This window comes from Zea mays, chromosome 5 (genome assembly GCF_902167145.1).
Source record: "Zea mays cultivar B73 chromosome 5, Zm-B73-REFERENCE-NAM-5.0, whole genome shotgun sequence".
Taxonomy (NCBI): domain Eukaryota; kingdom Viridiplantae; phylum Streptophyta; class Magnoliopsida; order Poales; family Poaceae; genus Zea; species Zea mays.
Genome location: NC_050100.1, coordinates 221,436,475 through 221,507,691, shown reverse-complemented (window position 1 = coordinate 221,507,691; position 71,217 = coordinate 221,436,475). Strand labels below are relative to the sequence as shown.

At 46.7% G+C, this 71,217-nt stretch overlaps 4 protein-coding genes and 2 pseudogenes across 5 annotated transcripts; 4 read left to right on the top strand and 2 right to left on the bottom strand.

The window, feature by feature from the left end:
* Positions 1-9,062: 9,062 nt before the first annotated feature.
* LOC100281005 (PAP fibrillin family protein) lies at positions 9,063-11,441 on the top strand. Its single transcript, NM_001153924.2, has 3 exons — positions 9,063-9,566; positions 9,673-9,738; positions 11,251-11,441. The coding sequence occupies exons 1-3, from the start codon at positions 9,070-9,072 to the stop codon at positions 11,348-11,350; spliced, it is 663 nt and encodes a 220-aa protein (NP_001147396.1). The 5' UTR covers positions 9,063-9,069; the 3' UTR covers positions 11,351-11,441.
* A 3,468-nt stretch (positions 11,442-14,909) lies between these two features.
* On the bottom strand, positions 14,910-20,837 carry LOC100278348 (ribosomal RNA processing protein 36 homolog; annotated as a pseudogene). The gene is made up of 12 exons (NR_157149.1): positions 20,161-20,837; positions 19,964-20,053; positions 19,418-19,588; positions 18,918-19,181; positions 18,438-18,541; positions 17,234-17,287; positions 16,935-17,117; positions 16,768-16,849; positions 16,522-16,576; positions 15,562-15,679; positions 15,405-15,451; positions 14,910-15,319 (listed from the first exon to the last, which is right to left on the bottom strand). The product of NR_157149.1 is annotated as a ribosomal RNA processing protein 36 homolog (transcript).
* Positions 15,240-19,393, top strand: LOC118472124 (uncharacterized; annotated as a pseudogene).
* Positions 20,838-29,887: 9,050 nt separating the features above from the next.
* Positions 29,888-30,613, bottom strand: LOC103627845 (uncharacterized). The gene has a single exon (XM_008648162.4). It carries the CDS (start codon positions 30,602-30,604, stop codon positions 29,942-29,944), a length of 663 nt encoding a protein of 220 aa, XP_008646384.1. The 5' UTR covers positions 30,605-30,613; the 3' UTR covers positions 29,888-29,941.
* Positions 30,614-30,661: 48 nt separating this feature from the next.
* Positions 30,662-31,813, top strand: LOC100284386 (BRASSINOSTEROID INSENSITIVE 1-associated receptor kinase 1). Its single transcript, NM_001157281.2, has one exon. The coding sequence runs from the start codon at positions 30,724-30,726 to the stop codon at positions 31,570-31,572; it is 849 nt and encodes a 282-aa protein (NP_001150753.2). The 5' UTR covers positions 30,662-30,723; the 3' UTR covers positions 31,573-31,813.
* Positions 31,814-59,540: 27,727 nt separating this feature from the next.
* LOC100282936 (RING-H2 finger protein ATL2C) lies at positions 59,541-61,250 on the top strand. The gene has a single exon (NM_001155841.2). It carries the CDS (start codon positions 59,789-59,791, stop codon positions 61,106-61,108), a length of 1,320 nt encoding a protein of 439 aa, NP_001149313.2. The 5' UTR covers positions 59,541-59,788; the 3' UTR covers positions 61,109-61,250.
* The last annotated feature ends 9,967 nt before the right edge of the window (positions 61,251-71,217 follow it).

The window sequence follows — 71,217 nt, the reverse complement described above, 5'->3', positions numbered from 1 at the left end:
TTGTCTAGAGCTAGATGTCTCACCCTTATACATAAAAGCATGATTAGGGCCAGAGTGAGACTTCCTAGAGTGAAATCTCCTAATCTTGCTCTCGGGATAACCGGCAGGGTACAAAATGTAACCCTCGTTATCCTGAGGCATAGGAGCCTTGCCCTTAACAAAATTAGACAATCTTTTAGGCGAGGCATTAATTTTGACATTGTCTCCCCTTTGGAAGCCAATGCCATCCTTGATGCCAGGGCGTCTCCCATTATAAAGCATGCTACGAGCAAATTTAAATTTTTCATTCTCTAAGTTGTGCTCGGCAATTTTAGCATCTAATTTGGATATATGATCATTTTGTTGTTTAATTAAAGACATGTGATCATGAATAGCATTAATATCAACATCTCTACATCTAGTACAAATAGATACATGCTCAACGATAGATGTAGAGGGTTTGCAAGATTTTAATTCTACAACCTTAGCATGTAATATATCGTTTTCACTTTTAAGGTTAGAAATAGTAATATTGCAAAAATCAAAATCTTTAGCCTTAGCAAGCAATTTCTCATTTTCAATTCTAAGGCTAGCAAGAGAAACATTCAACTCATCAATCCTAGCAAGTAAATCAACATTATTATCTCTAGGATTGGAAGTTGAAACATTACAAACATGAGAATCAACCTTAGCTAACAAATTAGCATTTTCACTTCTAAGGTTGTCAATAGTTTCATGACATGTGCTTAGCTCACTAGATAATTTCTCACATTTTTCTACCTCAAGAGCATAAGCATTCTTAACCTTAACATGTTTCTTGTTTTCCTTAATTAGGAAGTCCTCTTGGGAATCCAAAAGGTCATCCTTTTCATGAATAGCACTAATTAATTCATTCAATTTTTCCTTTTGTTCCATGTTAAGGTTGGCAAATAGGGTACGCAAATTATTTTCCTCATCACTAGCATTATCATCACTAGAGGACTCATATTTAGTGGAGGATTTAGATTTCACCTTCTTCCTTTTGCCGTCCTTTGCCATGAGGCACTTGTGGCCGACGTTGGGGAAGAGGAGTCCCTTGGTGACGGCGATGTTGGCGGCGTCCTCGTCGTCGGAGGAGTCGGTGGAGCTCTCGTCGGAGTCCCACTCGCGGCACATGTGGGCATCGCCACCCCTCTTCTTGTGGTACCTCTTCTTTTCTCTCCTCTTGCCCTTCTTGTCGTTATCCCTGTCACTGTCACTTGATAATGGACATTTAGCAATAAAGTGACCGGGCTTACCACACTTGTAGCAAACCTTCTTGAAACGTGATTTGTAATCCTTCCCCTTCTGTTGCTTGAGATTTGGCGAAAGCTTTTGATGATTAAAGCCATCTCCTCGTTGTCGAGCTTTGAAGCATCGATTGGTTGTCTACTTGGTGTAGACTCTTCCTTCTTTTCCTCCATCGCCTTGAATGCCACCGGTTGTGCTTCGGATGTGGAGGGATCATCAAGCTCGTTGATCTTCTTCGAGCCCTTGATCATACATTCAAAGCTCACAAAATTCCCGATAACTTCGTCGGGAGTCATTAGTGTGTATCTAGGATTACCACGAATTAATTGAAGTTGAGTGGGGTTAAGGAAGATGAGTGATCTAAGAATAACCTTAACCACCTCGTGGTCGTCCCATTTCTTGCTCTAGAGGTTGCGCACTTGGTTCACCAAGGTTTTGAGTCGGTTGTACATATCTTGTGGCTCCTCCCCTTGGCGAAGACGGAAGCGACCGAGCTCCCCCTCGATCGTTTCCCGCTTGGTGATCTTGGTGAGTTCATCACCCTCGTGCGCGGTCTTGAGTAGATCCCAAATCTCCTTCGCATTCTTCAACCCTTGCACCTTGTTATATTCCTCTCTACTTAGAGAGGCGAGGAGTATGGTTGTGGCTTGGGAGTTGAAGTGCTCGATTTGGGCTACTTCATCCTCATCATAGTTTTCATCCCCTACGGATGGTACCTGTGCACCAAACTCAACAACATCCCATATACTTTTGTGGAGCGAGGTTAGATGAAATCGCATTAAATCACTCCACCTAGCGTAATCTTCACCATCAAAAGTTGGTGGTTTGTCTAATGGGACGGAAAGTAAAGGTGTATGTTTAGAAATGCGAGGGTAGCATAGGGGAATCTTACTATACTTCTTACGCTCTTGGCGCTTAGAAGTGACGGACGCCGCGTCGGAGCCGGAGGTGGATGCCGATGAAGAATCGGTCTCGTAGTAGACCACCTTCCTCATCCTCTTTTTCTTGTCCCCACTCCGATGCGGCTTGTGGGAAGAGGATTTCTCCTTCTTCTCTTTGTGGTGTGAAGAAGATCTCTTCTCCTTCCCTTTGGAGGAGTCCTTCTTCTTCTCCTTCCTCTTGGTGCGGGACTCTTCCGATGAAGTGCTCCCGTGGCTTGTAGTGGGCTTTTCGCCGGTCTCCATCTCCTTCTTGGCGTGATCTCCCGACATCACTTCGAGCGGTTAGGCTCTAATGAAGCACCGGGCTTTGATACCAATTGAAAGTCGCCTAGAGGGGGGGTGAATAGGGCGAAACTGAAATTCTCAAAAATAATCACAACTACAAGCCGGGTTAGCGTTAGAAATAATAATGAGTTCGAGAGAGGGCGCAAAACAAATCGCAAGCGAATAGAGAGTGTAACACGCGGATTTGTTTTACCGAGGTTCGGTTCTTGCAAACCTACTCCCCGTTGAGGAGGCCACAAAGGCCGGGTCTCTTTCAACCCTTACCCTCTCTCAAACGATCCCTCGGACCGAGTGAGCTTTTCTTCTCAATCACTTGGAACACAAAGTTCCCACAAGGACCACCACAAGATTGGTGTCTCTTGCCTCAGTTACAAGTGAGTTTGATCGCAATGAAGAATCAAAGAGAGAAAGAAAGCAATCCAAGCGCAAGAGCTCGAAAGAACACAAGCAAATCTCTCTCACTAGTCACTAGGGCGTGGTGTGGAGTTTGGAGAGGATTTGATCACTTTGGTGTGTCTAGAATTGAATGCTAGAGCTCTTGTAAGTAGTTGAGAAGTGGAAAACTTGGATGACTTGAATGTGGGGTGGTTGGGGGTATTTATAGCCCCAACCACCAAACTAGTCGTTTGGTGGGGCTGTCTGTCGCATGGTGCACCGGACAGTCCGGTGCACACCGGACATGTCCGGTGCGCCAGCCACGTCACCAAAGCCGTTGGAATTCGACCGTTGGAGCTCTGTCTTCTGGGCCCGCCTGGATGTCCGGTGGCGCACCGGACATGTACTGTAGAGTGCCCGGTGCGCCAGCATGGGCGTGCCTGACTTCTGCGCGCGGTGGCGCGCAATAAATGCGCTGCAGGTAGCCGTTGGCGCCGAAGTAGCCGTTGCCCCGCAGTTACACCGGACAGTCCGGTGTACACGAGACATGTCCGGTGAATTATAGCGGAGCAGCCGAAATGAATTCCCGAGGCTGGCGAGTTCCTGAGGCCGCTCTTCTTTGGAGCACCGGACATGTCCGGTGTACACCGGACAGTCCGGTGAATTATAGTGGAGCTGCCTCTGGATTTTTCCGAAGATGACGAGTTTGTGCTGGAGTCCTCTGGTGCACCGGACATGTCCGGTGGCACACCGGACAGTCCGGTGCGCCAGACCAGAGGTGCCTTCGGTTGCCCCTGTGCTCTTTTGTCGAACCCAATATTTGGTCTTTTTATTGGCTAAGTGTGAACCTTTGGCACCTGTATAACTTATACACTAGAGCAAACTAGTTAGTCCAATTATTTGTGTTGGGCAATTCAACCACCAAAATTTATTAGGGACTAGGCGTAAGCCTAATTCTCTTTCACCTCAGCATACTCCACGCACTCCACGTCGCATTCGTACGCATGTCGGTACGTGGATCCGACGGTGATGACCCCGTTGAGGCCCGGTATCTTGAGCTTGAGGTAGGTGTAGTTGGGGACGACCATGAACTTGGTGTAGCATGGCCTCCCCAACACCGCATGGTAGGTTCCTCGGAACCCGACCACCTCGAACGTGAGGGTTTTCTTTCGAAAGTTGGAGGGAGTCCCGAAGCAGACGGGCAGATCGAGTTGCCCAAGGGGCTGGACGCGCTTCCCAGGGATGATCCTATGAAAGGGCACCACACCGGCCTGGATCGTGGACAGATCGATCTGCAAGAGCCCGAGGGTCTCGGCGTAGATGATGTTGAGGTTGCTGCCTCCGTCCATGAGGACCTTGGTGAGCCTGACGTTGTCGATGACGGGATCGACAACGAGCGGGTACTTTCCTAGGCTCGGCACGCGGTCGGGGTGGTCGCCTTGGTCGAAGGTGATGGGCTTGTCGGACCAGTCTAGGTAGACTGGCGCCACCACCTTCACCGAGCAGACCTCCCGGGGCTCCTGCTTGTGGTGCCGAGCCGAGGCGTTCGCTACTTGCCCACCGTAGATCATGAAGCAGTCGTGGACCTTGGGGAACTCCTCTGCCTTGTTGCCCTCCTTCTTATCGCTGTCATGGCCTTTGCCACCTTCCGCCGGGGGCCCAACCTTATGGAAGTAGCGCCGAAGCATGACACATTCCTCAAGGGTGTGCTTGACGAGACCCTGGTGATAGGGACATGATTCCTTGAGCATCTTGTCGAACAGGTTGGCCCCCCCGGGAGGCTTCCGAGGGTTCCTGTGCTCGGCGGCGGCGACAAGATCTGCGTCGGCAGCGTCGCGTTTCGCTTGCGACTTCTTCTTGGCCTTCTTCTTCGTGCCGCGCTGAGCGGACACCTCAGGGACGTCCTCCTGTTGGCGTCCCTGAGGCTGCTTGTCCTTCCGGAAGATGGCCTCGACCGCCTCCTGACCAGAGGCGAACTTGGTGGCGATGTCCATCAGCTCGCTCGCCCTGGTGGGAGTCTTGCGACCCAGCTTGCTCACCAGGTCGCGGCAAGTGGTGCCGGCGAGGAACGCGCCGATGACATCTGAGTCGGTGATGTTGGGCAGCTTGGTGCGCTGCTTCAAAAATCGTCGGATGTAGTCTCGCAGGGATTCCCCTGGCTGCTGGCGGCAGCTTCGGAGATCCCAGGAGTTCCCAGGGCGCACGTATGTGCCCTGGAAGTTTCCAGCGAAGGCTTTGACCAGGTCGTACCAGTTGGAGATCTGCGCAGGAGGCAGATGCTCCAGCCAGGCTCGGGCGACGTCGGAGAGGAACAGGGGGAGGTTGCGGATGATGAGGTTGTCATCGTCCATTCCACCCAGCTGGCAGGCCAGCCGATAGTCCGCAAGCCACAGTTTCGGCCTTGTTTCCCCCGAGTACTTGGTGATGGTAGTCGGGGCTCGGAACCGGGTCAGGAACGGCGCCCGTCGTATGGCCCGGCTGAAAGCTTGTGGACCGGGTGGTTCGGGCGAGGGGCTCCAATCCTCCCCGCTGTCGTAGCGTCCCCCACGCCTGGGGTGGTAGCCTCGGCGCACCTTCTTGTCGAGGTGGGCTCGACGGTCGCGGCGGTGGTGCTCGTTGCCGAGGCGACCCGGGGCTACAGACGTTACGTCCCGCGTGCGCCCAGTGTGGACCGAGGCTTCCCGCATGAATCGGGAAGTCGCGGCGCGATGCTCCGGGGGGTACCCTTGCCTTCGGGAGGCAGAGCTCTCGGCCCGTCGAACCGTGGCATCCTCCAGGAGATTCTTGAGTTCTCCCTGGATACGCCGCCCTCGGTGGTGGATGGCTCCGGCATCGCTCGGAGTAGAATTGCTGCTGCAGCCAGATTTTGGCCGACCCCACTGGAAGCCCGGGGCAGCCTTGCCCTGGCATCGTCAGCGATGCGGTGCTGGACGTCCTGGGCCTGATAACGCGCTTCTCCGGCTAGTGCTCGGTCTGCCCACTCCTGCCCGATGTTTTGTCGGAGCTGCACAAGTTGTCCTGCTTCCTCGTCGAGCTTGGCCTGCATCTCGCGGATTTGCTCGAGCTGTGTGTCCTGACCCCCCGCAGGGACTGGGACCATAGCTAGCTCCCACAGGATGTCAACGCGAGGCGCTGGCCTAGGGGGATTGTCGTCCTCCGGCATACCAAGGTGGTTGCCTTCGTCGAGACCCCCTAGATCGACGTGGAAACATTCACGACTTGGGCCACAGTCCTCGTCGTCAAGGATGTGGCCATCATCGGAGTAATCGGAGAGGCAGTAGTCACATGCGGTCATGAAGTCTCGCATGGCACTAGGATTACCGAGCCCGGAGAAATCCCAACTAGAGTCGGGCTCATCATCTTCCTCAGAACCTGGGGGCCCGTAGGTCGAGACGGTCGTTAGTCGGTCCCAGGTTGACCACATATGGTACATCGGAAGGTTAGGATATGCCTTTATGAAAGCGTCCACCGAAGCGGGGTCGCTTGGTGGGTTGAAGATGAATCTAAAAGGCACAGGGTGGAAAACGGACGGTACCTCTCGATCGATGGACGGTGACGAAGTCGCGTCGGGGACGGACGACACCGTTATCTCCGGTACGAGGCTAACGCCCAGCAAGCCCTTCGCGAGCGCGCTGCCGTCATCTGTCCGCTTGGGGTTGGCGTGTTGCGGGGAAACAACGCTCGTCGTCGTCTCAGGCGCGAGGTCAACGCCCGACGTGTCCCCCGTTGGGGCGCCGGCGTCGTCGACTCGCTCAACAGCCAACGAGGTGCCGCCTCCTGCTTGGCCATGGTTGCCCCGCCTCCTTCTCCTGCGGCGAGGAAGGCGGCGGGACAAACCCGGATGCTGCTCTTCCGCCATGGGGGGAAGACGTCGCCGAGTCCGCCGCCGCCGGGCGGGCTGACGACCGCCATTGTCGCTGTCGCGCGGCGGAGGAAGGAGTACCATGTCGTAGCCGCCGTCGAGGTACATGAACTCGAGACTCCCAAAATGGAGCAGCGTCCCGGGCTGAAGAGGTTGCTGGAGACTACCCATCTAGAGCCTGACGGGAAGTTGTTCGTCAACACGCAGCAGGCCCCTACCTGGCGCGCCAACTGTCGGCGTTTCGACCCCCGGGGGGTCCCTGGACCGACGAGTAAATTGTCGCTGCGTGTCCCAGCCTAGATGGGTCGGCGCGAGATGGAACACAAGGGGGAAAGAGAACCGCGACTCATGTTATCCTGCGCCCAGGGCGGATGCGCTTGCAGTAGGGGGTTACAAGCGTTCGCGAGGGAGAGAGAGAGAGAGAGAGAGAGAGAGCATGTTCGTTCGCCCGTCCTCCCGCGCGACCACCTCATCGTACGAGGGCCCTGGTCCTTCCTTTTATAGATGTAAGGAGAGGGTCCAGGTGTACAGTGGGGGGTGTAGCAATATGCTAACGTGTCCGACAGAGAGCAGCCAGAGCCCTATGTACATGCCAACGTGGCTGTCGGAGAGGTGCTAGAGCCCTGTGCATGCGATGTCGTGGCCATCAGAGGAGCGCTTGAGCCCTGTAGAAGCACAACTGTCGGGGCTGCCGGGACCTTGTTGACGTCTCCTTGCTTCCGTAGGGGGCTGAGAACCGTCGTCGTCATGGGCGCACGTGAGGTGCCATCATTACTTGTTTACCGGGGCGAGCCAGATGGGACGCCGGTCTTGTTCCCCGTAGCCTGAGCTAGCTAGGGGTAGGGTAATGATGATCCCCCCTGTGGCGTGGTCGGTCTGAGCCCAAGGTCGGGCGAGGCGGAGACTCCTCCTGAGGCCGAGGCCGGGGTCGGGCGAGGACGCGATTCCGCCCGAGGTCGAGGTCAAGGCCGAGCCCTGGGGTCGAGCGAGGCGGAGTCCACCTTCCGAGGCCGAGGCGGGGAACGAGCCCTGGGGTCGGGCGAGGCGGAGACCGTCTTCTGAGGCCGAGGCGGGGGCCGAGCCCCTGGGCCGGGCGAGGCGGAGACCTCCTGTTGCGCCTGAGGCAGGACTTAGCTGTTGTCAGCCTCACCCTGGCGGGTGGCACAACAGTCGGAGCGGGGCAGACGGCGCTGTTTTTCTGTCAGGTCAGTCAGTGGAGGGGCGAAGTGACTGCGGTCACTTCGGCCCTGCCGACTGAGGAATGTGCGTCAGGATAAGATGTCAGGCGATCCTTGCATTGAATGCTCCTGCGATACGGTCGGTTGTCAAGGCGATCTGGCCAAGGTTGCTTCACTGCGAAGCCTGCCCGAGCTGGGCTTCGAGCGAGTCGAGGGTGCGCCCGTTGCTTGAGGAGGCCCTCGGGCGAGGCGTGAATCCGCCTGGGTCTACTGTTCCTGCCCGAGGCTGGGCTCGTGTGAGGCGAGATCGCGTCCCTTAAGCGGACGGAGCCTTGACCTAAATTGCGCCCATCAGGCTCTGCAGCTTGTGCTGATGGTTATTACCATCCGAGTTTAGGAGTGTTGGGGGTACCCCTAATTATGGTCCCCGACACGCACCAAAACCAAACTGAGTCTGTTGTTCGGTGTGTACTCTTGTGTATATGGAGTTCGCCAGGAATTGTTGAGGAGTAATCATATTGATTTGAATGCTTCTATCTGATGTAGATGTGGATATACCCGGGATGAATATCATATTCACATTTGACTTATTGGAATTTAATATATTCTCGGGAACGCCTGCAAATATGATCCATCAGCCTTAGTCAAAGTATATATTCTAATTACAAATTCACGTGGTCAGTGATAACTCTCCTCCGATGAACTCACTCTGTTGGTGATTTGCTCACGAAGAGGTTCATCATGATGATTAAATTCATAGCAATATGCTCAATATTATTATGCTGGAAATATGGAACAATAAATTATTCGTTTTGGGAAATAACAGAGATCATTATTAAATGTGAAAGACAAATATATCAACACCTACCTTGCCTCTCTAAATTGCTTCTACAACTCTTCGCACCTCTACTATTAAGGGGAGCGAAGAAAGTGGATCTGATAATCTATGGTAAAGTAGTTCTCAAACGTTTAGTACTTGCGGGGAGCCATGGATGGGGTTAGGGTTCAATGAGGCGACATGCACATGATTGCGGTAAGGATGGAACAGAGTGCAGCCCATCAAGATAGAAAAAGAGGCCCATGACTTATATCACTCGGCCCAAGTTGCCTCGAAGGGCAAGGCTCTTGCTATTCGCGTCTCCACGGCCACCCGAACCAAATCTTCCTTGGCACACCACCGATGGCGCCACTCCTCTTCGTCCCGAACAAAACCTTGGCACCACCGATCCTCCACGCTCGCCACCGCTTCGCGCCCAGACCCCCATCCGCCGCGGCCTTCCTCCGCAGATTTTTTCCCACCAGGCCACCGGCGGCGAAGGCTGACCTCCTCCGCCTCATCGCCGACCAGGGCCGCGGCCTCGAGACGCAGTCCGCCCCTTCCCGCCTCGCTGACATCATCTCCTGCATCGACGCGCTCGCCGCCGTATCCCCCGGCGCAGACACCGTATCCGACGCCGCCAAGCTCTCCGGAACCTGGCGCCTCCTCTGGACCACCGAGCAGGAGCAGCTATTCATTGTGCGCAACGCCCCATTCTTCCGCACTGCCGCCGGCGACGTGCTCCAGGTCATCGATGTCGCCAGCGGCGCCCTTAACAACGTCATCACGTTTCCTCCCTCAGGCGCGTTCGTCGTCAATGGCGACATCGAGGTCCAGCCGCCCCAGCGAGTCAATTTCAGGCATGTTTTTGGTGCTTCACTAGCAATCTAGCATCTGTTTCATAATTGGATCAACTGATGGACGTCTTGACGTGTAATGTGGTCTGTGGATGTGCTTGTTCTATAGGTTCACACGCGCTGCTCTGAGAGGGAACAACTGGGAGGTTCCTTTTCCGCCGTTTGGAAAAGGATGGTGAGTGCAACACTGCAACATGTTCACTCCTTGATGGTAGCTTATTATAGTACTCCAATCTTTTTTAGGAACAGGAGGGGACAGCGCCTTATGTATGGTTGCAATTAAATCATTTTAGCACACAGGAACTAGAAGTCTAGAATAGTAACACAAGTTTAGCAACCTGGAACATAAGTTCATGTAGATCAGAAGGAAGTTTGTGGGCATATCATTCAGTTAAATTGAATGGATGAGTGAAAAAAGGGACTATATGCTTCCTCGTGGAATCATTAGTAGCTTCTAAATTCAGCACTGCAGTGATGCTACCCTTTCTTGGTACCAGATGAAGCCTAATGTGTTTTTGTTAGGTCCTCAAATTACTCCTGTGAGTGTTTAGTTTATACTAACAGATTAAATGAACTAAAATTTTGCACCTCCTTTGCCTAAGTCGTGTTGTAGTCTTAGTGATGTGTCACCCAAGTGGCCAAGTCCTCACGAACTCGCCTACAGATGGCAAGAACTGAGTCTGTTTTCCCCTTAATTCAAAGAGGCAGTCTGCATTTGAGGAAAAAAAAAAGATGATCTCAATTTTGTACTTGATCCATCTTAGAATGTTTTCCATGTTTCCATATGCTGATATGCAGTTGCGTTTTGGAGGAAAAAATTAGGAGCCCTCAAAACCAGCCTAACCCTCGTCAGCCAATGTTTTTTTGGTTGTTTAAGGTGAAACGGACAAGCTCGAATACTCTAACCATGCTAAGTGTTCCTGACAAAATATCTCGTGAATGTTGGCTAAGAGCAACTCCAATAGTTCTCTAAACAACTCTCTAAATCTTAAATTTAAGAAGTGAAATAGAAAAATACTTCTCCAATGGTTCTCTAACTAGACTTGCTAAATTTACTTAGTTGCTATTCAACTCTATTTACTCTCCACATTTAGCAACTCGGTAGGAACTCCCTAAATGCAGTTGACGTCAATTTCTTCACACTAGCGTGATTATTTTTCACTTTCCCACACAGTGAGGTAGACAGGTATAGCACACTCTTTTTTCACTTTCTAGCATAATGAGATAACTAGGTCAAACACGTATGACACAAGTTTCTCCTTCACCATCGAACCCAACTTCCTCATAGGTTGCGCCACCGGACCACCACTCCTCCATAGTTCATATCGACCGGCCTTTTCTCTTTCGCCCTCACATAGGGGCAGGGCCGCTAAATCTAGATTCAAAATCGAACTACTTCCTAAATATGAGCAACTATTGGAGACTAAGTTATTTTTTACTTTCAATAGCTATTTAGCAACTTGCTAAACATGATTTTAGCAAGCTATTTTTTAGAGAACTATTGAAGTTGCTCTAAGCACTCCATAATGTTAGCTTGTTGTCCTTCATGTCTAAAAAGAAAATAATGTTTGCTTGCTAAGTGGTGCCTTGCCGTTGCTAGAAAAGTGGAATGACCGTGTTACACATTTTTTTTAGTTTGTTGATTTTCTTTCAATATTTTTGATGGATTATGTATATCAACTTCCAGGTTTGACACTGTCTATTTGGATGACGACATACGGGTTGCTAAGGACATAAGACGAGACTATTTAGTGGTTGAGCGTGCTCCATATTCTTGGGATGTGTAGTTTCTGAAGTCCAAAACTGGTCAAAAGAACGTTTAGAGAACTTTATGCTTTCCCAACCAAGTATACATGCTATTCCGTTTCCTATCATGTATATTGTTATGTTCCACAGATATATACTCCCTCCGTTTCTTTTTATTTGTCGCTGGATAGTGCAATTTTGCACTATCCAGCGACAAATAAAAAGAAACGGAGGGAGTATGGTACAGTACAGTAAGTCCGATTCATGTTGTACGTGTACTCGCGCTAACATATTCTCTAAACAAATTGATAGTAGGGAGCTGGTATTGTCCATATATGTTTTTGTTGGGGAATAAACTGTCACACCCGACTTTAAGGAACAAAGTCAGGTGCATCTCATACATGCGCCAAGAAGACAATATATATAATAACAGAGTGTATAGAGATAAATGTCACAATAATCAGAGTATTTATTACATAGCGGAAGACTTATTACAAAATAAAAGAATAAATATAAAACGAACTAAGGATCGTTCAAGCCAATGTCAACTGAGAAACGTCACCTAGATCAGATCAAACTCCTCGCTTTGTGACTCCTCCTGAACCACCTGCTCTTCTCCTGTGCGGGGGTGTGAGACAACAAGAGTGAGCTCACATACGTTCATCGCTCAACAAGTCGTGGGGAATAATGTGACATGAACTCACCAAAGGTGGGAGCTCATGGAGTGTAAGGCTTATCAAAGATAATGGTTAAAGCTGAGCATTGCTTTTAATGTTGGTCAAACTTTTATTAGCAGTTACTAAGTGTAAGTAAATACCAAACCATAAATAAAGTAATAGAACAAATTAATAATAAACCCACGCATATGCAAATGACAAATTGAGTTTAGGTTCCATAATTTAATCATCAGAGAGTCCTGAGCTGCTCATGACCGTGAGCTCGGCTAGTATACCAGTTTTACACTCTGCAGAGGTTGTACCCTTTACCCACAAGTCATGTTACCCATCTGCCAAGGGGTCGCGACTCCCATACACCTCTACCTGGAAAGCGCGGCAGGGCAACACTACGAGGCCTTTACAAAGTTCCACTAGCTTCCGAAAACCCACTACAGTTTATAGGAAGCTCCAATGCAGGGTTCTTGCTTGACCGCCATCGCAACAAAATCAACCAAGGACCTCCCTACACTGACCACTCCCCTACTGCCCTTGCCCCTTTCGGGTAAGGTAGTCTTCCACTAGCTTTCCTAATTAGTCAGCCAAGGGCGTCCATAAACCCTTGTGGTGGCACGTGTTTCTCAAGTTAGGCTCTATGTTCCAATTAACATTAATGATCTTGACATGAACATAAATAGAATAACAAAATAACTGGAACATAGATATGATAAATAATTATCCCAAATCCATGTAAAGCAATATCAAAACTACCCAAGTGATTCAGGGATAACAAGGTAAAATGGAATAACAATCTAGGGTGACCTATCAGGTCCCATCAAAATTAAACCTATGCATGGATAATGACATTAAAGAGCATTATTGGGTAATAAAAGTGGTCAAGGGCACAACTTGCCTTCAATGAGCTCCTGCTCAGCTACTTCAACCTGCTGCTCACCAGGATCCTCAGTCACGGGCTCTTCTACTCGCCACAATACAAACAAGCACAGTATATATAGAAAATTAACATCACACCAAACATATAAACAAAATACACAGTAATATTCTACATATTAAAATAAAATTATAGGAACATGAATCATTATTTTTGGGGTTATAGCTTTTAAGATATGAATTTCTAAAGGTTTTACCTACTTGAAGCAGAATTAAATTGTCTTACTGTTTTCATGACAAAACAGAGGCTCTAAGTGGTAGGAAATAATATTACAAAATTTTAGCAACTGGAATGAAGTAATTTGGAGTTCATATGCATTTTCTATGAATTATTGAAGTTCTAGTAATTATTTTCTCACTAAAAACCATTTCCTGATATTATTTATTCAATTTCCCATGACCTCTGGACTGCGCGCATATTAAACAGAGATGCAGGTGGCTCGGGGCAAGAAAACCGAGACACAACGCATAGTGACTATGGACGGCGGGTTGATTTTAATGAAACCGAGGGTCTATTTTGCAGTTTTGGCTCGGCGAAGGGGTATCCTTGCGCCAGCGTCGTTCGATCAGAACTCGGCCGCCAAGATTAGCCCGAGACGCTTATGAACCCGAGATCATCCTCACACGTTGGATCTGAATCCTATGATCCGCAGCACACTATCAATTTCATCCCACACTGGCCGCACGATGTGAGATCAACGGCGTGGACTTATCCGAGCGAAGGGGTACGCTGGACCTAATCACAGCCGTTCACTACGAATCCAACGGTCAGGGCGCATTCTTCCACCTCGCCGCATTACCCCGGCGGAGGAAAACCCTGCGCGGCGGCGCCCGTGACCGGAGATCCAATCCGCGCACTCGAACGTCCATTTTCTAATTCGGCTTAGCTACAAATTGTGGATGGTACACTGAGCACAGGGATGAGTTTATTACCAAGGATTGTGCAGTGTTGAGCATCCTCGATGAGAAGTTGCGGCCGCAAGGTGAAACTCACCCGCCGGTGAGAAATTCCACGTCAATTCCTGGCGCACAGCCTCTTCTTCCTTCACAGAATCGCCCGCAACGCAGCGTCCACGGCACACACTCCTCACTCCCTCTCTCTCTCCTCTGGTTTTAAGGCCTGCACGGCGGGGCGGGTTCCCAGACCCCCTTGCAGTTTGTGGTGGTCAACGGATTCGCGTGAAGGTAGGTCGGAGGAGGCGGACGCGCCCGGGGTCTTTATACCCGGATCGCGGGGCAGATCCCAACCTACTTCTCCGGTCAAAGCGGCGGCTGCAACAACGACGGGCGCGATTCATTCGGGGAAGAAAGCTCTGACATGTGGGTTCCGCGGTGCAGCGACAGAGGACACCGTTGACGCGGGGGTGTGACCGACCAAGCAGACCTGCATGCCAGTGTCCCAGTCGAACGCACGCGCGCTCCACTGGCTGACGACCGGACCCACCTGGCGGCGTTGCAGCGATGATCTGGGCAACGCGCGCGCGTGGAAGTTGACTGGGAGGCTGGCCCCGCATGGCAGTTGGCCGGGTGCGCGCTGTGAAAAAGGGCTGGGCCGCGCGAGGGAAACCCCCTGGTGGGCCGAATAGCCACCAGTGAGCCCATTATCCGTTTTTCCTTTTCTTTTTATTTTCCCTTTAATTTCCTTTTCCCCTTTTTTTCTCCATTATTTCACACATTCAAATTTAAATCATTATTTAAATTCAAACTTGTGATAACTTTATCCTTAGATTACATGGCCCATAAAAGTTTCAAATTTAGAGATTATTTATATTTTTATATCCTTTCTCTCTTTCTTTCTCTTATTTTAAATTCTTGAATTCCCCTTTTGAATCTTAAATTCTAGTTTGGACTTTAGTATACTTCACATTATTCCATGTTGTCACAAAATGCATACAAAATAAAATTCCAGCATGATGCATGATTTAGTGGCTTATATCTTTACTAGGAATATGCCCGTGCGTTGCTACGGAATCAATATGTTAAAATACATTTATATGCAAAAAAACAAATAGTAGTAGAGATGTTGTTGCGATAGTGAAAATGTCAGCTGGAGTAATATATGAACAAATCTGCCAGCATATGCAGTATAGTTGTAACTGAAAATGCAGAGAGTGAAATGAGAAACATAAAAAACCACCATGGACGCCTGCACTATATTCTTAAGAAGTAGTAGAGATTGTGCACGGAGCTGACGATTGTACGGCTAGGGCAACAAAGTAACAGAGACACTGACTGTCCAGTGTCCAGCCACCATGAGAACACCGTCCTAAAATCATCCTTTCACTCGCCTCCAGAATCAGGAAACTATTATACATCTCCACTGCGTCGGTACGGCATGAACCGATGATCTTTGGAGGCATTCTTCCTCCACCGCTTTTCCATGAATGCATCAAGCTTTCCTGCCTCCTGTGAGCAATGAACACGAATTTTATGAACTGAGACAAATACCCCAGCTTTCAAAAAAACTCTCAGTAAACCTTATAGACTTTACCTTGAGCTCGTTGTACTTGTTCATCAGCTTCCTTTCGCGAAGTTCAGCTGGTGAACAAAAAATCAACCATCAGGTTGAGGAACAGATAGTAACCATTTGATTAGAAGATAGACCGACAGTGAGGAGAGGAAGGAGGTATTGGGATTGAGGAACTCACGTTTCTTCAGATAGTATGGTCATTTTCCAGCCTTTGTTGTCTCCCTCTCTTTCTTGATATGCTCACGCAAGATTTCCGATTCAACGTTCTTTGGAGGATGAGACTTCAACTGCTTATCCTGTAGGTAGTTACATTCCAGGAATCAACTAAACCAATCAATCATATTGCTCCCAGAAAATGCAAGCCACGAAACAAATATATGCAGAAAAGGCCATTTGAGTGGTAGGTCATGCTAAATTTTATATTACTTGAATACCAGTAAGCTACATACTAAACAGAAAAGTGCCTCCGTTCTCGAATATTTGTCGTCCGCTAGTTTATTTTTTAACTAAAACGTGACAAATAAAAAAGGGAGTAATATAAAAAGATAATACCCGTGTAAACTATGTAGCATAAGCAAACTATGACTAAATTGAAACTAAAACTATAAAAAGGTAATGCTACGGTAACAAGTATGGCATCTGTGGACAACTGAACATCCCTGTCATATCTTGCCTAGACCCAGTACAATACTGCACGCTTGATATGTTGCCGCAGTAGACAATCTATTTTCCCATATGCAATGTTATTAAAAGTTAGAACATCAAAAAAATTGTCCTAATGTTCATAATAAAAAGACAGCAGGCAGTTAAGTTCAGAAAAGCAAGACAAGGGGAAAATGCAGGACAAATAGTGCACGGAAGCTAGTTGAAACAACCTAATGTTCATAAGAATTATCTAAGAAAGAAACAAGTAATGGGCGCTATTGGCCTACCATATGCACAAAGCTTCTTATCTATTTGATTGAGGCAACAAAATATAGTAGACAACCATGCTCTCTATCTCAAAATGGAAAGTTAACACATGTAACTGAAAATGATATGATTATATGAATGGTAAGTATGGCTAATGAGATATTTTATAGTTTTCAGGGTTAAGAAGACTGGTTTAAATATGGTAAATAATTAGTAGAGCGCCTACCCAAACTTGCATTCTCTTTTTCCATCTCAACAATACAAGCTAATCTATCATGAACCTGTCAAGAACATATTGCCAGTTTAGCTCCATAGCAAAACATTATCATAAAAAACTATGACAGTCTCTCACATCTAAAAGTTTTTGTGCTGCTTCTTGTTTGAACTTCTTGTCGTACATGAAATAATATAAAAATTAACCTCCTAAAGATGCAAATGCTTACAGACTTATGCCATGCTAGCCAGAAGTTACCATTCTCGGGGTATACCAGCTTCATCACGAGCCGTGTAGTTGAATGGACCCTTCATTACAACTTCGTACTCCTTTATCAAGTCTAATGTTTAAGTGAACATTCCATTAGTTAGCATGATCTTGTATAATCATATATTACACACTATAAAATTAGGAGGAGAGCAAACCTTGGAAAGTATTGCTTGGTTCACGACCCATCACTTGGCATTCTTTGAGAAATCAATACAAACCATAGAGGCATGTGCAAGCTCTTCCTCTACCACTCTTGCCACATTGTCTGCAGATCGATGGTCCCCAAAACCAGATAACCTTTGGACTAATCTTGGTCCAGCAGCAAGGCCTCTGGCTTCCTATCAAGGTTCTCATAATCAAGATATTAGTCAATTTTAATAATGTAGAGTTCTTCAGCAAGCATTGTGACCTAAAACATAAACTACAACTATCTGAGAAGTAACAATATCCTCACCTGAACAAATGACTACACAAGATATTTAACCCATAGGGAACTCTAGGACTGGCCCTGCTTTTTCACCATTGTGTACCAGGAAAAAATAAAGTATAATGAGAACCTTGAAATTCTACCTCACTTGTGCTTATCCAGTCCCCCTAGGCAAACGAACAAGAGTGACAAGTTCAGTACTTCAAGCCAACGACAGTCTCGATTTGTTTTCTAGAAATTGCAATGGAACAATGTATTCTTTTTCATGTTTTTTATATAGGATAAAAAGTCGGGATACAAATATTCTGGGAAAATAGATTGTTTTTTGAGAAGAGAGAAAAATCATGCCTTAAACAGCATGCAATCAATTCTGACTAAGTTTTTTCTAGAATAGCGAAAATAAACCTGCCAAAGTTTTAGCTTACAAAGCCTACTATGTGTATGATGTTGTGCAGTGCAAGCTCTGATGACGATCAAGAACACGCTCAAGGACCCCCACGGCGTGCTCAAGAACTGGGACCAGGACTCCGTGGATCCCTGCAGCTGGACCATAGTCAGCTGCTCGCTAGAGAACTTCGTCACCGGACTGTAAGCATCATTCCACTCCCTCGATCGCTCTCCCATCCCATCTGCACAACTCTTCCCCGTGTCCATGTGTTCTTATTACCGATGTTTGTGGCTGTTTGATCGTTTGGCAGGGAGGTCCCAGGTCAGAACCTCTCTGGCCTGCTCTCCCCAAGCATAGGGAACCTGACGAACCTTGAGACTATGTGAGTGTGTTACTTCCTTCTCGCGTTTCTGCTTTCAGTCAGTGTGCATGGACGTGTGGTGTGGTTCCTTTTTTTTGGCTGGAGCGAGGTTGATCGTTTGCTTCCCTTCCCTGCTGCTGCAGTCTCCTGCAGAACAACAACATCACCGGCCTAATCCCAGCAGAGATCGGCAAGCTTACAAAGCTTACAAATCATGCCTTAAACAGCGTGCAATCAATTTTGACTAAGTTTTTTCTAGAATAGCGAAAATAAACCTGCCAAAGTTTTAGCTTACATGTGGTCATCCTCAAGCTTTCCTACATTGTCACAATTTTCACACTTGGACAATAAATGGTTTATTAAAGGATTTTTTTTTAAAAAAGTAAAGAGTCAGTACTACAATTATCAGCATCAAAGTAAAGTTACGGTTTTTAAAAATGGAGAAGAATAAAAAAGTAGAAATCTGAAAATATATGAATTACCTTTTTGCTGGTAGCAGCATCTATTGCTTACATGTGGTCATCCTGGGAGGCTGCAGTTTACTTGGACTTCACCGTATGCTTCGCATTTCACAAGAACCCCCTCTCTGTGCACCAATCAACGAACAGGATACCAAACAGCAAACGAGCCTCAGTAACATAAGAAAAATTAAATAAAACATAAGTAGGGTAGTTTCATGTGCTATTATGCTATACCACTACTTAATAGTATGAATCTTCATTCTTATGATGCTCTTTTTTTCTATATTTTCATAGCACTTGCTAAAGTGCAGAGCATTCATAAATTGAAGGTATAAAAAAATAGATTGGAGCTCAATGTACAGAATTAATACAAAAATGCTGAACAATAGTACCTTCCAGAAACATTTGACCAATTACTGTGACTAAGGTCCTAAAAGCCATATTAGCAGAATTAATGGATCCCGTTTATAAGACATTAAAAAAGAAAAAAAACTGGAATACCTGTTCACATATGCATCAAGTTCCTCGACTATGTTAACATAGACTTCATTGCTTGCATCCTTGACTGTTGTTCTTCGCCAAGGTACAAAAGAAGCAGCTGCATCTGGAAGTTTGCTGCCAAGGGTAGAACTCTTGCCAGTAACAACATTCAACATTTTGTTCACAATATTAGGTGGGGTGATCATCTCTTTCAAGATGTTTGGCTCAGTTGTGAGTGGAAAACCATTATCCATCATCTCATCCAAAATCTTCAGTCGTTAAGCACTATAGAATTAGAGAAATTTCAGAATACATGCACTGGCAAGTGGCAACCGCTTAGCAAGCAGCAAAACTTGATTGCAGCATGCAGATTAGGAAATTTATAACAGACTCAACAAATTCAACAGTAGATCAATGGCCTGCCTTGATCTTTTAAATTTATCACAAAATCCTGAAGAAATTTATTAAAATGAATAATATAGACAAGTGCATGGTCACAAAAATGAAAAAGAAAACAATACCTTTGTACAGCTCCTTGTAGAAGCAGCCTGGGTCTTTCTTTGGAGGTGACAGTGTGCTGGTCCTTTGCTCCAAGAATTCCATACACCCGAATTGGGGAAGACGATGCCAAGGTAGTGCCATTTTTTTTGTGATACTATGTGGAACGGTTAGCAGGGACGCGCAGAGGTAAACTACAAGAAGGAAGAATCAGAAGCAGGTTCGATTCCAACAGGATATGATATGGCAAGCTGCCAAGCATCACTCATCGCCAAGGCTAAGGTAAGGTGTCCACAAGAAACAAGCGGCTAGACAACAGTGAGTCCAAAAATAGAGAGCCGACCGCTAGGCTGTGGGCAGCAAGCTGCCAATCTGGGAAAGAGTACAGCACCAAAACCAAAAGCATCGACATCATCACCGCCGCCGCCGTGTATGGAGAGGAGCATAAACACACCAGAGAGTTGAGAGCAGAGCAAGAAGAGAACTTAAAATGGCATAAATCATAATCATACATGGAGGAGGAAGAGGAAGCAAACGTGAACACAAGCTAAGAGGGAGCCGCACCGCACCTTATCAACGAAAAAGAGCTCCTCGCCGTTGACGTCCACCTCAAGGACGACACCGACAGCGCTAATCTTAAGACTCCGTTCCTCCCAACCCTGCAAGTTTTGAACTTTAAAGCAACATGGCGATGATGCGAGGCAAAAAGGCTGCGGTGATGTGGGGATGGAGTGGAAGCAAAGGTGGGAGAGGATGCGGCACCCACGCAGAAAGCCCAAGCCGCCAAATGGCTAGACGCTGAAGCGCACCTAATGCTCTGAGCAGAGCAGTTAATGGATGCAAAGTTGGTGCTCGCGCCCTGACTGACACACCCTTTGCCGTGCTGTGCGGCGGCGGCAACTCCCTGCCGACCACTGGCGCGGACGGGTCGAAGCGCCGCGTCTGCTACTTCTACGACGCGGAGGTGGGCAACTGCTACTACGAGCATTGCCACCCGATGAAGCCGCACCGCATCCGCATGACCCACGCGCTGCTCGGCCGCTACGGCCTCCTCGACCAGATGCAAGTGTTCCGCCCTCACCCTGCCCGCGACCGCGACCTCTGCCGCTTCCACGCCGACGATTACGTCTCCTTCCTCCGGTCCGTCACCCCCGAAACGCAGCAGGATCAGATCCGCGCGCTCAAGCGCTTCAGCGTCGGCGAGGACTGCCCCCATCTTCGACGGTCTCTACAGTTTCTGCCAGACGTACGCGGGGGGCTCCGTTGGCGGCTGGAAGTGAGCGAGGATGGAAGGGGAGCATGGCATGGGGGCGACGATGGAAGGCAGGGCTGTGATCTTGCATACGACGGAATCAGGGCGCCGAAGCGAGATCTGCGGGCGTGGCTGGCGGGCGGAATCAGACAGGCGCGACGCGTGGTGTGGGAGAGGGAAATATGATTTTGGGGGCTGGGAATGCCGGTTGTCGCTGCCGCGGAGGGAGACCTGAGCGGAGGGGGCGGAGGGCGTTGATGGCGGCTTCGATCACGGTTTCAGGGAGCGGAGCGAAGGGAGGATGTCGGGGGGCAGAACGTCCATCCTGTGGACGCCTACGCTGCATTCTTAAGAGATAGTAAAGATTATTTATTTGTTGTTTGAATATGGTGTTCACATGATGACAAATAGGTGCAATTCACATAAACAGATAAAGGAAATCACTTTTCTCCTTTTATATGATCTCTTACAATTTAGGTGTTACATAAATTACCCAAATACGAAATAGAGGTAACAAACTGTATTGGATAAAATTTTCATGTCCTGAACAGTACATATCGAAGTATTTATAGGCGTTTTCATCTTCGTAATTCATGTAAAAAAAGGCTTAGATACCCTTGAACTATAAGATTACCATTGTTTGTTTACTCAATGATAATATGGTCAATATTCATCTTTATCAGCTATTGAGTCCTTGTAGAAGGTTAATCTTCACGGGCATGTTCGCTTGATTGTATGAGCATGTAGGTCTCTCTATCAAGGCTTCGCTAGTCATGTGGCTTCCTGGGAAGTCTTCGTGATGCATGCTGGTGACAGCAAAGGTAGCAAACCGGCAATAAACAAACTGTACTAGTATGTGGAGAGCAGCACATGGACAGTCACCGGAACCACCAAAATCGCGCACACGGCGTAGGACATGCCTCTTTCGTGCCAGCCACTTTTTGAGTTTTGGTCACAAGAACCCAGTCATGCAAGAGTAAAACAGTAGAAGGTGAGACAGGATCAAGGAAAGTATAGAAAGAATCAGAGTAAGGTAAGTAGATAATGGTTGTCCAGTTCTATCTAGGTTTCGTCCTACAGTCAACATTCCTCTGATACCACTTCTGTAACACCCGGATTTTAGAGGTCCAAAACCCGGGGTTGACATAAACACCAGGTATGCTGGGACCAAGTCTCATACATATGATGTATAGTGGCACAGGATCGAATGTCACAACTTTATATATAACAGGAGTTCTATACAAAATAAATAATTACATTATAAGGAGACAACGGTCCAGCAACCCAAAGTTGACTGGGAGACGACGGCCTAGACCTCTCACGAACTCATCACAGCATCCTCCATGAGCATCATCCTGCAGTACCTGGTCTTGACCTGTGGTGTATGTGAGACAGCAAGAGTGAGCTCACATACGTTCATCGCTCAACAAGTTGTGGGGAATAATGTGCATGAACTCGCCAAAGGTGGGAGCTCACGTGAAGTGTAAGGCTTACCAAAGAAGATGGTTAGAGCTGAGCATTGCTTTTAAAGTTGGTCAAAATTTTATTAGCAGTTACTAAGTATAAGTAAATACCAACCCAGTTAAATAGTAGAACCAAAGTAACAACTTCACCTGCGATGCAATGCATATGACAAATTGAATTTAGTTCCATAATTTAATCATGTGAGTGTCCGAGCCGCTCATGACCGTGAGCACGGCTAGTATACCAGTTTTACACTCTGCAGAGGTTGCGCATCTTTACCCACAAGTCGTGTATCCCATGTCGCCAGGGTTTGCAAAGCCCTTAGACACTTCCGAGGTGAATGGCTAGGGATCCACTACGAGGCCTTTACAAAGTTCCACTAGCTTCCGAAAACCCGCTACAGTTTATAGGAAGATCCAGTACAGGAATCCCTTGCAGGACCGCCATCGCAGCAAAATCCTCCCGAGGGCACTTCCCGCACTGACCTCTCCCCTACTGCCCTTGCCCCTTTCGGGTAAGGTAGTCTTCCACTAGCTTTCCTAATTAATCAGCCAAGGGCGTCCCATTAAACCCCTGTGGTAGCACTGTTTTCCCGGGTGGTTCTCCATGTTCCAATTAACATAATGATCTCAACATGAACAATAAATAACAACTGATAACAAAAATGTAACCATGGATAGTGTATCTCCATACCCAAAACCACATATAGCACTAGCAAGTACTACCCAGAAAGTTCAGTGGTAAACAAGGTATAAAGATAGACAAACTAGGGTAACCTATTGGGTCCCATCAAAATTAACCTATGCAGATCATTATGATTAATTAGAACATGAGTAGGTAAAAAGAAGTGATCAAGGGCACAACTTGCCTGGGCCTTGAGAATCCAGGTACCAGGATGATCCTCAGGTGATACGTATCCTCACTGCTAGTCGTAGCAATTCAAACAAACATTGTATAGCAAGAATTAACATTACACCAAACATGTAAATAAAATACACAGTAATAAACTAGACACTAAAATGAGATCATAGGAACTGGAATCATTAATTTTGGAGTTATAGATTTTAAGTTATGGATTTTCTAATGTTTTATGTGTTTAATACAAGATTAAGTATTAGATAAATTTAAATGAGCCTTTCATGCCAAAACAGAGGCACAAAATGATGAAGAATGTTATTACAAAATTTTAGAAACTGGAATGGTTCAATTTGGAGCTAAAATGAATTTTCTATGAATTATCTAAGTTCTAGCAATTATTTTCATATTAAAAATCCATTTTCTATTTTATTTATTCAATTTAAACGAGTTCTGGACTGGGCCTCAATAACAGAAAACCGCAGGGGGTTCAGCGCAAGAAACCCGAGACACGGGGAACAGTGCCCGAGGGACGGCGGGTTGATTCACTGAAACCCGAGGGTCTCATATGAAAAACGACCCGGTACGCATCACAGGCCGCACGATGGAACTTCAACGACTCAGATAACCTATACGGATTTACTACCGGCCGATCGAGATCGGACGGCGCGCGATCCCCGGTCGAAGCGGTACGCATCAGGCTCAATCGCGACCGAAGATGCTCGATCCAACGGCGAGCACGTATCTCTCCCCTACCCTTGACCAACGCGGCGGCGCCAATAATCCCCGGCGGCGCAGCCCGTCGGCGAGGCCACGGTCGGCGACTTGGTGCTCTAATCCACAATCCTACGGGCGCTATGCTACGAGCAGTACAAGGCGAAAGACGTGGAGAGGACCATACCGCGAATCGCGCAGTCATATGCCCTGGCCACGACGCATGGCGGCACCGCCGCGAACCATTTGCTCCGGTGAGCAATTGAAGCTGCCCCGATGTTCGGTCCTGCCCGAACGATGCACAAACGACTTCCCTGGGTCCCGGCGACGCTACTTGACCACAAATCGGAGGCGGGGCGCAAGCACAGAGGAGGTTTCTCCATCGGCGGCCGCGGGGCGGCAATGGCGGGCGCGGCTGCGTGGTGGGCTGTGTTGGGGAAATAGGGCACGAGCGGCAGGGTCGAGGGACCGCCAATTTGTAGACGCGGTAAGGAACCGAGCGGCGCAACGGCCCCGAAATCTACGGCGAGGCCCCGCCATGCTCGCGCGTTTGTTGCGGTGAAGAAGATGGAGTCCGGTGTCCGTGAGTCTGTCTGGTGGGCCCGTGTAGCAGCCACACGTGAGAATGGAGGAGCGAGCGCGAGCCGCGCGCGGATACGCCTGACGAAACGGCCCACCCGTCAGTGACAGAGTAAAGGATGCGAGCGTGAGAGAAAGAGAGGCTGACGTGAGGGCCCCGCATGTCAGCGAAACAGATGAGAGGGCGCGTGCGGGAGTAGAAATTTGGGCCGCGAGGGAAAGAAAAGCCAGGTGGGCCGAATTCCAGGTTGCGGCCCAACAGCAGGTTTTATTCTTTTTCCTTTTTTTCTTTTCTATTTTCTTTTCTCCATTTTCAAATCCAATTTGAGTTCAAGTTTAAATTCAAACTTTTGTGAATAACTGGTCCTCAGTTTGAATAGTATAATTTAATATTATAAGTGTGAAGGATGTTTATTCTGATTTTATTTTATTTTATGTAGGATTTTTCTTAGTTCTTCCCTTCTCTTTTACTTTCTATTTTCTATTCCAAATTCAGAATTTGGGTGTTACAAATCCTACCCCCCTTAAAAATAATCTCGTCCCCGAGATTTGTAAGAAAAGGGAATACAAAAGGATTGGTTTGCAATTTAGCTTTTAATTTCTAAATCAAGGGTCTCTCTTTTTATTATTAGTAAGTGATAGGAGAGCATGGGTATCATATGTATGTCCACTTTATTATGTAGGATAGAAGATGTCTTTAGGGTATATATAGGTTTGGGACAAGAAAGAGTAGGATAAGAAAAAAAAAAACTCCATCCAAGATTGTGGATCTTGACTCATCTTGGTGACCTCACTTGATCCTTGAAGACTTGAGTTGGTGCTCATCCTTCCTTGATGAAGTTGATCATATTCTTCGGTCTTGTCTTATTGATTAGGAGTTAGTGTATATTATCGGGCTAGAGAATATGGTCAAGATAGGTATGGTTGAGATAGACTACATGATGTAGGTCAAAAGTTTGTGTGATGTTAGGTGGGGATAGGCAGATCATGCAATCCATCATTACTCTATTGGTTGGGTTGTTATGTAACTTGTTATATAGGTCAAGTTGTTGGGTATGGCCAAGTTGATATAAGTCTCCAAATTAGGCTTAAGTGATTTTAGGAGTATGGTCTTATCCTTTCTACCAGCATTAAGTAACTCACACTAGCTTAGATCATATTGGGTTAGATAGAATCCAGATTAGGTTGGTATGACTAGTTTAAACTAGTTAAGATTAGCTAGATCAACCAGGGTAGGATAAATATTATAAGGGTATGTTAGAATCTTTTAAGATAGGATGGATTATATGATATAGGTAGGCCATTGTTCAAGGATAAGTTGGTATAAGACATTAATTTAGGTTAAGATATATTTGTAGAGACAGTGTCTAACCTATATCACCAACTTAACTAACTTGTTAATATCTCACTTTAGATTGGGTCATATTTAGATTAGATAGAATCTGGATTAGGTTGGATATAACTAGATTAGACTAGATAATATCTAATTACTTTGGATTAGATCCTGGTTGTTACTAGGGTAGGGTAAATATGCTTATTAGGGCCAGATGAATCCATAAGGATAAGGTAGAATCTTTTGAGGTCAGTTAGATCTATTAGGATAGGATAGAATCTTTTCAAGATAAGGTGAGTATCTTTTAGGATAAGATGGATCTATTAAGATAAGGGAGAATCTTTTAAGATAAGATGAATTGGTTAGAATGAGATCTTTTAGGATAAGATAAATCTCTTAAGCTAGATAGGTTCCAATGGGGATAATCTAGGCTGTCTAGTTATTTTATAAATATATTTTTATACCTATGTGTATTTGCAGATGTAATTGTGGACATTACTCCACAACTAATCACACTCAATCAAAAATCCAAATCAGACAAATATCATAAGGACAAACATTCAAGCATATAAATATTTACAAAAAAAAAATAGTTTTGTTTTTGTTCCTAGGATTAGGTCTCCTATTCCTAAAGTCACTTTAGGCACTGGATTTCAAAGTGTGAAATCCACATTTGTCTTTAGAATGAAAAGGTAAGAATAATCAGAGTAAAGCGGAAATAGACGAGAAAAGATTAAGAAAAGTTTAGAAAAGAATCAGAGTAGCAAAGGTAAGGTTAATCAGAGTAAAACAGTAGAAGGTGAGACAGGATCAAGGAAAGTATAGAAAGAATCAGAGTAAGGTAAGTAGATAATGGTTGTCCAGTTCTATCTAGGTTTCGTCCTACAGTCAACATTCCTCTGATACCACTTCTGTAACACCCGGATTTTAGAGGTCCAAAACCCGGGGTTGACATAAACACCAGGTATGCTGGGACCAAGTCTCATACATATGATGTATAGTGGCACAGGATCGAATGTCACAACTTTATATATAACAGGAGTTCTATACAAAATAAATAATTACATTATAAGGAGACAACGGTCCAGCAACCCAAAGTTGACTGGGAGACGACGGCCTAGACCTCTCACGAACTCATCACAGCATCCTCCATGAGCATCATCCTGCAGTACCTGGTCTTGACCTGTGGTGTATGTGAGACAGCAAGAGTGAGCTCACATACGTTCATCGCTCAACAAGTTGTGGGGAATAATGTGCATGAACTCGCCAAAGGTGGGAGCTCACGTGAAGTGTAAGGCTTACCAAAGAAGATGGTTAGAGCTGAGCATTGCTTTTAAAGTTGGTCAAAATTTTATTAGCAGTTACTAAGTATAAGTAAATACCAACCCAGTTAAATAGTAGAACCAAAGTAACAACTTCACCTGCGATGCAATGCATATGACAAATTGAATTTAGTTCCATAATTTAATCATGTGAGTGTCCGAGCCGCTCATGACCGTGAGCACGGCTAGTATACCAGTTTTACACTCTGCAGAGGTTGCGCATCTTTACCCACAAGTCGTGTATCCCATGTCGCCAGGGTTTGCAAAGCCCTTAGACACTTCCGAGGTGAATGGCTAGGGATCCACTACGAGGCCTTTACAAAGTTCCACTAGCTTCCGAAAACCCGCTACAGTTTATAGGAAGATCCAGTACAGGAATCCCTTGCAGGACCGCCATCGCAGCAAAATCCTCCCGAGGGCACTTCCCGCACTGACCTCTCCCCTACTGCCCTTGCCCCTTTCGGGTAAGGTAGTCTTCCACTAGCTTTCCTAATTAATCAGCCAAGGGCGTCCCATTAAACCCCTGTGGTAGCACTGTTTTCCCGGGTGGTTCTCCATGTTCCAATTAACATAATGATCTCAACATGAACAATAAATAACAACTGATAACAAAAATGTAACCATGGATAGTGTATCTCCATACCCAAAACCACATATAGCACTAGCAAGTACTACCCAGAAAGTTCAGTGGTAAACAAGGTATAAAGATAGACAAACTAGGGTAACCTATTGGGTCCCATCAAAATTAACCTATGCAGATCATTATGATTAATTAGAACATGAGTAGGTAAAAAGAAGTGATCAAGGGCACAACTTGCCTGGGCCTTGAGAATCCAGGTACCAGGATGATCCTCAGGTGATACGTATCCTCACTGCTAGTCGTAGCAATTCAAACAAACATTGTATAGCAAGAATTAACATTACACCAAACATGTAAATAAAATACACAGTAATAAACTAGACACTAAAATGAGATCATAGGAACTGGAATCATTAATTTTGGAGTTATAGATTTTAAGTTATGGATTTTCTAATGTTTTATGTGTTTAATACAAGATTAAGTATTAGATAAATTTAAATGAGCCTTTCATGCCAAAACAGAGGCACAAAATGATGAAGAATGTTATTACAAAATTTTAGAAACTGGAATGGTTCAATTTGGAGCTAAAATGAATTTTCTATGAATTATCTAAGTTCTAGCAATTATTTTCATATTAAAAATCCATTTTCTATTTTATTTATTCAATTTAAACGAGTTCTGGACTGGGCCTCAATAACAGAAAACCGCAGGGGGTTCAGCGCAAGAAACCCGAGACACGGGGAACAGTGCCCGAGGGACGGCGGGTTGATTCACTGAAACCCGAGGGTCTCATATGAAAAACGACCCGGTACGCATCACAGGCCGCACGATGGAACTTCAACGACTCAGATAACCTATACGGATTTACTACCGGCCGATCGAGATCGGACGGCGCGCGATCCCCGGTCGAAGCGGTACGCATCAGGCTCAATCGCGACCGAAGATGCTCGATCCAACGGCGAGCACGTATCTCTCCCCTACCCTTGACCAACGCGGCGGCGCCAATAATCCCCGGCGGCGCAGCCCGTCGGCGAGGCCACGGTCGGCGACTTGGTGCTCTAATCCACAATCCTACGGGCGCTATGCTACGAGCAGTACAAGGCGAAAGACGTGGAGAGGACCATACCGCGAATCGCGCAGTCATATGCCCTGGCCACGACGCATGGCGGCACCGCCGCGAACCATTTGCTCCGGTGAGCAATTGAAGCTGCCCCGATGTTCGGTCCTGCCCGAACGATGCACAAACGACTTCCCTGGGTCCCGGCGACGCTACTTGACCACAAATCGGAGGCGGGGCGCAAGCACAGAGGAGGTTTCTCCATCGGCGGCCGCGGGGCGGCAATGGCGGGCGCGGCTGCGTGGTGGGCTGTGTTGGGGAAATAGGGCACGAGCGGCAGGGTCGAGGGACCGCCAATTTGTAGACGCGGTAAGGAACCGAGCGGCGCAACGGCCCCGAAATCTACGGCGAGGCCCCGCCATGCTCGCGCGTTTGTTGCGGTGAAGAAGATGGAGTCCGGTGTCCGTGAGTCTGTCTGGTGGGCCCGTGTAGCAGCCACACGTGAGAATGGAGGAGCGAGCGCGAGCCGCGCGCGGATACGCCTGACGAAACGGCCCACCCGTCAGTGACAGAGTAAAGGATGCGAGCGTGAGAGAAAGAGAGGCTGACGTGAGGGCCCCGCATGTCAGCGAAACAGATGAGAGGGCGCGTGCGGGAGTAGAAATTTGGGCCGCGAGGGAAAGAAAAGCCAGGTGGGCCGAATTCCAGGTTGCGGCCCAACAGCAGGTTTTATTCTTTTTCCTTTTTTTCTTTTCTATTTTCTTTTCTCCATTTTCAAATCCAATTTGAGTTCAAGTTTAAATTCAAACTTTTGTGAATAACTGGTCCTCAGTTTGAATAGTATAATTTAATATTATAAGTGTGAAGGATGTTTATTCTGATTTTATTTTATTTTATGTAGGATTTTTCTTAGTTCTTCCCTTCTCTTTTACTTTCTATTTTCTATTCCAAATTCAGAATTTGGGTGTTACAATTTGTAAAGGGTCGTCAGTTGAAAAAGACAGGTTAAGACGTCTTAAGAAAAATGTTGGGAAAGGGTTCCCGTGGTTGTCAGCAAACAATGCTTTGTTACTTAACGGAGCCATTACAAGACCAGTCTGAATACGGCCAAACAGAAGATAATTAATTAGAGCATCTCAAGAGTTCCCAACAATTTCTTCCCAAAATCAAGGGATTCCAAGTCGCCAAAAATTATTGGAGGAGTATCATTTCCAACAATTTCCAATAAAACCAATTCTAAAATACCATACTGAACTACCTTTCTAGAACAAAAAGGTAATTCCTGCTAAAATATTTTCACATCATTCAGTACCACACTGACCAACCAGTCGAGTGTATCTCATGCGATCTGGAGCTTGTTTCAATATTGCACAAGGGACATCATTCAGTTCTTAACTTTTGTTCACAACAATGTTTCTGTACAGATGTTTTTGATATGCCCCTAGGCAATCACTACCATAGAGGCAATCGCCTGATAGAGGAAGCAGCAGGCTTTGGCGGCCTTGGCTTGTCAGCGCCGGCCGGCGGACATACAGGAGCTTGAAGAAGTTCTTCGTTTGCGTTAGCTGAATGGTTGCTTGAGGAAGTTGAGCTTGAGGGCCAGCTTCCCATAGTGCTGCTCCACAGTAGTCCTCACGTACTTGCTGCTGCTTGACCTGCTCCGCTCTTCTTGTCGAGGAAACGGAGCCAGAAAACATCGCGGAGCGGGGCGCTGGCCGCGGGCGGCCTGGAATATTTCGCCGTCGCAGCAGAGCACGCCCAGCACCTGCTCCAGCGCACCGCCGCCACAGCCGACGCTTCCTCGCGCTCCGTTCCCGTCCCACCGCGGCCGCTGCGCCAGCTTGTCCTTGTTCCAGCCGCCGCTCACGACGCGGCCGTGCAGCACGTCTAGGAGAAGCCGAGGATGACAGCGAAATGTGATTGGCAGGAGAAGCAGAGGAGCACAACGAAAGGTGGCCGGAAGGAGCGGCGGCGGCGGTGGACGGGCTGGATTGGGCGGGTGGAAATGATGGCGCGCGCGACGGGATCACGGGAAGAGTTAAACAGGCCCACATGTCGGCTTTCTTTTTGCGAGGAGAGGTAAGTAGGAGAGGACAGAGGAGAGAAGAGATGACAAGCTCCCCCAAAATCTCCACTCCCGGAGTGAGCTCCCCACCACCACCTCCGTCCCCAAATGTCCCGTCACCATCACCACGCCGCCACTATCGCTGCTGCCGTGCTCTTCCTCCTCACAGCGCCTCCTTGCGCCGCCGACCCTAACGACGAGCGTTGCCTGACTCACCTCCACCAGTCCCTCTCCGATTCCTCCGGAAGGCTCAACTGGACCAAGGCGGCGATCTCTGCGCCGTGCGACGGCTTCTTCTCGCACCTCCAAGGCGTCACCTGCAACAACGGGCGCGTGTACAAGCTAGCCCTCCCGGATCTCTCGCTCGGGGGCACCGTCCCGCCGGAGCTCTCCAACTGCACCAACCTCCAGTCGCTGGACCTGTCCGCGAACGCGCTGTCCGGCGCCATCCCGACGGAGCTCTCCGCGCTGCTGAACCTCGCCGTGCTCAACCTCTCCGCGAACGCGCTCTCTGGCGCCATCCCGCGGGAGCTCGCCAGCTGCGCCTACCTCAACGTCATAGATCTCCATGGCAACCAGCTGTCCGGCCCCATCCCCGAGGAACTCGGCCTCCTCGTCCGGCTCTCGACCTTCGACGTCTCCTACAACCGCCTCTCTGGCCCCATCCCCGTGCTCCTCGCCAACCGCTCCGGCGCCGGCACGGCAGCCGTCGGGACGGCGAGGTTCAACGCCAGCTCCTTCGTAGGGAACAAGGGCTTGTACGGGTACCCGCTGCCGCCGATGCGGACGCGGGGGCTCTCCGTGCTCGCCATCGTTGGCATCGGCCTTGGCAGCGGGCTGCTCAGCCTTGTGCTTAGCTTCTCCGCCGTGTGTCTGTGGCTCCGCGCCACGGACCGGCGGACTCCCACCACCCCTGGCGAGGAGGGCAAGATCTCCCAGCCCATGCCGAACTACTGAATCCATCAAAGGTTGCATCTTTGGACATATAATTCCTCGTAATTGAACTGAACACGAGATTTTTCAGCTGGGCTTGCAACAAAGGTTCCACCTTGAATAGATTTTGGTTGGATTCTTGAAGCCAGTATTGGATTCTGGAACGGGATCCGAGGAGCATACCAGACATCTTGCTGCAGGCTGGTTGTGTCAGTAGTGGATCTTCTAATCGCTGTAGCTTTTTAATAACTAATGATTTTGTTGTTGCTCTTATTTACTGTTTGGCAGAGTGACAGTTGAACTTGTGTTTCGGCTTGTTCGCTGCGGCTTGCTGCGGCTGCAATCCGGCTGCGGCTGCGGCTTCTACAGTATTTTTCTCTCTATGGATTGCAGCTGCAGCAGTCCAAACAGCTGCAACAGTGTCGGCTTGCAGCCTGCCGAACACGCCCTTTATAGTGAGGAATATTTGTCTGTAGACAACTGGTCTTGCTCACCCGAAAGTCCGAATCCAGCGCTACTTCGATACTTTACTTTTTTTTCTCTCACTCTCTAATCTACTTCTAATATTATCCGTCCATCATTAGATTAGGTTAGGTTAGGCCAGCTCCGTTGCGGGTAACCAGGTGTTACCAGTTGGATTATTTTAAGGTCAAAGTTGTTTAGTAGATTAAAGTTGAGGTCTAAAATTTTAGACCGCCTAGCGATCTAAAGTTTCGTGATATAATCTAAACTTAAAACTATATTTTGGATCTATTTAAAGTGAACTGGTAATCTAAACTTTAAACTATATTTTAGATCTATTTGAAGTAGAGTTGTCTAATATCTAATGGCTAAACTTTAGATCGTGGGACGCGAACATTGTCGTAACAGTATTATTTATCAACCTTCATGGGCCTCCACAAGCGCGACCGTGGATTTTTTTTTCTTTCAAAAAGCGATCAATCATCTCGAAACAAAGTGCTGCCGGAGGGAATGCTTAAGTCCTATTTCGAATTCCGCTAGCAGGTGTCCGTGCTAACAGTACAATAAACCTATAAAACAGTAGAGCGAATATACATTACTAATCATGATACTCCCTCCGCTGAATAGTTCAATTTTGCACTATCCAACGACAACTAAAACAAAACGAAAGGAGTAAAAGTGAACGGGATAACGAGTGCAAAAAAAAAGCGTGTCGTGACAACGTATTTTCACTTATGCCACTGATGTTATTTTCAGCTACAGGAACAATAGAATAACCATTTTTATTCAGTTAAGGACCTTTACAAATTATCATCTATAATTTTACATGAATTATACATTTTCTCATAGCAGTATAAGCCAATAGACAGGTAAACAAATAAAGCAAAAGAATTTGGCAGATCGTTTAGTCTTTGTCTCTATAATTAGTTTTATAATTTGAATGTATTTAATTTAATACCCATAGTTGACATTTAAATGTTGGATGTGGTACATACTAAATTTTAGTTAGGGAAACCAAGCACCCTAGTCGAACCAATCAAACCTCCACTAACTCCACCCTCGGTAACACCATACAGCAATAGAGTTGTAATTGGATCGAATACGGATGGATATTACTCGTACCATATTTATTTTTATCTTTACTCTTTGGATTCGGATCTGGTACATATATTATTGAGTTGTGTTGGATAAGATTTGAATGGATATCGATATTTTAAATATCAAGCTTTGAGTATAAGAATATGAATATAAAAGAATCTGATACTGAATACCAGGACACGAATACGTACGATCATTTTATGTTGCGTGCTCCTGTCCCAGATGGTTAATGCAAGAAGACACATAAGATTTATTCTCGTTTGGACAAGAGAAGGCTCTACTCGGGGTTGGCATTGGGCGAGTCGTGACTGCATTTCCTGCTTAGGATTGACCTCAAGCGAGTTGTGACTTGGGTCTCCCACGCCTTGGTAAGGTCGAGAGTGTGTTTTACTTATGGCCCCTTCTTACTCAATCATATATGCACTTTAGGGTTGTGATCTTGTTACCCCTAATTATGGTATCCGACAAATGTAATGAACAATATAATATTAAAAATATAATATTAAAGTTGGGATTAATAATATTGGTCACGTAGAGAGTCTATAGACATGGTTAGGATACTCACTGTCTTCAAAGTCGGGAGGTTGCTCAACATAGACCTCTTCCTTGATTGGTCCATTGAGGAAGGCACTTTTCACGTCCATTTGATAAAGCTTAAAGCCATGGTAAGTAGCATAGGCCAATAATATGCGAATTGACTCAAGCCTAGCTACGGGTGCATAGGTTTCACCGAAATCCAAACCTTCGACTTGGGAATATCCCTTGGCCACAAGTCGTGCTTTGTTCCTTGTCACCACACCATGCTCATCTTGTTTGTTGCGGAAGACCCATTTGGTTCCTACAACATTTTGGTTAGGACGTGGAACCAAGTGCCATACCTCGTTCCTTGTGAAATTGTTGAGCTCCTCTTGCATCGCCACCACCCAATCCGAATCTTGAAGTGCTTCCTCTACCCTGTGTGGCTCAATAGAGGAAACAAAAGAGTAATGTTCACAAAAATGTGCAACACAAGATCTAGTGGTTACCCCCTTATGAATGTCGCCGAGGATGGTGTCGACGGGGTGATCTCGTTGTATTGCTTGGTGGACTCTTGGGTGTGGCGGCCTTTGCTCTTCATCCTCCTTGTCTTCATCATTTGCATCTCCCCTTTGATCATTGCCGTCATTTTGAGGTGGCTCATCTTCTTGATCCTCTTGGTCAACATCTTGAGCCTCATCCTCAATTTGAGTTGGTGGAGATGCTTGCATGGAGGAGGATGGTTGATCTTGTGCATGTGGAGGCTCTTCGGATTCCTTAGGACACACATCCCCAATGGACATGTTCCTTAGCGCTATGCATGGAGCCTGTTCTTCACCTATCTCATCAAGATCAACTTGCTCTACTTGAGAGCCGTTAGTTTCATCAAACACAACGTCACATGAGACTTCAACTAGTCCAGTGGACTTGTTAAAGACCCTATATGCCCTTGTGTTTGAGTCATAACCAAGTAAAAAGCCTTCTACAGTTTTAGAAGCAAATTTAGATTTTCTACCTCTTTTAACAAGAATAAAGCATTTGCTACCAAAAACTCTAAAGTATGAAATGTTGGGCTTTTTACCGGTTAGGAGTTCATAGGATGTCTTCTTGAGGATTCAGTGAAGATATAACCGGTTGATGGCGTAGCAGGCGGTGTTGACCGCTTCGGCCCAAAACCGGTCCGGTGTCTTGTACTCATCAAGCATGGTTCTTGCCATGTCCAATAGAGTTCGATTCTTCCTCTCCACTACACCATTTTGTTGAGGCGTGTAGGGAGAAGAGAACTCATGCTTGATGCCCTCCTCCTCAAGGAAGCCTTCGATTTGAGAGTTCTTGAACTCCGTCCCGTTGTCGCTTCTTATTTTCTTGATCCTTAAGCCGAACTCATTTTGAGCCCGTCTCAAGAATCCCTTTAAGGTCTCTTGGGTTTGAGATTTTTCCTGTAAAAAGAATACCCAAGTGAAGCGAGAATAATCATCCACAATAACAAGACAATACTTACTCCCGCCGATGCTTATGTAAGCAATCGGGCCGAATAGATCCATGTGGAGTAGCTCAAGCGGCCTGTCGGTCGTCATGATGTTCTTGTGTGGATGATGGACTCCAACTTGCTTCCCCGCCTGGCATGCGCTACAAATCCTGTCTTTCTCAAAATGAACATTTGTTAATCCTAAAATGTGCTCTCCCTTTAGAAGCTTATGAAGATTCTTCATCCCAACATGGGCTAGTCGGCGGTGCCAGAGCCAACCCATGTTAGTCTTAGCAATTAAGCATGTGTCGAGCTCAGCTCTATCGAAATCTACTAAGTATAGCTGACCCTCTAATACACCCTTAAATGCTATTGAATCATCACTTCTTCTAAAGACAGTGACACCTACATCAGTAAAAAGACAGTTGTAGCCCATTTGACATAATTGAGAAACAGAAAGCAAGTTGTAATCTAAAGAATCTACAAGAAAAACATTGGAAATAGAATGGTCAGGAGATATAGCAATTTTACCCAATCCTTTGACCAAACCTTGATTTCCATCCCCGAATGTGATAGCTCGTTGGGGATCTTGGTTTTTCTCATATGAGGAGAACATCCTTTTCTCCCCTGTCATGTGGTTTGTGCACCCGCTGTCGAGTATCCAACTTGAGCCCCCGGATGCATAAACCTACAAAACAAATTTAGTTCTTGACTTTAGGTACCCAAACTGTTTTGGGTCCTTTGGCATTAGAAACAAGAACTTTGGGTACCCAAACACAAGTCTTTGACCCCTTGTGTTTGCCCCCAACAAACTTGGCAACGACCTTGCCGGATTTGTTAGTCAAAACATAGGATGCATCAAAAGTTTTAAATGAAATGCTATGTTCATTTGATGCATTAGGAATCTTCTTTCTAGGCAACTTGGCACGGGTTGGTTGCCTAGAGCTAGATGTCTCACCCTTATACATAAAAGCATATTTAGGGCCAGAGTGAGACTTCCTAGAATGAATCTTCCTAATTTTGCTCTCAGGATAGCTGGCAGGGTACAAAATGTAACCCTCGTTATTCTGAGGCATGGGAGCCTTGCCCTTAACAAAGTTAGATAAGTTCTTTGGAGGGGCATTAAGTTTGACATTGTCTCCCCTTTGGAAGCCAATGCCATCCTTGATGCCAGGGCGTCTCCCATTATAAAGCATGCTACGAGCAAATTTAAATTTCTCATTTTCTAAGTTGTGCTCGGCAATTTTAGCATCTAGTTTTGCTATATGATCATTTTGTTGTTTAATTAAAGCCATATGATCATGAATAGCATCAATATCAACATTTCTACATCTAGTACAAATAGTGACATGCTCAATGGTAGATGTAGATGGTTTGCAAGAATTAAGTTCAACAATCTTAACACGAAGTATATCATTCTTATCTCTAAGATCGGCAATTGTAACTTTGCAAACATCAAAATCTTTAGCCTTAGCAATCAAATTTTCATTCTCTAATCTAAGGCTAGCAAGAGAAATGTTTAATTCTTCAATCCTAGCAAGCAAATCATCATTATTATGTCTAGGATTGGGAATTGAAACATTACAAACATGAGAATCAACCTTAGCATTTAAACTAGCATTTTCATTTCTAAGGTTGTCAATCATCTCACGGCAAGTGCTTAGCTCACTAGACAATTTTTCACATTTTTCAACTTGTAGAGCGTAAGCATTTTTAACCTTAACATATTTTTTATTTTTCTTGATTAGGAAGTCCTCTTGGGAGTCCAAGAGATCATCCTTCTCATGGATGGCACTAATTAGTTCATTTAATTTCTCCTTTTGTTCCATGTTAAGGTTGGCAAAAAGAATTCGCAAATTATCTTCTTCACCACTAGCATTGTCATCACTAGAAGATTCATATTTAGTGGAGGAGTTGGATTTAACCTTCTTCTTTTTGCCGTCCTTTGCCATGAGGCACTTGTGGCCGACGTTGGGGAAGAGGAGTCCCTTGGTGACGGCGATGTTGGCGGCGTCCTCGTCGTCGGAGGAGTCGCTAGAGCTTTCGTCGGAGTCCCACTCCCGACAAACATGGGCATCGCCTCCCTTCTTCTTGTAGTACCTTTTCTTCTCCTTTCTTCTCCCCTTCTTGTCGTCGCCCCTGTCACTATCACTTGATAATGGACATTTAGCAATAAAGTGACCGGGCTTACCACACTTGTAGCAAACCTTCTTGGAGCGGGATTTGTAATCCTTTCCCCTCCTTTGCTTGAGGATTTGGCGGAAGCTCTTGATGACGAGCGCCATTTCCTCATTGTCGAGCTTGGAGGCGTCTATTGGTTGTCGACTTGGTGTGGACTCCTCCTTCTTCTCCTCCGTTGCCTTGAATGCAACGGGTTGAGCTTCGGATGTGGTGGCATCATCAAGCTCGTTGATCTTCCTCGAGCCTTCGATCATGCACTCAAAACTCACAAAATTCCCGATAACTTCCTCGGGGGTCATTTTAGTATATCTAGGATTACCACGGATTAATTGAACTTGAGTAGGGTTAAGGAAAATAAGAGATCTTAGAATAACCTTAACCATCTCGTGGTCATCCCACTTTACGCTCCCGAGGTTGCGCACTTGATTCACCAAGGTCTTGAGCCGGTTGTACATGTGTTGTGGCTCCTCCCCTTTGCGAAGCCGGAACCGACCGAGCTCCCCCTCGATCGTTTCCCGCTTGGTGATCTTGGTGAGCTCGTCTCCTTCGTGCGCGGTTTTGAGCACATCCCAAATCTCCTTGGCGCTCTTCAACCCTTGTACTTTGTTATACTCCTCTCTACTTAGAGAGGCGAGGAGTATTGTTGTTGCCTGAGAGTTGAAGTGCTCGATTTGGGCTACCTCATCCTCATCATAGTCCTCATCCCCTACCAACGGTACCTGTGCACCAAACTCAACAACATCCCATATACTTTTGTGGAGCGAGGTTAGATGAAATCGCATTAAATCGCTCCACCTAGCGTAATCTTCACCATCAAAAGTTGGTGGTTTGCCTAATGGGACGGAAAGTAAAGGTGTATGTTTGGAAATGCGAGCGTAATGTAGGGGGATCTTACTATACTTCTTGCGCTCTTGGCGCTTAGAAGTGACGGAGGGCGCATCGGAGTCGGAGGTCGATGTTGATGAAGTGTCGGTCTCGTAGTAGACCACTTTCCTCATCCTCTTGTGCTTGTCGCCTTTCCGATGCGGCTTGTGGGAAGAAGATTTTTCCTTCTTCTCTTTGTGGTGAGAAGAGGAAGACTTTTTCTCCTTCCGTTTGGAGGAGTTCTTCTTCTTCTCCTTTCTCTTGGTGCGGGACTCTTCCGATGAAGTGCTCCCGTGGCTTGTAGTGGGCTTTTCGCCGGTCTCCATCTCCTTCTTGGCGTTATCTCCCGACATCACTTCGAGCGGTTAGGCTCTAATGAAGCACCGGGCTCCGATACCAATTGATAGTTGCCTAGAGGGGGGGTGAATAGGGCGAAACTGAAATTTACAAATATAAACACAACTACAAGCCGGGTTAGCGTTAGAAATATAAACGAGTCCGCGAGAGAGGGCGCAAAACAAATCGCAAGCGAATAATGAAGTGTGTGACACGCCGATTTGTTTTACCGAGGTTCGGTTCTTTCAAACCTACTCCCCGTTGAGGAGGCCACAAAGGCCGGGTCTCTTTCAACCCTTCCCTCTCTCAAACGGTCCCTCGGACCGAGTGAGCTTCTCTTCTTAAATCAAAGCCGGGAACAAAACTTCCCCGCAAGGGCCACCACACAATTGGTGCCTCTTGCCTTGATTACAATGGAGTTTTGATCACAAGAACAAGTGAGAAAGAAAAGAAGCAATCCAAGCGCAAGAGCTCAAAAGAACACGGCAAATCTCTCTCGCTAATCACTAAAGCCTTGTGTGGAATTGGAGAGGATTTGATCTCTTTGTATGTGTCTAGAATTGAATGCCTAGCTCTTGTAAGTGGTTGAGAAGTGGGAAAACTTGGATGCAATGAATGGTGGGGTGGTTGGGGTATTTATAGCCCCAACCACCAAAGGTGGCCGTTGGGAGGCTGTCTGCTCGATGGCACACCGGACAGTCCGGTGCACACCGGACAGTCCGGTGCCCCCTGCCACGTCATCACTGCCGTTGGATTCTGACCGTTGGAGCTTCTGACTTGTGGGCCCGCCTGGGTGTCCGGTGCACACCGGACATGTACTGTTTGCTGTCCGGTGTGCCAGCATGGGCGATTCTGACTCCTGCGCGCGCAGAGCGCGCATTAAATGCGCGGCAGAGAGCCGTTGGCGCGGAGATGACCGTTGCTCCGGAGTCGCACCGGACAGTCCGATGCAAACCGGACAGTCCGGTGAACTTTAGCGGACTAGCCGTTGGAGTTTCCCGAAGCAGGCGAGTTCCTGAGGCCGACCTCCTTTGGCGCACCGGACACTGTCCGGTGTACACCGGACAGTCCGGTGAATTATAGCCGAGTCGCCTCACGGAATTCCCGAAGGTGGCGAGTTTGAGACTGAGTCCCCCTGGTGCACCGGACATGTCCGGTGGCGCACCGGACAGTCCGGTGCGCCAGACCAGGGGTGCCTTCGGTTGCCCCTTTTGCTCCTTTGTTAAATCCAAAACTTGGTCTTTTTATTGGCTGAGTGTGAACCTTTTACACCTGTATAATCTATACACTTGGGCAAACTAGTTAGTCCGATTATTTGTGTTGGGCAATTCAACCACCAAAATTATTTGGGAACTAGGTGTAAGCCTAATTCCCTTTCAATTGTACCGAGTGGGGCGAGAGTCTTGCGAGACCGTGACAACCGCGTTTGTGTCACGGCCGCCACCGTGTACCGGAGGGAACGAGGCCCGCGGCGTTTCGGCCGGAAGCTCGATAGTGGAGACGGCGGGGAGCGTCCGAGAGGAGCCGGAAGCGGAGCACCACTTGCGCGTGGAGAAGGCCTGTGGCTCTCTACGGAGTTACTCGACCGTGGTGCTTGACCCTCGCGTGGGCTTCCCTTTGCGTAGGGGCACCAACGAGGATTAGTCGGGACCTTGCGTGGTTCCGGATACCTCGGTAAAAATACCGGCGTCATCCACGAGAGTTTGCTTCTTTACTTAGCTCTTTACATTCCGCATTTATATTAAGCATTTAAGTTTCAATCTTGTAGTCATACTTATTTAGTGTAGATTGAAACTTAGCCTTTGCGGTAGAGATAGCAACACTTAGACAAAACCTAGTTTGCACATTCTAGTTTTGATTATTTGCATAGGTTTTGCTCTAGGGATTTAATTGTGGCCTAGTTTAGTAAAAGTTTTAGAAGTCCTAATTCACCCTCCCTCTTAGGCGTCACCTGTTTCCTACAAGTGGTATCAGAGCCCGGTTTGGCTCATTTGAAACGCTTTAGCTTCACCGCTAAAAGAGCCGACGCTTTTTAGAGGAAGGGATGGATACCCATAGGCCACCACACTTCAACGGCACTAACTTCCCATATTATAGTGCTAGAATGGCTTGTTACCTAGAGGCTGTTGATCTAGGTGTTTGGAGAGTCACTCGTGACGGGATGAAACCTCTCAAGAATCCCGAGAAACCCACCACGAGTGAGGAAAAAGAAATTCATTTAAATGCTAGAGCCAAAAATTGCTTGTATGAATCTCTTAGCATGGATATTTTTAATCAAGTATTTACCTTGAAAACTGCTAATGAGATTTGGCTAAAATTGCATGAGCTCCATGACGGCACATCCAATGTCCGTGAGCAAAAACATTGCCTAGTCTTAAATGAGTATAATTCCTTTGCTATGAAAGATGATGAGCTTGTTAGAGACATGTATTCTCGTTTGAATCTAATAATCAATGAGCTCAATTCTATTGGCATTAATAAGCTAGGTGATGCGGACATTGTGAGGAAGATTATCTCCTTGCTACCACAACAAAGATATGGGAGCATCATCACCATTCTTCACAACATGGAGGACTTGAGCAACATGACCCCGACCATTGTGATTGGGAAAATCGCGGCTTTTGAGATGTCGCGAAAAATGAGTCGGGGAGATGAGCCAACTTCCTCAAGACCATATGCTTTTGCATGTGATGAAAGGAAGGGCAAAAAGAAGGCTCCCACTCCAAGTTCCTCAAGTGAAGAAGAGGAAGAAGAAGAAAGTGATGATGATAAAGATAATCAACCATGCACATCATCCTCCGAGGACGAAGAAACAATCCGACGCGTCGGAAAGGTAATGAGGATGATTCGCAAGAATAATCTAATGGGTGTGCCCCTGCAGGTCGAGGATCTTCTCTTTAACATTGACAGGAAAAAGCAAAGGAAGAGAGGATGCTTCGCATGTGGGGAGAAGGACCACTTCAGGGACAACTGTCCAAATATGGCCAAACCCAAAAAGGAGAGGAGCAAAGGCAAGGCGCTAACAAGTGTTAGAATTTGGGATGATTCTTCAAGTGAAGATGAACCTCCAAGGACGCGCAGCCACCGGTCCTCATCACGCTCATCACGGTCATCACACAAATGCCTTATGGCAAGAGGTAACAAAAGCATTCCATCCTCTAGTGATGAAAGTAGTAGTGATGATGAAGGTGAGGGAAAGCCCTCTGTAGATGAGCTTGCGAAAGCCGTAGAATTTTTCCAGGATGTCTGCACTAAGCAAAAAAGCTCAACTTAAAACTTTGAAAAATAAGTTGGTTAGCTCTCAAAATGATTACAAAGGTTTGCTAGAAAAATTTGAAACTTTTGCAAACTTAAACTGTGAGCTATCAACTAAAATTGAGCTATTAGAATCTAGTGCTCCATCCACTGCTACCGATGATAGCCTTATTAAAAGGAATGAAAAACTTAAGGCTAAGTTAGCTAGCTCCCAAGAAGCTATTAAAAATTTGCTAGAAAAAATGGAAATTCTTAGCATACACAATAATGAGCTAACTACTAAGCTAGATGAAAGGGAATTAGGCTTACACCTAGTTCCTAAATAATTTTGGTGGTTGAATTGCCCAACACAAATATTGGACTGACTAGTTTGCTCTAGTGTATAAGTTATACAGGTGCAAAAGGTTCACATCTAGCCAATAAAAAGACCAAGTGTTGGATTCAACAAAGGAGCAATAAGGCAACCGAGGGCACCTCTGGCTGGAGGCACCGGACTGTCCGGTGTGCACCGGACAGTGTCCGGTGCGCCCGTAGACTTCGTTTTCTACCCTTCGCCAGAGGACTTCGACTTCAACCCTTCGCCCTCGGGAATTCGTGGAGGCCGGCGCGCTATTATTCACCGGACTGTCCGGTGTACACCGGACATGTCCGGTGCGCCAACGAACCGCGGCCTCCGGAACTCGTCATCCTCGGGTTTTCACGACAGCCGCTCCGCTATAATTCACCGGACTGTCCGGTGTGCACCGGACTGTCCGGTGTGCCAGCGGAGCAACGGCTCTCTGCGGCGCCAACGGCTCCCTGCGCAGCATTAAATGCGCGCGCAGCGCGCGCAGACGTCAGGGCTGCCCATACCGGTGCACCGGACATCAAACAGTGCATGTCCGGTGTGCACCGGACACCTCGGCGGGCCCACAAGTCAGAAGCTTCAACGGTCAGAATCCAACGGCAATGGTGACGTGGCAGAGGCACCGGACTGTCCGGTGTGCACCGGACTGTCCGGTGCGCCATCGAACAGAGGCTGCCAGCAACGGTCACTTTTGGTGGTTGGGGCTATAAATACCCCAACCACCCCACCATTCATTGCATCCAAGTTTTCCACTTCTCAACCACTTACAAGAGCTAGGCATTCAATTCTAGACACATTCAAAGAGATCAAATCCTCTCCAATTCCACACAAAACCCTAGTGACTAGTGAGAGTGATTTGCCGTGTTCATTTGAGCTCTTGCGCTTGGATTGCTTCTTTTCTTTCTCACTTGTTCTTGAGATCACACTCCATTGTAATCAAGGCAAGAGGCACCAATTGTGTGGTGGCCCTTGCGGGGAAGTTTTGTTCCCGGCTTTGATTAGAGAAGAGAAGCTCACTCGGTCCGAGGGACCGTTTGAGAGAGGGAAGGGTTGAAAGAGACCCGGCCTTTGTGGCCTCCTCAACGGGGAGTAGGTTTGCAAGAACCGAACCTCGGTAAAACAAATCTCCGTGTCTCTCTTGCTTATTCGCTTGGGATTTGTTTTGCGCCCTCTCTCTCGGACTCATTTATATTTCTAACGCTAACCCGGCTTGTAGTTGTGTTTATATTTGTAAATTTCAGTTTCGCCCTATTCACCCCCCCTCTAGGCGACTATCAATTGGTATCAGAGCCCGGTGCTTCATTAGAGCCTAACCGCTCGAAGTGATGTCGGGAGATCACGCCAAGAAGGAGATGGAGACCGGCGAAAAGCCCACTACAAGCCACGGGAGCACTTCATCGGAAGAGTCCCGCACCAAAAGGAGGGAGAAGAAGAAGAGCTCCTCCAACAAAGGGAAGGAGAAGAAATCTTCTTCTCATCACAAAGAGAAGAAGGAAAAATCTTCTTCCCACAAGCCGCATCGGAAAGGCGACAAGCACAAGAGGATGAGGAAGGTGGTCTACTACGAGACCGACACTTCATCAACTTCTACCTCCGACTCCGATGCGCCCTCCGTCACTTCTAAGCGCCAAGAGCGCAAGAAGTATAGTAAGATCCCCCTACGTTACCCTCGCATTTCCAAACATACACCTTTACTTTCCGTCCCATTAGGCAAACCACCAACTTTTGATGGTGAAGATTACGCTAGGTGGAGCGATTTAATGCGATTTCATCTAATCTCGCTCCACAAAAGTATATGGGATGTTGTTGAGTTTGGTGCACAGGTACCGTCGGTAGGGGATGAGAACTATGATGAGGATGAGGTGGCCCAAATCGAGCACTTCAACTCTCAAGCAACGACGATACTCCTCGCCTCTTTAAGCAAAGAGGAGTATAACAAAGTACAAGGGTTGAAGAGCGCCAAGGAGATTTGGGATGTACTCAAAACCGCGCACGAGGGAGACGAGCTCACCAAGATCACCAAGCGGGAAACGATCGAGGGGGAGCTCGGTCGGTTCCGGCTTCACAAAGGAGAGGAGCCGCAACACATGTACAACCGGCTCAAGACTTTGGTGAACCAAGTGCGCAACCTCGGGAGCAAGAAGTGGGACGATCACGAAGTGGTAAATGTTATTTTAAGATCTCTCATTTTTCTTAATCCCACTCAAGTTCAATTGATTCGTGGTAATCCTAGATATACTAAAATGACCCCTGAGGAAGTTATCGGGCATTTTGTAAGTTTTGAGTGCATGATAGAAGGCTCGAGGAAAATCAACGAGCTTGGCGACTCATCCGAAGCCCAACCCGTTGCATTCAAGGCAACGGAGGAGAAGAAGGAGGAGGCTACACCAAGTCGACAACCAATCGACGCCTCCAAGCTCGACAATGAGGAAATGGCGCTCGTCATCAAGAGCTTCCGTCAAATCCTCAAACAAAGGAGGGGGAAAGACTACAAGTCCCGCTCCAAGAAGGTTTGCTACAAGTGTGGTAAGCCCGGTCATTTTATTGCTAAATGTCCTATATCTAGTGACAGTGACCGAGGTGACGACAAGAAGGGGAGACGAAAGGAAAAGAAGAGGTATTATAAGAAGAAGGGCGGCGATGCCCATGTTTGTCGCGAGTGGGACTCCGACGAGAGCTCAAGCGACTCCTCCGACGACGAGGACGCCGCCAACATCGCCGTCACCAAGAGACTCCTCTTCCCCAACGTCGGCCACAAGTGCCTCATGGCAAAGGACGGCAAAAAGAAGGTTAAATCTAAATCCTCCACTAAATATGAATCCTCTAGTGATGACAATGCTAGTGATGAGGAAGATAATTTGCGTTCCCTTTTTGCCAACCTTAACATAGCTCAAAAAGAAAAGTTAAATGAATTAGTTAGTGCTATTCATGAAAAGGATGACCTTTTGGACTCCCAAGAGGATTGTCTAATTAAAGAAAACAAGAAACATGTTAAGGTTAAAAAGGCTTATGCTCTAGAAGTAGAAAAATGTGAAAAATTGTCTAGTGAGCTAAGCACTTGCCGTGAGATGATTAACAACCTTAGAAATGAAAATGCTATTTTAAATGCTAAGGTTGATTCACATGTTTGTAATGTTTCAATTCCCAATCTTAGAGATGATAACATTGACTTGCTTGCTAAGATTGATGAATTGAATGCATCTCTTGCTAGCCTTAGATTAGAGAATGAAAATTTAATTGCTAAGGCTAAAGATTTTAATGTTTGCAATGCTACTATTTCCGACCTTAGAACTAAGAATGAAATGTTGCATGCTAAGGTTGTAGAACTTAAATCTTGCAAACCCTCTACATCTAATCTTGAGCATGTTTCTATTTGCACTAGATGTAGAGATATTGATGTTAATGCTATTCTTGATCATATGGCTTTAATTAAACAACAAAATGATCATATAGCAAAATTAGATGCTAAAATTGCCGAGCACAATCTAGAAAATGAGAAATTTAAATTTGCTCGTAGCATGCTTTATAATGGGAGACGCCCTGGCATTAAGGATGGCATTGGCTTCCAAAGGGGAGACAATGTCAAACTTAATGCTCCTCCAAAGAACTTATCTAACTTTGTTAAGGGCAAGGCTCCCATGCCTCAGGATAACGAGGGTTACATTTTGTACCCTGCCGGCTATCCTGAGAGCAAAATTAGAAAGATTCATTCTAGGAAGTCTCACTCTGGCCCTAATCATGCTTATATGTATAAGGGTGAGACATCTAGCTCTAGGCAACCAACCCATGCTAAGTTGCCTAAGAAGAAAATTCCTAATGCATCAAATGATCATGCCATTTCATTTAAAACTTTTGATGCATCTTATGTGCTTACTAGCAAATCCGGCAAAGTAGTTGCCAAATTTGTTGGGGGCAAACACAAGGATTCCAAGACTTGTGTTTGGGTACCCAAAGTTCTTGTATCTAATGCCAAAGGACCCAAAACAGTTTGGGTACCTAAAGTCAAGAACTAAATTTGTTTTGTAGGTTTATGCATCCGGGGGCTCAAGTTGGATACTCGACAGCGGGTGCACAAACCACATGACCGGGGAGAAAAGGATGTTCTCCTCATATGAGAAAAACAAAGATCCCCAACGAGCTATCACATTCGGGGATGGAAATCAAGGGTTGGTCAAAGGTTTGGGTAAAATTGCTATTTCACCTGACCATTCCATTTCCAATGTTTTTCTTGTTGATTCATTAGATTACAACTTGCTTTCTGTTTCCCAATTATGTCAAATGGGCTACAACTGTCTTTTTACTGATATAGGTGTCACTGTCTTTAGAAGAAGTGATGATTCAATAGCATTTAAGGGTCTGTTAGAGGGTCAGCTATACTTAGTGGATTTTAATAGAGCTGAACTCAACACATGCTTAATTGCTAAGACTAACATGGGTTGGCTCTGGCATCGCCGACTAGCCCATGTTGGGATGAAGAATCTTCACAAGCTTCTAAAGGGAGAGCACATTTTAGGATTAACAAATGTTCATTTTGAGAAAGACAGGATTTGTAGCGCATGCCAGGCGGGGAAGCAAGTTGGAGTCCATCACCCACACAAGAACATCATGACGACCGACAGGCCGCTTGAGCTACTCCACATGGATCTATTCGGCCCGATTGCTTACATAAGCATCGGCGGGAGTAAGTATTGTCTTGTTATTGTGGATGATTATTCTCGCTTCACTTGGGTATTCTTTTTACAGGAAAAATCTCAAACCCAAGAGACCTTAAAGGGATTCTTGAGACGAGCTCAAAATGAGTTCGGCTTAAGGATCAAGAAAATAAGAAGCGACAACGGGACGGAGTTCAAGAACTCTCAAATTGAAGGCTTCCTTGAGGAGGAGGGCATCAAGCATGAGTTCTCCTCTCCCTACACGCCACAACAAAATGGTGTAGTGGAGAGGAAGAATCGAACTCTATTGGACATGGCAAGAACCATGCTTGATGAGTACAAGACACCGGACCGGTTTTGGGCCGAAGCGGTCAACACCGCCTGCTACGCCATCAACCGGTTATATCTTCACCGAATCCTCAAGAAGACATCATATGAACTCCTAACCGGTAAAAAGCCCAACATTTCATATTTTAGAGTTTTTGGTAGCAAATGCTTCATTCTTATTAAAAGAGGTAGAAAATCTAAATTTGCTCCTAAAACTGTAGAAGGCTTTTTACTTGGTTATGACTCAAACACAAGGGCATATAGGGTCTTTAACAAGTCCACTGGAGTAGTTGAAGTCTCTTGTGACGTTGTGTTTGATGAAACTAACGGCTCTCAAGTAGAGCAAGTTGATCTTGATGAGATAGGTGAAGAACAGGCTCCATGCATCGCGCTAAGGAACATGTCCATCGGGGATGTGTGTCCTAAGGAATCCGAAGAGCCTCCAAGTACACAAGATCAACCATCCTCCTCCATGCAAGCATCTCCACCAACTCAAAATGAGGATGAGGCTCAAAATGATGAAGAGCAAAATCAAGAAGACGAGCCACCTCAAGATGATAGCAATGATCAAGGGGGAGATACAAATGATCAAGAAAAGGAGGATGAGGAAGAACCAAGACCGCCACACCCAAGAGTCCACCAAGCAATCCAACGAGATCACCCCATCGACACCATCCTCGGCGACATTCATAAGGGGGTAACTACTCGATCTCGGGTTGCTCATTTTTGTGAACATTACTCTTTTGTTTCCTCTATTGAGCCACACAGGGTAGAGGAAGCTCTCCAAGATTCGGATTGGGTGGTGGCGATGCAAGAGGAGCTCAACAATTTCACGAGGAATGAGGTCTGGCATTTAGTTCCACGTCCTAACCAAAATGTTGTAGGAACCAAATGGGTCTTCCGCAACAAGCAAGATGAGCATGGTGTGGTGACAAGGAACAAAGCTCGACTCGTAGCCAAAGGGTATTCACAAGTCGAAGGTTTGGATTTCGGTGAAACCTATGCACCCGTAGCTAGGCTTGAGTCAATTCGCATATTATTGGCCTATGCTACTTACCATGGCTTTAAGCTCTATCAAATGGACGTGAAAAGTGCCTTCCTCAATGGACCGATCAAGGAAGAGGTCTATGTTGAGCAACCTCCCGGCTTTGAAGACAGTGAGTATCCTAATCATGTCTATAGGCTCTCTAAGGCGCTTTATGGGCTCAAGCAAGCCCCAAGAGCATGGTATGAATGCCTTAGAGATTTCCTTATTGCTAATGGCTTCAAAGTCGGCAAGGCCGATCCTACACTCTTTACTAAAACTCTTGAAAATGACTTGTTTGTATGCCAAATTTATGTTGATGATATTATATTTGGGTCTACTAACGAGTCTACGTGTGAAGAGTTTAGTAGGATCATGACACAGAAATTCGAGATGTCGATGATGGGGGAGTTGAAATATTTTCTAGGATTCCAAGTCAAGCAACTCCAAGAGGGCACCTTCATTAGCCAAACGAAGTACACTCAAGACATTCTTGCTAAGTTTGGGATGAAGGATGCCAAGCCCATCAAGACACCCATGGGAACAAATGGGCATCTCGACCTCGACACGGGAGGTAAGTCCGTGGATCAAAAGGTATACCGGTCGATGATTGGTTCATTGCTTTATTTATGTGCATCTCGACCGGACATTATGCTTTCCGTTTGCATGTGTGCAAGATTTCAAGCCGACCCTAAGGAATCACACCTTACGGCCGTAAAACGAATCTTGAGATATTTGGCTTATACTCCTAAGTTTGGGCTTTGGTACCCTCGGGGATCCACTTTTGATTTGATTGGTTATTCTGATGCCGATTGGGCGGGGTGTAAGATCAATAGGAAGAGCACATCGGGGACTTGCCAGTTCTTGGGAAGATCCTTGGTGTCATGGGCTTCAAAGAAGCAAAATTCGGTCGCTCTTTCCACCGCCGAAGCTGAGTATATTGCCGCAGGTCACTGTTGCGCGCAATTGCTTTGGATGAGGCAAACCCTGCGGGACTACGGTTACAAATTAACCAAAGTCCCTTTGCTATGTGATAATGAGAGTGCAATCAAAATGGCCGACAATCCCGTCGAGCATAGCCGCACTAAGCACATAGCCATTCGATATCATTTTCTTAGGGATCACCAACAAAAGGGGGATATCGAGATTTCTTACATTAATACTAAAGATCAATTAGCCGATATCTTTACCAAGCCACTTGATGAACAATCTTTTACCAGACTTAGGCATGAGCTCAATATTCTTGATTCTAGAAATTTCTTTTGCTAAGCTTGCACACACATAGCTCATTTGAATACTTTTGATCATATCTCTTCTATATGCTATGACTAATGTGTTTTCAAGTCTATTTCAAACCAAGTCATAGGTATATTGAAAGGGAATTGGAGTCTTCGGCGAAGAAAAAGGCTTCCACTCCGTAACTCATACTTCGCCACCACTCCGAGCAACTCTCTATTCTTTGGGGGAGAAATGAGCATCAAAGAAAAGGACTTCGTCTTTGGAGAGAGTAAGAGCCCAAAGCTAAAAGACCGGACTTCGCCTTTGGTATAATCTTAACTCATTTATTTATGACCAAAGGGGAAGATAGCATTTCGAGGGCTCTAATGATTCCGTTTTTGGCGATTCATGCCAAAAAGGGGGAGAAATGAGCCCAAAGCAAAAGGACCGCACCACCACGCACCACCACCACCAAATTCAAAAACTTAGTGCTTTCAAAAAGTCTTTATCATTTGGTATCCTATTGTGTTCAAAAGGGGGAGAAAGTAGTATTTCAAAAATGGTATATCAAAACCCTCTTGAACACTAAGAGGTGGATCTCTTTTAGGGGGAGTTTTGTTTAGTCAAAGGAAAAGCATTTGAAATAGGGGGAGACAATTTCAAATCTTGAAAATGCTTTGCAAACTCTTATTCATGTACCTTTGACTATTTGCAAAAGATCTTTGAAATGGATTTACAAAAAGAATTTGCAAAAACAAAACATGTGGTGCAAACGTGGTCCAAAATGTTATATAAGAAAGAAACATTCCTTGCATATCTTGTAAGTAGTTATATTGGCTCAATTCCAAGTAACCTTTGCACTTACATTATGTAAACTAGTTCAATTATGCACTTCTATATTTGCTTTGGTTGTGTTGGCATCAATCACCAAAAAGGGGGAGATTGAAAGGGAATTAGGCTTACACCTAGTTCCTAAATAATTTTGGTGGTTGAATTGCCCAACACAAATATTGGACTGACTAGTTTGCTCTAGTGTATAAGTTATACAGGTGCAAAAGGTTCACATCTAGCCAATAAAAAGACCAAGTGTTGGATTCAACAAAGGAGCAATAAGGCAACCGAGGGCACCTCTGGCTGGAGGCACCGGACTGTCCGGTGTGCACCGGACAGTGTCCGGTGCGCCCGTAGACTTCGTTTTCTACCCTTCGCCAGAGGACTTCGACTTCAACCCTTCGCCCTCGGGAATTCGCGGAGGCCGGCGCGCTATTATTCACCGGACTGTCCGGTGTACACCGGACATGTCCGGTGCGCCAACGAACCGCGGCCTCCGGAACTCGTCATCCTCGGGTTTTCACGACAGCCGCTCCGCTATAATTCACCGGACTGTCCGGTGTGCACCGGACTGTCCGGTGTGCCAGCGGAGCAACGGCTCTCTGCGGCGCCAACGGCTCCCTGCGCAGCATTAAATGCGCGCGCAGCGCGCGCAGACGTCAGGGCTGCCCATACCGGTGCACCGGACATCAAACAGTGCATGTCCGGTGTGCACCGGACACCTCGGCGGGCCCACAAGTCAGAAGCTTCAACGGTCAGAATCCAACGGCAATGGTGACGTGGCAGAGGCACCGGACTGTCCGGTGTGCACCGGACTGTCCGGTGCGCCATCGAACAGAGGCTGCCAGCAACGGTCACTTTTGGTGGTTGGGGCTATAAATACCCCAACCACCCCACCATTCATTGCATCCAAGTTTTCCACTTCTCAACCACTTACAAGAGCTAGGCATTCAATTCTAGACACATTCAAAGAGATCAAATCCTCTCCAATTCCACACAAAACCCTAGTGACTAGTGAGAGTGATTTGCCGTGTTCATTTGAGCTCTTGCGCTTGGATTGCTTCTTTTCTTTCTCACTTGTTCTTGAGATCACACTCCATTGTAATCAAGGCAAGAGGCACCAATTGTGTGGTGGCCCTTGCGGGGAAGTTTTGTTCCCGGCTTTGATTAGAGAAGAGAAGCTCACTCGGTCCGAGGGACCGTTTGAGAGAGGGAAGGGTTGAAAGAGACCCGGCCTTTGTGGCCTCCTCAACGGGGAGTAGGTTTGCAAGAACCGAACCTCGGTAAAACAAATCTCCGTGTCTCTCTTGCTTATTCGCTTGGGATTTGTTTTGCGCCCTCTCTCTCGGACTCATTTATATTTCTAACGCTAACCCGGCTTGTAGTTGTGTTTATATTTGTAAATTTCAGTTTCGCCCTATTCACCCCCCCTCTAGGCGACTATCACTAGAAAACATTGGTAGCACCCCAGCAGCATCTTTAGTTGAAATACCTGAAATAATTAAGAAAGATGCTTCTACTTCCTGCTTTGACTTAATTGATGATTCTAACCCCTGCAACCAAGTCGTTGTTGAGAATATTGTTGTAGAGACATGTTCGGATGAGGTTGCAAAGGAAAATGAACAATTAAAGCAAGAAGTGGCTCGCCTTGACAAGGCTTTGTATGACAAGAAAGGCAAAGCCAAACAAATCCGACCTCCACAGGATAACACCACTGCGGGAGTGAACAAGCCTGTAGAGGGAGAAACTGTGATTTGTAGGCTATGCCACATGGAAGGCCACAAGTCTTTCCAATGCAATGCGATGACCGGGGATAAACAAAGGCAAAAGCTCAAGCAAAAGCCATCAAGCAAAATCTCCAACACCTACATCAAAAAGGTGAACAAAAAGGATGCTACACCATACTTAATCAAGAAGAAGAAGAATGGAAAGGTGATAGCAATCAAGTGTGAGAGCCCAAGCAACATACCAAGACACATAGTGCATATTTCCAAGTGCTCAAACACCCAAGTGCTTAATAGAATCACTCGGTGATTAGCGTAGGTGCTTTGCGAAGTGCTTAGGTTAGTTAGACCGCTTTAGCGCTTGCTCTAGGTGAACCCTAGTTAGTTGAGTGAGTTTTGTAAAACCACACAACCCCTCGGCTCTTGTGTGAGTCGTTGTAATTGTACCGAGTGGGGCGAGAGTCTTGCGAGACCGTGACAACCGCGTTTGTGTCACGGCCGCCACCGTGTACCGGAGGGAACGAGGCCCGCGGTGTTTCGGCCGGAAGCTCGATAGTGGAGACGGCGGGGAGCGTCCGAGAGGAGCCGGAAGCGGAGCACCACTTGCGCGTGGAGAAGGCCTGTGGCTCTCTACGGAGTTACTCGACCGTGGTGCTTGACCCTCGCGTGGGCTTCCCTTTGCGTAGGGGCACCAACGAGGATTAGTCGGGACCTTGTGTGGTTCCGGATACCTCGGTAAAAATACCGGCGTCATCCACGAGAGTTTGCTTCTCTACTTAGCTCTTTACATTCTGCATTTATATTAAGCATTTAAGTTTCAATCTTGGAGTCATACTTATTTAGTGTAGATTAAAACTTAGCCTTTGCGGTAGAGATAGCAACACTTAGACAAAACCTAGTTTGCACATTATAGTTTTGATTATTTGCATAGGTTTTGCTCTAGGGATTTAATTGTGGCCTAGTTTAGTAAAAGTTTTAGAAGTCCTAATTCACCCCCCTCTTAGACGTCACCTGTTTCCTACAGGGAAGTTTTCTAAAAGCGACACGAAGAATTGTCTAGATACCTAAGAGCAAGGATTACTTGGTTCATGTTATAAATGCTCTTGTGAAGTCTATTGATGAGAGATGCAAGATTGTCGCTTTAGAATTTCTCCAAGTATAATTTCTATATGTTCCGTATATGGAACCCATCAAAGATGACATATTGCTATCAATTTTATGATCCCATAGGGCACGACCATTGAGAGTTAATCATTGTGGACATACGGACTAACAAACAACATTAGCCACATACAATTCTCAATCAAAAAAGCAAGACACAATGTGTGTTTATATAGCTATTGATCAAAGAGCATCCTGTGTGTGGCTCAAGTACTAACTATTTTCCACGAAAGGGGGCCATAAAATACACTATTATAGTCCTCAAATAATGGATTTACCCGCTGCATTACAATATCTTTCTCCTTATACAAGAGCAGTCTTGATTGGGTATTTTATGTATTGTGAATGTCATACTTTAATAATTTACAATGATTTATTCAAATCGGCACAAGCTTACTAAGATAAATTTTTATCTGCATTCACGTCTTTTAGAAAAAGTCGCTAAATTAAATCTCTTCTAGGGGAAGGGAGTTGAAAGGGAAATATGCCCTTGGGCCATTTCTATAAGTGTTTTGGTGATTGGATGTCCAACACATATTGATTAAGTTCTTATGTGCTAAATGAGTGAGAAGTGAAAATCAAAGAACAATGTTTCTAGACTTAGTAAATTGTTTTTTAATACTAATGTGTTTATCTAAGTGCTAGAAACAGTGCCAAGTAAAGAAGAAAAGAGATGAAGAAGAGTTGGCTCTATACAGCCAAAACTAGCTCGAGCCTGGCACACCGGACTGTCCGGTGCCCCAAGCTGGCTCGAGGTGAACTGGCTGCTCTCGGAATCGGCCGGACGACTTCACTAAAAATCACCGGACTGTCTGGTGCGTCATCAACGCTCGCGCCCAAGTCTTCGGCGATGAACTCGTCGCTCTCAGGAATCAAATAAAGTGCCACAGCTAAAATTCACCGGACTGTCCGGTGGTGCACCGGACTGTCCGGTGAGCCAACGGCGCTCGCGGCCAACGGTCGCCTGCGTGATCAACGGGCGACACGTGGCGAAGCTAACGGTCGGATGGTTGCACCGGACTGTCCGGTGCGCCAACAAATTTGAAGATCAAACGGTCGGCTTCGCTAGAAAAGGAAAGAGATTGCGCACCGGACAGCTACAGGATCTGTCCGGTGTACCACTCGACAGAAGGCAAGAATTGTCTTCCAAGTTGATCTCCAACGGCTCCTAGCTGCCTTGGGGCTATAAAAGGGACCCCTAGGCGCATGGAGCAGCACACCAAGCATCCTCTAAGCATTCTAAGACTTCCAGACTCTGTCTCCACACATTTGAGCGATTGTGTTAGTGATTTGAGCTCTGTTTGAGTTGCGAACTCTCTGTGCTTTGTTTCAAGCTCAAGTCTTGGCTTGTGTGCATGTGTGTGCTGCGGATTTGGATCTTGCGTGTGTTGCTCTCCCATCCTTACTCTTGTACTTTCTTTGTGATCTACATTGTAAGGGCGAGAGGCTCCAACTTGTGGAGATTCCTCGTAAACTGGAAGAATACTCAAAAGAGAAAAGACCATGGTATTCAAGTTGATCATTGGATCACTTGAAAGGGGTTGAGTGCAACCCTCGTCCATTGGGACGCCACAACGTGCAAGTAGGCAGGTGTTACTTGGCCGAACCACGGGATAAAAATTGTGTGTCTCTTGTATTGCTCTTCTGTGATTATTTTGTTCGCAAGAGATCGCTTCATAGCAACTTGATTATTTCGCACTAATACTTCTGTAATCAAGTTTGTGGCTATTTAGTGTTTGATTTTACAGGATTACCTATTCACCCCCATCTAGGTGCTCTCAGGAGTGTGATCGTTTTACGAATAAAATGGAGACCCAATCTAAAGACGTTTTCGCCTATATTTCTACTAATGTAAATTTCAATTAATATGGACACCAGCAAAACTGAGGGCACCAGCTTAAAAAACCTAATATTCTTTTCTATGGATCTAGTCAATGCCAGAATTCAACCTGCTATTAAAGTGGATATTTCAGATTCCATAGTGGAATCCGCAGGCCAAATTAAATCCATGAAACAAATAGATCGCAAATCAAAATTGAAACTAGCACAATTTGTAGAACTACAAGCCTTTGCATGATTGGACAAAACAAGTCAGAATCAATTGGCAAGGAGTTGACAATTATGGAAATTACTTAAACAATCCCAATCAAGCTCTCTCCAAGTGGAAGAGTAGACGGCTACTATTTATATCAGAATAAAAGGATATCCAGATTTGTTAGAAATTAAATATGTAGAGAAATTTTTGGATGAGTTAGGTGTTTATTCGGTAAGGAGTGAATTGGAGAATATTAAATGGCTTGCTAGTTAAAATTAAATAGAAATTAATTAAATCCCTCAATTCAACTGAACAAGGCTAAAAGATACTAAACCTTGATTCAAAAATTTACTATAATTTTTATTAAGACATTCACTCAGCCAGCAGCAAGCTATTCAGTAGTAACAGCTTGACTTCGGGAACAAACGCCGTCCCTAACTCAGGCGCTCTCTCCATAACCTCGCTCTCGGCACCGCCGCCCAATGCTGTGTGAATGTCTGATGCGCCATCGGCCGCCCTCAAATCAAGAGCAGTGCCCGTCGTCGGAGCGGTCGCTCGCAGTCGCAGCGGTGCGACGTGCGCGACGAGGTCGCGCACTCGTGCTCATGACCTCAGGAGCTTTTCAGCTTTTGCCTTTGCGTGCTGCTGGCCCGTCCCCGTCGACCCGCGTGGTTGCAGCGGCATGGCCCATGTTAGTTACTGCTACTTTTGTATCGTCGGCGTATCCGGCCCGTATGCGATTGTTCCTTCAAGGAAGGATACAGTGTTGCGCATCAGCAGCTATTCTGGGCCATGGGCTTCAACCTGGCAATGGGCCGTAGCATACGTGGCTTATGTAGGCCCAGCTAGACAGCGTATGTAAGCTAATCTGCTGTACGGTAAACGCCTGAACGGCCTCTCGGCTTCAGCTCCTCTGTTCTGTTCCCCTCCGCTAGACAACAGTCATTTAGAAGCATTAGGCCCTGTTCGTTTTGTGCCGATCTAGGGGATTAAATCTTCTACAAATCAAAATCCTTTCTAATCCCTTCCAATTTATCTTAATTCCTGTAGTTTTGGAATCAAACGAACATAGCCTTAATGGTGCCAAGCGAATCTGCGGTATTCCTGTTCAAGCCCCCCCCCCCCCCCACCCCAAGGCCTTTAGCAGTTTTCATTTAATTTGATTTCGTATTGGATTGGTTTGTTTGTGCATATTCACATACTACCTGGATTTATTTTTGGAATTAAGTTGAGAGAAAACATTTCCCACCTACATCCGTCCGTGTCGATGCTCACCTAGCTCGTCAGCCAGCTCTGCTCTGGCTGCATGCGATTGCGATCTGTCGTCGGAACTGTCATTCTCAATCAGACGATGGCAAGCAAAGTTGTTCGGTCGGCCAATACGCACAAGAGAACAAGGTTAGCAGCTCGCTCGCGAGGCATGTATTATTAGGCCACCTAATCCAATTATTTCTCCCGATACCGATATCACGAGCAAACAAATTCAGGGGGGGGGCTCCACGGCTAATCACTCCTCCTGTGCATTGTACTGGCCGGCCGGCCGGCCGCGAAATACTATGAACCGGCCAGCGGGCACGGCACGAGCATCAAATCGAATTTGATTTGTGCCTACTACCTTTTTTTAAAAAAAATGAGGTTATAAGTTCCTGAGAGCATCTGTGAAAGATTAGGTTTCGACTTTGAAATGGACTTGTAGATAAAACGGCACGTACTACCTTTTTTTGCCCTGCGAACTACGGAACTAGTGATATGCTGTAGTACTACCTTTTTTAAAAAAAATGAGGTTATAAGATCCTGAGAGAGCATCCGTGAAAGATTAGGTTTCGACTTTGAAATGGACTTGTAGATAAAACGGTAGTACTGTACTTTTTTTTTGCCCTGTGAAAGAGTAGTGATATGCTGTATACTACTAGAGAAAATGACGGTTTGAACGAAGAAGTGGAGAATCCCGAGGCAATTAAACTCCCGCATTACTGCTCGTCGTCATCAGCAGCGACAATTAAGGTGGATGCGCGGGGCGCTACACACGCAGCGCAGCGAGCAGGGCTCCCGGGCCGGCCCCCGAGACGAGACCCCATGGACGGGCACGGGGGTGGCCGTGAACCCGAGGCAAGAACAGAAGACTTTGGAAGGTGAATGGAGGAGCGGATCGATGGCCTCGGTTCCAGGCCGTCGGCCCCATCTTTGCAGGGTGTGGCATCTCCGATGTCAAACACCCACCCGCCCCATAATCCGAGTCCGAGCGAGCACGGAGCATAGAAGAGAGCTGACCTCCGTACTCTGCATGGCCATGGCTCTTGCACTTGCACTTGCATTCCAGGTGGCGGCACGATTTTAGAGCTAAACTTGGCTGCGACTGCGACTGTGCGCCAGCTCAGCTGGAGTCCGGTCGGCGGAGCTGTTGTGCGCTTTTTTTTACTCGACGGCTCTACGTATCGGTGCTGTGGCGCTGTAACTTTTCTGCGATCTTCGTTTTCCCTTTCTGAACCTGTCCAAGCTTTGACCCGCGGCGGCACAGTTGGCTGGCTCGCCGCAAGCTTTGGGCCTCTGTCCAGCCAGCCAGCACCCAGCACCCAGCAGAGAGTATCACGAGGCAGAGAGCAGGAGGTTGGCTCCGCTCCGCTTGCGCGTGTCTTCTCTTGCTGCACGAGCAGGGGATTGATGGACGCTTTTGGGGCCTGACGCGGCAAAAAGGTTTCTGGAATCTGGCCAAGTCAAATCACTGAGCAGTACAGTGGTAGCAGTAAAATCCTGAGCAAATCACCGTCGCCCGTCAGCCGGTGGTCAAGTCCACCCACCGGTGCAAAAAAGAAGCATGCGGATCTGAAAGCCGCGCCTAGGGATTGGGGACCATCGGCTCCCTCCTCCGCTCCCTTTGTAAACCGTGCTCTACGGGAGGTCGGACGGGAAGATGACAAGCGAAGAGGGCGGACGATCGACGACGATATGCGCCCCAGCAGCTCCGGCGGACGATCCGGTCCGTGAAACGCCCTCCGCTCCATCGAGACTCACGGACGGCAGAGCAGGTCCGTCAGATCGATCCACTAGCCTCCTTGGCGCTAGCCGCAGACGACGTTAACTACTGCTGTTCTCTAACGGGTGACGGATCGGATATGGACAGAGATGATGATTGACGAGAGACACTGCAGCTGCGACGACGATGATGAATAGTGAGCGAGCTAGAGTGGCTAGGGCTTGCACAGAGGATCCAGAGACGGGAGAGAAGCGCACTATTGCGAATAAATTTGCCTCGTGTTTTATTATTATCTGAACAACAGGTACGAAAAAGTTGCATTGTGATGAATAATGGTTTCTCGTTCACAATGTCTAAACTTATGATGATTTCTGCCCTCGGTGTGCTACCGCTGTGTTAAATGAGCTCGAGTTGGCAACAACTGCTGGGCCACTGTTGAGCTTTAGAACTCGGTTATAAAAAGAAAAGAAGAATTCCAGTAACTTTTGGGGGCATCTTTGTTTTATATGGCCCCTGGTGGTTAACTATGCCCACCCCTATCTCTATCTTCGATCCCTGCTCGCCTAGGGGACCCCTCCCTGATCTCATTCCCAGAGCGAGGACATCACAGAAGCTGCCATGGAAATTTCACAGGCGTGCTGCTCTCCGTGCCAACCAGACCGGCCCTGGCCCACGTGTCCGCCTGCATTTCTTGCAGATCCGGCAGCTTGCGTGCCGTTCGAAACGGTCGATGGATAGATAGGTGGTGGATCGTCACGACGGCAGGAACGGATCGCCGCTCTGTGCCCCCCGGCCTCGTGACTCCATGCCGTCCCAACCCAACGCTGCACAGCACCGGTAGCGGTTGCCGGTCAATGCGACGCGACCCAAACAGGTGCAGTGCAGGAGAGGTGCTACGCACGAACACGGCTACGCTACGCTAGCAGCGAGAGGGAGGGAGGCCGCCGTATCTAGCGCACGGTGCACGTACACTGCGCTCAGCGAGAATCGACCACGTCATCTCTTTTTTTCTTCTAACTCTGCAAAGTCAACGCGGTTATATGATAACAAGCCTCTTAAACTATCTACTATACTAGGGTCCGGATCCATCAACACCAAGGAAAGAGGAGAACCAGCAGAAAACAAGAAGGTAAAAACACCGACAAAACCAAACCAGGCCCCCTTCCCAACCCTAATTAAAAAAAAAGGTAGGAGGGGGAGTCGATCTCAATTCTCAACACATCAACGAACATCAGCACGAATTGTTTGTTTCGTCTGACCTCAGCAGAGTGGCCCACACTCGCGCAGGTCACAGGTCAGGGCGGCGCTCCGCTGCTAACCCACACCACACCTAAACGCTGCCAATCTCTAGTCCTAATTGTATCCCCCGCTGTGGCTTCTCACACAAAGCTTCCCTTCCCTCTCCCCTTCCAACCTGCACAGCAACTGCAAGTACTTGGAGAGCCAGGACTAGTCCACTAGTGCTCTTTCTTTTGTTGCGTCGCCATCCACTCCACCACACCACCACCTGCCCCCGACCACCGAAAAAAGGTCCAAGAATTCGAGGACACCTCCTCCTCTTCCTCCTCCACGATGGCCATGCCAAGATCCTTCCCCAAATCGTAGCCTTTGTTTGTTCCCCCAAAAGGAAGGATTTCATTCCTTCCCGTTCCATCGTTCCGATTTGCCGTCAAGCAAATGCGAAGCGTCTCCCCTGTGATCTTCTTTCACCTTGGCGAGCTGTGCGACTGACTGGTTGATCCAGGCTGTATATACATAGGGTTAATTAATGAGCGGCGCCAATTCTTCGTTGCCGATGCCTCCGCCGCCGCCGCCACCGGCGCCCGCTGCGTCGGCGCTCGACAACGTGGAGGCCAAGATAAGCCCCAGCATCGTCTTCGTCGTGGCCATCCTGGCGATCGTCTTCTTCGTCTGCGGCCTGCTGCACCTGCTGGTGCGCCACCTGCTGCGGCTGCGGCGCCGGCGCCGCCGCGCGCGGGAGGACGCGGACAGCGTCACGGCGTTCCAGGGCCAGCTGCAGCAGCTCTTCCACCTGCACGACGCCGGCGTGGACCAGGCCTTCATCGACGCGCTCCCGGTCTTCCTCTACCGCAACGTCGTCGGGGCCGCGCCGGGCGGCAAGGACCCGTTCGACTGCGCCGTGTGCCTGTGCGAGTTCGCGCCCGACGACCAGCTCCGCCTGCTGCCCAAGTGCAGCCACGCGTTCCACCTCGAGTGCATCGACACGTGGCTGCTGTCCCACTCCACCTGCCCGCTCTGCCGCCGGAGCCTCCTCGCCGACCTCTCGCCCACGTGCAGCCCCGTCGTGATGGTGCTCGAGTCCGAGAGCGCCCGCGACATGGCCGCGTCCGCTGCTCGGGCCACCGACGCCGAGCCCAGCGCCGGGCCCGGGGCCACGCTGCCGCGGGACCAAGGAGCGGACGAGGTGGTCGAGGTGAAGCTGGGGAAGTTCATGTGCGTCGAAGGCAGCACCGCCAACGCCAACGCCAAGGCGGCGGACGGAGCAGGCACCAGCGGCGACGGCGACGTCGACGTCGACGCCAGTGCCAAGGAAGGTCTCGGTCTCGGGCAGAGACGGTGCCACTCCATGGGGTCCTACGAGTACGTCATGGACGACCACGCCTCGCTCCGCGTGGCGATCAAGCCGCCCAAGAAGAAGCCCGCGGCCTCCAAGTCGCGCCGCCGCGGCGCCATGTCGGAGTGCGAGTTCGGCGCGTCCAAGCGCGGGGAGACCTCGCTCCGCCTGCCATTCCCAGCAACGGCGCACAAGCAGCAGCAGCAGGCCGACGCGACCATGGCGAAGCTCGCCAAGGACAGCTTCTCCGTGTCGAAGACCTGGATGGTGCCGCCGACCAAGAAGGATCCCGCCGGCGAGAGGCGCGCCGTGTCGTTCCGGTGGCCGGTGAGCGGCAGGGACGAGGGAGAAGGCAAGGACAGGAGGAGCGGGAGCGAGGCTGAGTGGGACGTGGAGGCCGGGAGCTGCGGCAGCGTGTCGTCGCTGGCGGAGGAGAGGCCGTCCTTCGCGCGGAGGACCCTGCTCTGGGTCGTCGGAGGCCGGCAGCAGAGCCGAGTCGGGAGCTGTTCGTGATCAGCAGCGCACGGTTGCTCGAAGATTAAAAAAAAGAAAGCAGAGAAATTCTTTTGTGCTCTTTCGGCAGATTGGTAGTAGCGAGTAGCGGTTGCAATAGCTAGAGATTTGCAGAACCCGAAAGCTCTGAAAAATTCTTTCTTTCTTCCTGCTTCGTTTGAAAACAAGTGGCAATGGCGAGCAGCGGTGAACTGGACAAATGACGAACATCTGCAGGTCCTAAACCGCAACTAACAACAGCTTCTGAAACAGCTAGTGGGCGTTGCTGCTCAGAGATTCAGAAACCAACAGTCTGAAACAGCTTCTGAAAGAGGATCGCGATGGGAGTCCGTGTTGCCTGCTCTGCGCGCATGGAGAAAGGCGGTTTGGTTGGATCGCCGCCTGCCCTGCTGGTTCGCTGGCTCGCGCCTCGCGGTGACGGGCATGTGAGCGCTGCGTGCTGCGCGCACCGGCCACCAGTGCGCCATGGCGTGCTCCTTTGTTTGCTCCTGCTTGTAATTGGAATTCTGGCAGGGTGGCTTTCTCCTTTTCAGAAGCGGCAACGCGGGCGTGGAGTCGAGTTTAGGAAGGTGGCATGCATCTTAACCTGACCTGTAAAGGAGGGTTCGGCTATCAACAAAAGATTCTCTCCTCTGCTCCTCTGACTGCTCTAGTCGAGTATATACATTTTGATACGCAGGGTCCTGGATTTCTTCTCTTTTTTTTCCTGGATCAAATAATTCAAATGTAGTGCAAGTAGAACACACTGGTGATTCAAATGCGTGCGATGGGAATGGGGTCGTTCAGTAGGAGAACTGGTCCAATCGCTCAACCAGTGACAATCACCTCAAGCGAAGGATTTGAACGCCGGTGAGCTGTTCTTCCATTAGAGCACTAATACCAACGGAAACGGTGGAGTCCTTCAGGTCACAGGCTGTTCCAAACAGGCAGTTAATGCGCTTCGTACTACTCCAGTGCGCAGATATGGATCTCGGCATCTCGCTTTCTTAATTATTCCCGCTTTTGAACCAAACGGTGGTTAATGTGCGAGCTCGCCACGCGCTCCAAATCAAGTCAAACGCATCTAACCACGTTTACCTCTGATTAAAGTTTTTTTAACAGCTCCATGCTTTAATAAGCGATCGAAATCTGGATTTAGAGGTCACATCCATATTCATTAGAGTACTCTGTAAAATGTTGGATTTATATGTCCCCACATAATTGAGCGGTAATCACCCACGATCCACGAATACCAATACAAGTCAGTACAAAGAAAAGGCATTTATACTTTTTCTCGAGTGTATTTCTTCCTCGTTCGATTGCGGTTTGCCATCCCCATCCATGCCGCCATCTCCAGCGGAACATGAATATAACACACGCAAAACACGGTTTTAAACCATAAACTGCACTATTTGCATAGTAAATTTTAAAATACGGGTAGAACATGGAGGCTGCGGGAGATAACTGCGGTACCCTCATCTTCGGAGGTGGGATTCTTGGGCACGTTTTGGCGTCAGTCGGAGGTATGATGCTCTGATCGATGGGCCTAATTTGATTGTTGGCGGAGCGCAATTAACAATTTTTTGTGCTAGTCTAAGGCTATCTTCGTCACCATACTCATACTCATACATATATTCAAACTTCACACTACAAACAGTGTAGTCTACAGTGCAAAAGACCATATGAATGAACTGATGGACACGGTCTAACAGATCCATCGTAGAGCTCTTCTAAAAAGTTTTCTTACCATCGAAAAGATCTCGTATCTAAACTAGAGTTGTTTCGAGATTTGATTTTCTAGAGTTGGAGTTATTCCAAACCAGTCATAATCACTTTTTACTTTTGTAGTTTTTCAAAAAAAAATACTTAGGGGGTGTTTGGGACCGGTCAACTCTTCATTTTATAACTCCGCTCCACAAATAAGTTGTCAAACACATTGAACTCCACCAAATGTACTCCTAAAAACCAGAGAGCCGAGGCCAACTGCATTGATTTTGTGGAGCAGCAAAAGAGGTGCTACAGGAATTAGGGTTTTATCTATCCTCGTGGAGTTACAAAGTATTTACCTACATTTGCTAGTACGCAGAAGTGACGACGACGACGTGTTGTGGATAGGGCGGCAACCCGACACCATGGAGGGAGGTCAATGACCCCGCACCGACTAAAGATAGGGATAACAACGGGTCGGATTTGAGTCAGGTAGAGTAAATACCCGCCCGCGACCATATCCATGGGTATTACTCATGCTTGCTCATGACTATATCCGCGATTAAAAATTTGTACTCGTGTTCGTACCCGTCGGGTATCGAGGCGGGTATTGGATACTCGTGGGTATAGCTTATGTGCTAACGTTGGCACAGGGTTAGTTGCGGGTGGACGCGCATGGTGGCACAGGGACGATGGCGGGCGAGCATGGTGACATGGGGTCAGCTGTGTCGGGGACTTAGCTAATAGGGGCGCTTCGCCGACTCGTCGCGTCCATGTCGGTGGTCAACATCGGGCTTAGGGTTACCATGAGCTCCGCCAGGAACATCACGAGACACCAGACCCGCTTGCTTGCTGGAGGATGAGTCCGCCTGGGAGGGCACATACAACGGACGTCGTGTGGTGGAGCCATGGTCTTTAAGAGCTATGGAGGGGATGGTCAGATGGAGGTCGCCGAAGCTAGATGGGCACGGGGCACCCGAACCGCTCCAATGGCTCCCCCTCGGGGGCCCTGCAGGGGGTGGTGAGCACGCATGCTTCTCATGTACACAAATTTAATTTCTTTTTAGTATAATTAATATATAATAATATGTATCACAGTACTATAAATATGATAGTATTTTTTTAAAACTCTAAAAATTAAATAGAAGAAATGGTTGGAGAGGAGAAGAAATATGGAAGAATGATTGAGGGAATGTACTTGTATATTAATAAAAAGTACGAATAAAGGGATTTCGAGAGGGAGAATGGTGGGAGATAGCCTTAGATCACCGACTAGCCATTACCTCCGGTCGGTGGGCACCACCGTGCGCGCGCGCGCACCAAACGTGTCGCGGTCTCTCAAATGTCAAGTGGGACTCCCGGTTACACCCCCATTGACCACGTTCATGTCATGTCCGTGTGCCGCTCGGTCCGTGGCACGTTCCTCGTTCGTTGGTGCGGTGGTTTCCAGGCTTTTCAGCTCAATGGGGCCTTTCTGCTATTCTTTGGTGGGCCTCTTGCTGCCTACGTTTCCTCAGATTTGTGGTAGATGCCTGTTGAGAAACCCTAATGAAGGGTTATGTGGGCAAATACCGAATATGCCCCTGAGGGCAATCACGTCTCTATATATAGAACATGTACCCCTCATATGGAATAGAGATCAGAAAGAGGCCAGAGGCCCAACCCTATACCATGTGTCTTGTGTGTTTCCTCTGTCGTGCTTATGGGAAGGGAGACGGGTTCTCTACATCTTCTTGCGCCTCTACTGCTGACGGGAGGGAAGGGAGCGGATCTGGTGATCCGTGGTAACGTAGTTCTCAACACGTTATCAGCACGCTCTACCTCAACGTTGCTGCGGGATCGGATCTGCATCAACTCTTCGTCAAGCCGGCAGGTCCTCCGGCCTAGCCGAACTGTCCTACGCGACAGACTTCACTTCCGTTTTGGATCAAGAAACACGGTATGGAATCCGCGATCTACTACTATTCAGAGTGAAAAAAACGTATTGTCTTCTCGCTGAACTCGGCGGCGCTGAGGCCTTGGTCCACGGCGCCCAATAGCACGCAGTGGTCGTGCATCTGCCACGCCCAGTCTGATAGCAGTCGGCACCCGATGTTGCCGCTGCGCAGCGCTAGCTGTCCCGTGACCACCTCCTGCATGATCGCGTCGAACGTGAACGTGTCTGTTTCTCGTCGACGCCTGCTTGATCATCGCATCTCGTTGAAACTAAAAAAACGTCTGTCGCCTCGCTCGTTGTACGTGACCTACCGCCGTCGCTGGAGACCCTGAGGTGCCCGGCTGCGCATTGATTAGGACGCAGGAGCCGCAGTCGCTGAACGGCCCGGATAGCCCTCCTATTCTTCCGGCCGAACGACTCCTATTCTTCCGGCCGAACGATATCGTGGCCTAGTTACACATGCACGGGCGGCACTCGTAGTGTCCCTGCGGCCGCAAGTTGTATAGCAGTCGTAGGCTTTGGACGAAAAGCACAGATCACATGCTTTATCTCTGTACGGTCACGGGCACCTACCTCTTGCATGGTTGCATGCAAGGGCCATGCATGCAACTCGGTCAAAACAGCTACGCAGTTGGCGAGTCCTCCCCTGGCGAGTGGCGAATCAACAGGCATTAATTCCCATAAATTCCTGTTGAATTAATCAACTTTAGTATTTTTTGCATGCTCTATATTATTTATACTATTTATTTCCTGTTGCAAATAGCAATAAGAATAAAGCATGTTTAAAGTTACAGTTTATACATTAATTAATTATTTCCTGCAGTAAATAATTAGTAGAAAAAATACATGCTTTAAAATGAGTAAATACCTTTTGCACTCGATGTGTTTATGTTAGTGTATTAATTTCAGTATTATTTTTCTGCTTTATTTCCTGTAGTAAATAGCAGAAAATTATTTGAAATACATGTGAAGGGTTGTACTATGCATAATAAAATTGCTCTAAATATTTGTGTCGCTTTGATCTTTCGGACTCACGTCGAGCGATTAAATTGTATAATGGGTACTCAGACACGCCGATCAGGCTGCGTTGGTAATCGGCTGAGTTATGGCATTAGCTAAATATTGACTGCGCCCTGGCAACACGATACAATATTTGTGTCGTACGTATTTGGCTGCGTCATGTGATTGCTATGTAGCACTCTCGTTTATTCGGACAGCTCCCGTTGAGTCGAACCACCATCACTGAGTCGCGTATTTTTCGCATGCCCTGTAGGCACTGTCTGTCTGCCGTGATCATTGAGCCACAATTGCGCCTGTTGCGCACGTTGCGTGGACTTATCGTGTACCCCGACTATCGAACCATAATTGTGTCTGTTGCGCTTATTACGAAGGCTTGTTGTGTTGTCGTACCCCTGAAGGCCGCACACGCGTTGACACCAGACGCTAGAGTTTGTACTCGTATGGATTGTGGTGGGTTGTTCAAACCCCTGAAGCCACATTATACGCAACCTTCTTAAACAATTTTATTTGGCTGTATATTTTATTTGACTATGTTGTGTGGCATTATATATTTATATATCGCCAAGTGGCCATAACAACTATATCAAGCTCTATAGTGCTTGAATAATCTGGGAAAGTAAATGAAATAATTTAGAACACTGATAAGTTAATTTCGTGCTCTCTTTCCTCATGCATAAAGTTTTACCTGAAGTAACCTGAAGATATATAATGCATGGAAGCCTTTTGGCATATAAGACATCACAAATTGGGACTCTATTAGTAAGCAAAAAAACCTTATCAAATAATTTAAGACCAGAAATCTCAGTTATACATTGCTCAACCAGATGTTAGCACATTGCTCTCTTTGTCGCTGAATGACATGAAGCAAACTATGAGATAAAAGGACATGTAATCGCCAGCAACACGAAGTTATGAGTATACCGATAAGTTATTCTGAGAAAATTTTCACTATGTTGGTGTGAAAACTATAGTGTGTTCCCGTCGAACCACTTTACTCGTTCTATCTAGGACCTCTATGCTTGTGTCGCATACATCTCTCGGAATTATAAATATTTATAGTCACTGAATTGACTCGGGATAGTCCTTTAACAAGTTTGGTACATACATTGTAAGCTAAATGGTAAAAGTTGGTCCTGAATGGACACATACCTGGGGTTTGTGTAGCCGAACTACACTGAATTCCACCCTTTGGCATGCTTACCATTATCTACCTCTGATCTACCAGAAGTGAGAAGAGTAGACAAATAACTATGAAATCCCACATCACCACAGAGCTTGAAGCCAAATTAGACATTAACATGTCCTTGGTCCTCGGAGCCAGAAGAGTCATATGTCTTGACCACTAGACTACTAGTGATGATAATTTGTGATAGAAATATGAAGATCTAGTAGAGACCTGTTGTATCCTCTCTACTCCTGATGATTTCTTCGTATGAGAGCAGTACTATTTGTTGTTGAAGACGGATCCTAGGCGGATACCAGTCTTGTTTCATTCTTGCCAAGCAGTTATCATCATTTGTTTCATGAAAAGCTAGTTATATGGTGATTTTCCCAGATAAAAATGAATTCTTGGCCTTGTCTGTTCTATTCCAAAGCTTCTCTTTTTGCTGAACAATGAAGAGATCGAAATAATGCTTTATAGAACAAGTTGGTATATAATATGAGGAGAAATATTTGCCCTGCTGGCAACACCATTAATAATTGACTATTGTTATAAGTTCTCTCTCAAAATTATTATACCTAAGAATGTTGCATAAATCTATACCCAATTTCAGAACAGTATGAGTAATTGGATAAACCATGGGCAGTGATAAAAACGAGCTGGACTATACATCTATGCATATAAAAATATTTGCTTGGCAGCATTGGCCTGATGCCGTGCACTTTACTACCATTATCTACACACATGTTTTCCTATGTGCTTAAACGCACAATGCAACCAGTGAATGTCTTTGTGAGTGTTAGACCCTGATGGTCATTTTACTTGTTGATCTGAAGTCAACTAATGACTCCAAACGACGAATGGTATGCATGAGCCCCTGAAGGACCCTTATGGATAAAATGGTGTTGCACATATCAGTATAAATCTTAATGATTGACTATGCATTTGGTAGTAATAACAACAAGTTTGCATAATTGTAACCATGAAGCAACTTGTTGTTGCGTGTCTCGCTGGATGTTGAGACTAACCCTTCATGTTGAAGGAAAAATATGTAGTATTCATGCCACTACATTAATCTAAGTCCAAAGCTCACTGCATAAAACCCCGATCCGTAATGTGCGTTAGATTTCCCAAATAAATCACCACATAGCATACATTGGCCACAACTGGCTGATTGTGGTTGGGGATTTTATCTGTATGCTTTTTAGAACATCTCGGCATTAGGGGGAGGAATGCCCATATAATATAATGCCTCAATATTCTATTAAACGCACAAAAGCCAAACTAAACCTGTCGTTCGGTGTGTACTCCTGTGTATATGGAGTTTGCCAGAAATCGTTGAGGAGTAACCATATTGGTCTGAATGCTTCTACCTGATGTAGATGTGGATATACCCGGGATTAATATCGTATCCACATTTGACTTATTGGTATTTGATCTATTCTGCGGGGACGCCTGCGGATATGATCCATCGGCCTTAGTCAAAGCATATGTTCTGATTGCAGATTCACGTGGTCTGTAATAACTCTCCTCCGATGAACTCGCCCTGCTGGTGATTTGCCTCACGAAGAGGTTCATCTTGATGATGAAGTTCCTAGCAATGCGCGCAATATCATTGTGCTGGGAATATGGAACAATGAATCTTTCGTTTTGGGAAATGATGGAGATCATTATTAAACGTGGGAGACAAATGTGTCGACACCTATCTTGCCTCTATAGATTGCAAAGGGATCCAAAACAAAGTCCTAGGCATGAGTGCTTGAAGCTCTCTTATCGGGTCAATGATAAATGCAATCGAGGCTGAACCAATAATCGCAAAATGGAAGTCGCGAGCTTGAAATTCGGACATTTATGGGCACTATTGAAATAATGTGTGGTGAATGCGATGGTTCAAGTGGTCTTGTGAGAGACCCATCCCACATATGTGTTGAGTAAACAATGTTCCGCTATATGATATAATCTGGCAAATGGCATGAATTAAACTATGCAGTTAATAGGATTCAGAAGATCCATCATGAGATCCAAGGAGGACTCATATTCTTGAATTATAAATATGCAACATATAAATCTCATACCGAATAATACATTCCTGATGAATGATCACTCTCCTATGTAGGGAGAATATCTCCTAGTTGAGATCATCGTTCCCAGATGGAACCTATCCAGAAGAAACAAAGTCTGTGTTGAACACCAAAGTTTGATAACCCCTATAAAGGGATAAAGACCCATACAGACCCGGAAAGGAATAGGATGAGGTACCAAAGGACTTGAAGTTCACCAAATAAGCACATGTGCATTCCACGATCTTACTCATGGTATTTTCCACTAGATGTGGAATTACGGTATCCTCTAAAGCCCTGATGGCAGAAACCTATAAGGTTTAGGTGTTACTGGCAAAATATCCCCATTGTGCTAGAATGACAGACTGTAACGATGTATTTGATCGATGAAAAATCCCTGATGGATTACGATTTTATATGGACTTTTGTTACACCATCATAGATGTTGCAATGGATGAACGCCTCGAGCGATGTGTCATATTTAGAATATGTACTATTGCAACTATATTATCCCCTAAGTCCTATTGAAGGGCATGTTATTTGCTTTGCACAACTATGTATAAATTGTGGTGTAAGATAGAAAATGATAGCACCCCAACCTCATCCATTCTCGTTGTTCCAGATGAACAATGAGACATATATCTTGAAGAATATGCTTGAGTTATGAGGGATAACGACTTTGACAGATGTCATCGTCAGGGGGAGCGAATGCTTATATTGATCACAATCGTGAGACAATAAATGTCATATTCTATGTCCTGAAGGCGTGAGCTTGATGATCAATATGTGAACCTTTATGAAACTTTCTATCAAATATATAGATCCAGTCGATCGAACACCATCAATTAAGGTGGCTTATTTATATTGATACGTGCACTTACCTCGTATATCCTAGAAGTGAGTAGAGGTAAAGTTCCTGAAATAGTCCTTGCAAGGATATGCAATCCGTTTGCTAAATCTTTATATGCATATACTTCCAGAAGAAGATGTTTTGCCTTATTGATACGATTTTGCAAGGATTAGGGGGAGCACATTTCTAAAGTTAGCCTTTATAGAAGATTCAATTGAATCTAGATATACAAGATCGAAATATGTCCTGATGACAGTTGTTGTACTCTTTTTCCTTGGTGAGTTTTCCTGAAGTTTCTCACGTGAGGTTTTTAACGAGGCAACAAAGTGCAAATGCAATATGCGTCACCATGCGCTCTTTCTCCATATTTTCCCACTGGGTTTTTTGGGAGTTTTAATGAGGCATGTGTTGGTCGCGGTATTCGCCCAAGGGGGAGTGTTGAGAAACCCTAATGAAGGGTTATGTGGGCAAATACCGAATATGCCCCTGAGGGCAATCACGTCTCTATATATAGAACATGTACCCCTCATATGGAATAGAGATCAGAAAGAGGCCAGAGGCCCAACCCTATACCATGTGTCTTGTGTGTTTCCTCTGTCGTGCTTATGGGAAGGGAGACGGGTTCTCTACATCTTCTTGCGCCTCTACTGCTGACGGGAGGGAAGGGAGCGGATCTGGTGATCCGTGGTAACGTAGTTCTCAACAATGCCTACAGCGGGTCAGCCAGAGACAGGGGAGGATGCATCCATGCGGGACCTCATAGACTGAGCCTTTGCATACCTCCGCGGCTCTCCTTAATCGTGGGCTCTACGCTGCAAATGGGCCTGAGTTTCTCCCTGGCTAATGGCTATTACTCAGCCTTCCATTTTATTAGCCCGTTTTTAGTTTTGGAGTTGCCAGGTTGGAGTGCCCTACCACCACACCCTACTTCTAGCCTCAAGAATATACGGAGATCAGGTATATTATGCAGTCCCAATTTATAATACGTTTAACTTTTTTATGCCAAGTTAGACCAGCTTATCTTATTTAATTTTTTTGGGAGAAATAAAAAATCAAATCCTAAGTATATTATATAGTAGGTGATATCACAGTAGAAATTAACAATAATTATGATTTTTTTTGAGTAAGACGAACCAGTCAAACTTGTGGTAAAAATGTCAAACGAATAATAAATTGCAATGAGGGAGTACTAAAATGCTTGTGGAAGTTTTCTTTCCATTTAGTAGGATGCCTACATCATGTTTATATCCATTCGAAATTGTTTTTTTTTTCTAAATAAACAGTAAGCACTCACATTGTCACACGATACATTCAGAATTTTCCATGCCCCTACTAGAGAAACGAAAAGAGTTACGGTTTTGGGGCAAGGGCAAGCTGCATTAAAATTAGAAATGC

Coding starts and splice junctions, on each gene's coding strand:
- LOC100281005 (NM_001153924.2), top strand. CDS start 9,070: ATGGCGCCACTCCTCTTCGTCCCGAACAAAACCTTGGCACCACCGATC. Junction 9,567..9,672: donor CCCCAGCGAGTCAATTTCAG/GCATGTTTTTGG, acceptor CTTGTTCTATAG/GTTCACACGCGCTGCTCTGA. Junction 9,739..11,250: donor CCGCCGTTTGGAAAAGGATG/GTGAGTGCAACA, acceptor ATCAACTTCCAG/GTTTGACACTGTCTATTTGG.
- LOC103627845 (XM_008648162.4), bottom strand. CDS start 30,604: ATGTGGGCCTGTTTAACTCTTCCCGTGATCCCGTCGCGCGCGCCATCA.
- LOC100284386 (NM_001157281.2), top strand. CDS start 30,724: ATGTCCCGTCACCATCACCACGCCGCCACTATCGCTGCTGCCGTGCTC.
- LOC100282936 (NM_001155841.2), top strand. CDS start 59,789: ATGAGCGGCGCCAATTCTTCGTTGCCGATGCCTCCGCCGCCGCCGCCA.